Below are 72,089 nucleotides of genomic sequence, written 5' to 3'. Positions count from 1 at the left end.
CACACACACACACACACACACACACACACACACACACACACAAAGCGTGTAGGCGCACCTCTTAGAGAGAAGTGCTCTGCCCGCACGTCGAGAGGAGAAGTGAGGGAGGAGAAAAATGACATAAACGATGGGTGCAATCTCCCCCTGTGCAAGGGTGAGCATATCACAAAGTGAAAATTCAGCTTGTTGATATACCTAAAACTACTTTTCAAACAAGGTTTGGACATTATGAGTTTTTGGTTATGCCTCTTGGCTTAACCAATGTGCCACCTACTTTCATGAAACTTATGGACAGTGTTTTGAAACCATATCTGGGTAAGTTTGTCATCGTTTTTCTTGGTGAAATTTTAGTGTATAGTGCATCTGAAGCAAAGCTTTACAACAGTTGAGGCATGTATTTGATCTGCCATGGCAACATAAATTACGCAAAGAAAACCAAGGGTGATTTTCTTAAAGAGGAAATTCACTATTTGGGGCATGTAATCTTTGTTGCCAGATTGCATATGGATAATTCCAAAGTGGATGCCACCCAAAATTGGCCTTCTCCAAAGAAATTGGAAGAGCTTGAGAGTTTTTTGGATTTTGTAGGTTTTTATTAAAGGTTCGTTAAAAACTATGCCCAAATTGCTATTCCTATGACATGTTCCTATGATGGACCAATTGAAAGTCGAGGGCAATGGAAGGCATAGGGTCCTATTCCATGCTTATCTCCACCCAACCATACTCCTTATATAGGCCCTTGACCCTCCAACAAGAGACCCCTTGATATGCATGAGTAGTTTTGGGCCTTTCCCTCCCTAGTCCTACCATAGGCCTAACATTACTCCCCCCCTTGGAGAAGCGTTTTTGTCCTCAAAAACAAAAGTGAAAAAGTTTTATTAAAGACATTAATGTTCTTTATAGTGGCACCTCCCTCAAGTCCAGCTGTCCACTTGATTGATATCGTGATAGTCAAGAATATGTGTAGGTTCATACGGTTTAGTAGGAGGTTCAATGTAACCAACAAGAATATCTTGATCCTCTACATTGTTGTCCCTTTGTATGAATTTTCAGAAATGGCTTATATCCAAAACCAGATGAATGAGTTACCAAAATTAAGAGGTACTAAATGAATGACCAGTTTTTAGACTTTTCGAAGGTGCTGGAGCACATAAGAATACCTTTTCTTATCTCTTTGTGAAAGTGACTTGCCGACATGTCTCATTAGCATATTTCTTGTATCTATTTGATCAACAAGCATTCAGCATATCCATATGATCATGGACATATTCCTTGATTTGCTAACATATCTCATAATTAGCTAACCCTACCATAACTCGTGATAGAGGTTGGAAACCATTCATAAGCATGAAGTAACTAAATTTAGTTGTGACATGCTTTCCACCATCATAAGCAAGCTCCAAACTAGAGAGATAATCTTTCCAATCGGGTTGTTTTTCGTTAATCTACACTCTTAGTATATACTCTAGCACTTGATTAACAGTTGCAAGCTACCCATCCATCTTTGGATGATCAAAAATACTGATATTGAGTTGTGTTCTCAACCGTTTATACACTATCCTCTAGAAATGATAGGTAAACATGGGTTTACCGTTAGTCACAAAATTGCCGGTGACATACCGCTTTTGGCATGTACAAAGTAGTGTGTTTGTGCATGGACATATCTACAAAAAGATGTAAATACATGCATTTGGGAGCTTTGAAAAGTGGTTCCAAGTTTAAAAAATGATGCAACATATACACACTGTAAATAGTCATGCTTGGGTGCCAGCAGTCGGGCACATGTACGTGCCTGGACAGGGTATCGAAGCCTTGGATGTGGTCTTGAGTGGCTTCTTTTGGCTCTAGGAAATATGTTTGGTCTTTTTAAAATGTAAATAATTTAAGGAAAATGTGTGGGCACTCTCATCCCGCCCGGGAAGTTTGGCACATGCGATAACTGTTTATTTGCGACACCTAATATGTGAAGCAACAGCCCTAGAAGTGGTCAAAAGTGGAATGTTTGGGTATCAGGGACCAAGAATACAAAATCTGGTGAATTTTGGAGTCATTTGGTATTTTTCTTGCGAAAAATAGCCGTCGGGGGCCAAAATTAGGCTTAGAAAGGTCAAAAATGGTGTGAAAATGCTTCAAATTGCCACATCACTTACGGTGCCCTAGGTGTTTAGGCTGAGGGAGTACTTTTGAAGCCCAACATCAGCTCTTTCACCTCTCTGTGTGTGGGAGGAAGCAGGGTTTCCATAGGTGGTCCTATGCAGTTCCGTCTTGTTTGCATCCGATTTTCAAGTGTGTGGAGGAGTGACTGAGAGTTTCTTCACTTCAATTTTGCACTTGGAAGAGTCTATGGAAGTTCTAAGGTTTCCATGGATTTGTGTGTGCAAGTAATTGAGGGAAGAAGGTGTGGCTTTTTGCAAGACTGTGTGACCCTGTATCGGTGCCATTAGGATTGGGGCTACTCCAAAGAGTCCAACAGAGTGGAGTTTGGTGAAGCTTTTGCAATGGTTTGAGAGGGGACTTTTTTGGCTGACATTTTTTACTTTTTGGTGGTTTTCTTGTATATTTTGGTCAGATTTATCTGATGCTGGTCATTTTGGCAATTGCCCATCCTACTAAACTGGTTGTTCTCCAAAGTTCAGCTCAGTGAATTGCTCTAGATATTGTTGCCTCTGTCTTTCAGCTTGCTCTCTATCCATTAGCACATCACGTTGATCAATCTCTATCAAAGGAAATATATTTATAGAAGCAATCATCCTTTTAATTTTGTTTGTTCCATACTTCTTGCATAACTCCTCATGCCTCAGATTCTTTTTCCAGCTTTCGATATTATCCATCTTGATTTGAATTTGTCTGCTGCATCCTTGAATGATCAAAGTCTGGTTTGCATAATCATGGATGGATCTAGCAGTTCTGATCCATGTTCTTCCTAAGAGCATTCCATATGATCCTTGCACGTCTAAAACCAAAGCCAATTGAGCATGCTACATTGTTCAGGATAGCAATAGCACCCAAATGGGCGAGGCACCTAGTGCAGTACTTAGAACAAGGAGTTCTACCAGAAAGCATGAGCAGAGCAAGGGTACGATTGATTCAACACGAAGCTGAAAATTATGCTTTAATTGGAAACCAACTTTATCGTAGGGGGATAGATGACAACTTAAGAATTTGTGCTATAGAAAGCGAGTAGCTGCCCATACTTGAGCAAGCCCATGATGGTCCAGTAGGAGGACACTTTTCAGCTAAAAAAACTATGAAAGTGATACTCCTAGCAGGTATTTGGTGGCCTACTCTATTTATTGATGTGGAACATTATGTGAAACATTGTGACACATACCGACGTACTGAAGTATTGGCATGGCGAGATTACATGCCACTGAGACCAATGATGGGAGCACGCACGTTTGTCAAGTGGAGATTAGCCTTTGTGGAGCCTGATTCCTCCACCAACATATAGAACACATGCTTGATACATCATAGTGGCAATAGATTATCTGACCAAGTGGGTCAAGGCTAAGGCAGCCCAAAGATATGATGCTCTCACCACAGCACAATACCTGTACAAAAACATTTTCACATGCTATGGTCTTCCAATCAAAATTGTGAGTGATCGAGGTACACATTTCCTCAATGACATGATTGAATTCCTTTTACATGAATTTATGATCATTTATAAATCAACCCCATATCACCCTGAAGCTAATGGACAGTGTGAGAGTACCAACAAAGTTTTGTGCACAGTGCTCACAAAGATTGTGAGCGACTCTAGGACGAATTGGGAATTAAAACTACATTCAACAATTTGGCCATATTGGAATAGCATATAAAATGCCACAAAACAAACTCCCTTCAAACCAACTAATCCAAATAGAGAAAACCAGACTTTGAGCCGTTGTAGCTATGTATGCGCACAAATGACAGTTGAAAGGGTTCCATGACCAACATGTAAAAACCAAGTAATTTCAAAAGGGCGACTATGTGTTGGTCTATACCTTTAAGCAGCATTTCAAGAAACTTAAAAAGCGGGGTAACGACCCCTTTGTGATCAATGATATGTCGCCAAGGGGAGCCGTCCAACTCGCTACATTAGAGGGAGAGGTGATGTCTAACTGGATAAATGGTTGCATACTGAACAAGTATCACCAACCTCTCACAGTGGACATGCAAGAAAGGATACATTTAGCTAAGGAGAGAGAGAGAAGAAAGTTCAAGATATTAAAGATCGGGAATAGGAGGAAGCAAAATTACGAAGCTTGAAGAGAAAGAATAAACATCACCCACCACCTCCTATCACAGTAGTTCAAGTCAAACAAACTTGGCTTGGTGGAATGGATGTTCAAATAAATGTTAGGTTAGCTAACGGCACGACAAAAAGATCGTTGTGGATATCGACGCACGTGTCAATGCTATGCAATATTCAACATACCTCAAACTATCTGAATCCATGATTGAAAAAACCAAGGTTGAACTCAAGGCTACCAACAGGGAAACCATGATTAGTTTGGGATAGGCCAGTGTCTCAATTAACATTGATGGGAAAGATTGTCCACATAGGTTCCATATTATGATTGATACAGATCTCAACGAACGCATCATCTTGGGAGTTTTGTGGATGCAAACTTACAAAGCTATTACACATTGGACGGATGACAAACTTTATTATGATCTTGAAGATCAATCTTATGTTATGCCATTTGTGCAGACAGAACACGTCTGGGATGACGAAACAAAGCAAGAGCATCTTGCTTCTACACCATAGATTGTCAATAAATGCCACAAATGGGTACATAAAGTTTGGATGAAGAAATCAGTTTTGGAATCAAAACCAAAACAAATATGGATTCCAAAAACAATGTTGACCAAACAATCTTTCAAAACAAAGCACAACGAATTTCCCAGTGATAGATCCAGAAAAGCTTCAAGTTATTGTTGAAAGCACTTCATGGGTGAAAAGAAAGATTACAAATGGCTTGCAAAAGACAACATCCATAAGCAAAACAAAACAAAGACTGTCACCTGGGAATGGAGACCGAAACCACAAAATACACAAGCCATGCCGCAGTCTCCAAAACAACTTAAGTGGCTCCTTAAAGTCCAACCTATTAAAAGAGTGGAGAGCATGTCCATACAAAAACATCCAAATAGGCCAACCATTTTGGAACGGGCAGCTCATCTTCAACTACTATTATTTGAGCGATGTCAAAAGAAGGAAACCTCATCAAAAAAAGCCATTGAATAATTGGTTCAGAGCCATTATCTTGAATGACACGGTGTTTCCCGTTGCATGTCTTCTCTAAGCATGATAGGGCCACATTCCACGGCCATGCATAGGCATGTTGCTATCACCCTTGCACATCCGTCAGGGACGACTCAAAATGGGAAGGAAGGAGTAAAAACAATGGCTACGATAGCCGATGTAGCTCATTACAGATAACATGTTGCAGATGATGAGAGACTATGTGTACAGTGTATAAAGTGTGTTTGATGCTTTAAGTTTTTGTTTTTTGACAGTTTTTAGAAAAAATTTACTCGTATTTGGCAAAGTATTGAGCCATATCGACAAATTTTGGTAGGCCAAATATCTAGAGTGAAAGTATGTACATACGAGAGTGAGGAATAATTTTGGCCGATTTTTTGGTCAAATAATAATAATTTTTCATAATTTTCTTTCCTTTTCAACCTAATAATGATCTAAAATTAATAATCTAAGCCAAGAAATTTGGAATCAAGTTCTACAAGCAAACATCAAACTTACAAAGCAAGACTTTTGAGCATGATGAATACAGAGTGATTTGACGCAAATTAAATTTCGGGCTAACTTCAAACCGGCCATAACTGCAAAATCAAGGGCAAATGACGGCCAAAGTCCAAACAACGAGCCGTCTGAGTCGCAAGTGGTATGTCATGAAAAATGTGGCCAACCAAGGTAAGTATGAAAATTGCATTCGGGATAAGTCGAACACATAGGCAAAGTGGTCAAAAATTGACCTTATTACAGCTTGCACTTTGAGACAGAGTCAGGGAGACAGCTTTTGTGACCTAGAGCCTTGCTCCATTTTTTCTTGCTACAGACACCTCGGGACTGCGAGCCATACCAAATTTCATAGGTATGCTCTGATCAGTCCATGAACAAACTTCTATAGTCAAAATTGTACAAAAGCTACCAGAATCGTTGTGTCAATCAAATCAAAAGCGAGAATTGGCAGAGGTCTTTTGGGGGGGGGGCTAACCAAAGCCAAATTCAAAAAGAAGTGCATCAAAATTATGGTCTCACTAGTCCCCAAAGAGTTGGTCTAACGGTAAGGCTTTGGCCTCTCAACCTACGAGTTGCGGGTTCAAAGCCCCTGTTGGGTCACACTCTAGAGGGACACCTTGTGCTCACCTGGTGTTCACGTTGCTAGGGCTCTTGCCCTTGGACACTCGAGTGCATCCTCCTCCTGGGGTGGGTCACCCGAGGAGGAGGCTCCTAGTTGGTTGCTACGAGTTCTCTCTGTCGTTTCCAGCATGTGGTGCATCAATTAGGTGGCCATGGTGATGCCTACGCGTGGCTCTTCCCCGATGGTACGCGGCCCTTGCCCGACCATGTAACATGGCTAATATTTGGAAGGGATAAGCACCTCCCCCTGTGGGCCCTATGGTGTGTCGAAAAAAAAATTATGCTCTCACTAGGCAGATTTACGCCATGCAATCACAGTCTAAAAATTGTGTGGAACATGGATCGTGATCCATGACCCCCACTATCAGTTGCAAGTTGGGCAAAATCATGCTAGAGAAGTTGCTGACCCACTACTGCAATCACAGAGCAAAAAAAGTTGTAGAATGTGGGTCGTGATCCATGACCCTCAACATGGCCAAACTGGGAATTGTCAACACAGAAAGTTTTAAGCTCCCTTGGAAAATGTGCCATTCAAATTTGGCATGAAATTGACAATCCAATCATCAAAAACCAAAAGAAATGGGATTTTCAATCCACTAACAATAGAAATGTCAAAAAATGCTTAAGAATGGACTCCAACTTTCTAGAGAGCCCACAATTTCAAATAAGCTCCAAATCAGATATAACTCATCAATTGGCTGGGGTTGGGGTACATCTTCAACTCCAAGTCATCAACAAAGTCAAATGTCACACAGACTAATCACAATCAGAGATCAAAGATGCCAACCAAAAACACTTATGGCAAGATCAAACCAAATCAGACCATAACTTGGGAAACCGGGGAAACAAGAGATAAACTTGTCCAAATCTGAAAAGAACTTCACCAGTAGACTATAGGAACAAGTGCTAAAAGTTTCATCCCAAATTGCTGCCCAACATGGATTGCAATCCATGACCTCCTGAAGGTTGACTTAGCACAAACCACATCACCTAATCCCAAACATCAAGGATAACCTGTTACAAGTCATTTGACTTTCAAATCCTTGAAAAAATACCAAAAATCTCTTAAGTCTAAGAAAATTTCAAAATTTGGCATAAAACCCCAACCAGTGATCCAAATCCAAAAAGAGGTGAACCATAACATCCTCAACTCATGCTCAATCAAATGGTATCATTAGATCTTCAAAATTTAGATAAACATGGATCGCAATACATGACCCCCTAATACAAATTTTTCATGCCCTAATGCCTGTAGCTAGCCTAAATGCATTGGTAAAGTTTGGACCAAATTGGGCTTGTTTTGATCAAGTTATACTCATTTTTTAGTTATGGTCAAAGTTTGCATTTTTTTTACTTTTCTCGACAACTTATTGGCCAAATTCTGGAACTAATTTAAGGAATGCTTGATTACAGAATGCCTTGTAGATGACGCAGGAAGCAGTGGGAAGCCCCACCCTACTAGGTCATAGAGATTGCATCGAATGAAAAGGCACATGTATCAACAGAAGAGATGACACAAATCCTAGCAAATATCTTCATTGGAAGGTTTGAAGATGCCGATGGTACTAAGGTAAAGATACCCATATTCCGTAAAGAAATTTGGATTTACATAGACAGCAAGAAGTGATAGAGGGATCAAGATGCCTTCAGATGGACATCTTTCTTCGACTTCAGCCACCACAGGGAACAGATCTCTGGAGGGCCCATGAGCTGATATCCTCAATTCAGTACAACGAGGAGGCTATATTGACGGACAAAGATGGAGCTAAATTCAAAGGCCGCATCACGACATATATGATAAATCAGACATTGCACTTGCCACTAGGAAACCATAACTCGCTCCCAAAGACAAAGGCAGTTGATAATGACAAAGCTTTTGTGAAGCAGTAGGGGCACAAGCTCACTTATAAAGACCTAGTTTATTCATAGACAAGTTTCCATTGCGATTAATTTCTCAACATCTCAAAGTATAAAACCACCAAGATACACATAGCCTAACCTGCACATTTTGTGGTAATGAAAATAGGATTATTCAAGCAAAGGACCATAAAGTGTGATCTAGGCACCTATATTTTAGAAAATGTGGTGGAGATAAACTAAAAGAATAGTGACAAAAACAAGACATACATGAATGGTGGTCCAGTTTTGACAAGGATTGCCTACCAAGCCTTAGGCATGATCGATGAGCTACCACCTGCAAAGACACAATTGGCATTGATACATAAGTCCAAAAGGGTGGTTAAACCAGTGGCAGGTCCTCTGCAGTACCACCTCCAAAGAAGAAAGAAATCAGAAAAAGCTCAAGGAGAAAAAAGTCTGACAGCAAAGCAACTGAGTTAGATGTAAAGTTGAGCGAGGATTCACCATCAGAATATAAATCTTCAGACGACAAGGAAATGGAGGAGGGAGAAAAAGAAGATTATACAATCCAGAAGGTTTGACTAAAAAGAAGATCGAGTGAGCATAGAGATCCCATCTCAATCTCTCAAGCGTGAAGGTCCATGGAAGAAGCTTAGGAAGTCAGAGTGGAGCTCCTGAAAAAGAGAACGCAAGAAAAGAGGGAGCGGGAGCTGATGGGAATGATGAAGGAGAAAGTGATCAAGATAAGCCGTTGGAGCAAAGAAAAGCAGAGAGACAATAGAAAATAAAGTAATACAAAAGACTAGCAGAATTTAGAAGCTGTCGGAGAAATGCAGAAAAGGATTAGAGAGGAGCTCAAACGTAAAGCTGAGCAAAGGGAACAGCAAGAGTCCGAGTGAAAATACATTGATGATCTCGAATCATCTAACGAATCTACCAAATCAAAGGAGGCGACATGACTCATATTGAAAAGAAAGAGACAGAAGAGGAGGGTGGTGTGGATTTTTTGGAAATTCACACCGAAAATATACCATAATATCAAATCAACCAACCACCCCTCCTCCTACTCAAGAATCAATTGACCAGAAAGTTGTAGAGAGAAGGTTGAGCGGACAACAGAATTGCCAAAGAAAACAGTCGACCCAGAGTTTCCAACACCACCTACAACGCAAAAGATGGATGAAACTAAAGGCCAGGAGACAAGACAAGCTCCACCCACGTCTCAAGGACAAAATGATAAAGGTAAAGAAGCGGTCACCAAAAACAAGACAGAAGCCGGCACCTCTAGCCAACCTCAAATGACTCAACCAAAGCCAAGGTCGCCGCACTCACATACCATAATAGATGAGGAAGGCAATTGATAGACTCTTTTGACATTGAGAATCATCTGGAACAAATCAAGTTACAGTTCCAATGTCAAAGAGCACACCACAACCTACGAGGAATAGAGGTAAAAGATACCAAGGAAGAGGTAGCTAAAGCACTTAAAGTCGATCAAGAGCTACAACAGAAGATAGAAGATTTACAAGGTAACCAGCTAGAGCTTCAAGATGAGCTACAAAAGTAGCAGGCAAATGCTGCTCATTTCTACCAAGAAGCTCGAGCCTTTAATGAGGCTAACATAGATTTAGAAGTCGAGAAACAACGTCTAGAAGAGGAGTTGGATAGGGAAAGGTAAAAGAACACAAAACTAGGGGAATCCTATGGGGTGGTCAGTAAAACACTTACACAACTCCTAGCAATGCAAGACATCCCACCCCCTGCTTCGACTCCAACAACGCCGTCCACAACAATACAAGAGTTGAAAGATTTCAAGGTGGCCTTAGCTTAGGAGCAGTATGATAGGCAAGTCATGACAGCAAGCATTCAAAAGCAAAAAGATGAGGAGATATCACTTCTATAGGAAGAGCTAGCAAAAGCTAGAAAAGATCTAGCCGCACAAAGTGCCAAACATGCTATGGCTTTACAAAAGAAAGATCTCTCCATAAGTGCCATGAAAGCCCAACCGACCACAATGGGAGTTCTTTAGATAGCCAGGCAGGACCGTGCACCTTCCTCTTGTAGAACTGCCTAGCACTTCTACAGAAGCAAGATTCCATGAATTTGTAGATACAAATGATAGCGAATATCAAACAGATGCTCGAGAGGAAATTCAACAGTGGATCTCAGAAGTGTGTGATCCATCTCACAAACTCAAAGCGCTGTCGAGAAAATAGCGGTCTTGCCGGGAAAGCACCGGGCTTATGGCTATGAGATTTTGTGAGAGAACTCAACAAAAACTATATGAAGGAATTAAACCATAGATGCCATGAAGACTAGGGTTTGGAAAGAAGAGCAATCAAAGAAGACCCACTCTTTCTCTCTTGCACTCACACACACAAAGAAAGAACACAAAAGAGAATGTCAAAACAACACAAAGATGAAAACATCAAGGCTATGGTCATATCGTATCATGGGTAGTATGAAAGGGTTAATAGATAAGTAATGGCATTCAATCTTGGCTGACCAAATAGGCTACGAATTGTTCTTTGGAATTGTAGCTTTGTGCTTACCGTAGTATATATATTTTGTCTAGTGATTGGGGTTAATTGTGTGTACAAATCCTCTTGGTTCATAGCAAGATAACTACGCTTACATCAAAAGAAAAACTATAGTCTATGAGAGGTAGTATGATGGGATCCGGTGATAGAAGTATTTCATTGAGCCTTTCTGGGCCAAAGAGAAACACTATACGTTGTTGAAAGTGTATTTTACGGCTAATCCATACGTTAATTCTAATAGATTGTACAGAGTGAAAGCGATAGAAATTATCATCATGTGGGTTATTCATATAGGATAGTATGTGAGAAATGTAGATATGAGAGAAGAGAAGAGATGAGAAGTTTCCCTCCCAAGCCCTATTCTTGCCCATAGGCAATAAGGATACTGCGGGGAGAGATGTACCTGTAGCAAAGAGAACCTAAAATTTGTAGAGAGGATGAATTACTAAGAGTGAGAGAGATAGATTTGGTTAAGGAGATAATATTATATATATATATATGTTGGATTAGAGATGAAAAAGAAAACAACAAGAAATCAAGAAAACATCAATGTAGAACACATCTTACTTGACAAACCCTTTGGCACCATTATTGATGGAGAGAGAAGAAGAGGGGAGAACTCCACTTTGATTGATACGCCAAGTGCAAGACCTTCTTTGATTAGAGTTGATTTTCCAAGCATAGCGTACAAGAATGGCTAGTCTTCCTCTAGGAGAAAGTGTAGGCTTGGGCTTATGTTAATGGCTAAGTACAATTAGGCATTACTACTCACTCCCTCAAGAATTCCTCTCATCAATGGCTTGAATGCTTGAGTTTTTTTTTTAAAGAAGAAGAGGTCCCCTTTTATAGGTGAATGGAACCCCCAAGGGTTTACACAAGAAGAGAGGAGCCAGTGTGAATAGGAATTGGAAAAGTTGGAAATGAGTTGTCCCTGCATGATGTGGGCAGACTGGGGTCCAATATTTTGATCATATCTCCTCAACCGTGGCTCCAAATAAAAAAGTAAAAATATGGACAGAAACTTCGGCTCATTAGCTACGATTTTCATTTTAAAATCATTTTCCAATTCGGATTGGAACCTTGTGTAAAAAAATCATCAAAATAGGGTCCATTTTTGGCAGCAAAAGTCTTCCCGTGGTCCCCTTAGCCTAGACTTTCATTTAATTCCAAAGGACACCTCATGTCATATGAAAGCATGACATTGCTCCTTGACAAAGTTTTGTAATCATGCTTGCAATAATGCATTAAAATAAGTGTATCTTTGAAATCATGCCACCTACTGTTCCACTAGGATTTGATTCCCTCCTAGTAGCTATTTAAAAAGAAATATAAGAAAAGTATAAAAAATACATAGAATATATATATATTGGAGTTTACCCTAGATATAGGATCTAGCTAGGGTGTGAGATGATAATGAGATAGTAGAAATAAAGAATCAATGCTTTTTGCCCCAAGTTAAAGAGGCGGAGCTATTGATGCTTTTCCCATAGTATTTTCTGATAGTAAAGTAAGAATAGGTTACCCTTGAGAAAAATAATAGGATGAGATAGAAGGATTATTATTATACTTAAATATGCATATGTACATTATAGGAAAGATAATTATGTATCTAAAAAATTACAAGATAACTCTTGTAGCATGCGTTCCCACCATGTACGTGTCACAGCATGACATCCACCCCCTCTAAACCTACACATCCTCCGGCATGTGCCAACCTCATGGTAACTTGTGAAAGCAATTGTATCCCCTGTCATCCCATGACCTCCTCCAGGATCATATGGGTAACTCAAAAACTTGTATTGTACTAAGCCTTGAGATTCTCCGCATCTTTTAATTGCTCTCGGATCAGAAGGAATTGTTATATACATCTGTCTCCAAAACATCTGTAAAAAATCTCCATTATGCGCAAAATCTTCATGACGTAGAGACATAAGTTCCTCATCCTCCTCTTCAAAAAACACTTCCAGGCTTCCTGTAATATACTTGAAAGATTTTTGAAACTGCACTTCAACCTTCTGACCAACCTGTAAATCCATATGTACCTCTTTCGCATAGAAGTCTGAATCTGCATCTTCATTCTCGAAAGAATCCTCTAGATAGCCTTTCTCAACATCGAGAGAAACCTCAGAAATATGCATGGTAAACCTCTCATCAATTCTCTCACCTTTTACCAAATATCTCTCCAGCTTTACATCATAAAACTTTGCAAACCTCTCAAATATGGTGTCTAATTCCCTTTCCAAATCATCCTGGTAGGTATGCTCCCGGTCACTTGTAACCGACTGCTCAAAAACCTCCTTGGAGTTAGTCTCTTACACAATATCTTCACCCCTTCTTCCTTTTTGACCCATCCCTAAATTATCTTCAACTGAATCATGTCTCCACTCATCTAGGGAGAACCCTTCTTCATTACATGACTCTAGTGTCAGCATAGAGCTAGCATCCTCTTCTTGCTTCAAGGCATCACCATGTATACCCTTCCTATCCATAGCAGATAGATGCTCACAAACCTGCTTGCAATTTATACCCTGTGACACAAGACCTAAATCCCTTTTATGCCTCAGATATTGTTTGCATACTTGCAGGTAACCGAATTTCTTAGAACCCTGTATAGTAGGAACTTTATGGCAAGCATCTTTATTTGCATCTTCACACAGATAAGAAATATCACCCCAATCACAGACCATATTTGAAGAGGTTTCTTGCTCTTCTACTCTATCCTCTGATGTCACTTCAACCTGTATAGCATAACCAAACACTTTTCTATCTTTGATTTGTGAATCTTGAAGATTCATAGCTTCATCTGCAGAACCCCAATCCTCATGCAAAGAATCTGCATATGTCATTCCTTCCTCTACCATGGAATTGTGAAAGCTTGCTACATCTAGCTCTAAATAAGGCACAATTTCATGAGTCATCTGCATCACATCTGCTACCCCATATATACAAGACATGCATATTACTCTGTCACTGCACTCCTCTTCTTCCACCTCATCTAGCTAAGGTACTTCACAATCCGCAATGCTACTAGCAGAGCTATACTCACAAAGGAAGATATTTTCAGTCACCCCCTCTAAATTAGCACTTTCGCAGCTAGGCCTATCCATTTGGATAGTACCACATGCATCAAACTCGCATAGGAAAGCATTGATAATGACTTCTTCATCCTGGTATATGTCTTTAGCATAGGCATCTGGCTCTTCTAAACTTGGTAAAATTTCCTGGATCTGCTCAAAAGTAGATTGTCGCACATCACTAATATAGCCATCTTCCACCTGTTTTCCCTTCACATCCTCTGTCAAAACCATAGCATCCTCATCCTTGTATATACACCCATGTGCATCTTCAAACGAATCAAAAGGAGCATCCAAATCATCTATCATAGCCGACGAGTTTGCATCATCCTCTAAGTCGCTTTGAGCCGTTTCAAGCGCTTGGATAGCATCATGAGAGTCATTATCTTGAGATACGAAGGTTACAAGACCCAAACGTGCATAAATAGCTTTCACTATGTCTGCTTCATCTGCATACAATAAATTTGCATCTTGCAAAAGATATGCATCTATTACTGCTTCTAAATTAGCCTGTATGGATGTGTTGACACTTGCATGGCTTACAGGAGACACCAACTCTAGCTGGTCACATCCACTTCCACTCTGCTCCATCTCTTGGTCTTGATGTTCCAAGCATACCTGTGTAATAGCTGTAGAAAACTCACCCCAGTTGCTTGCATATACACTTGCATAGTCTTGAACTTGGTGCTTGAAATCATCACTCACAAGTTCAACAAATGCTGCAATCATCCGAGCTTCTGGAATTGCTTGAAGCCTCATCTCTGTCACATAGCACTCAAGATATCCTTCTGGATCATAGCCTTCGAATATATTAAGTTCATTATATACGGATTGCATAGCGCTTTCAATCGCTTTTTGAATGTGGTCTTCTTCTTCAAGCCATTTGCATCTGTCTGCAAGCTCTTTCATTTCAGCATATAGCTGCTCCACTTTGCTAGCCATCTTTATGTACTCTCACCCCGGCTTGTTCACGTCGGGTTCACCAAAAATATGTCGAGAAAATAGCGGTCTTGCCGGGAAAGCACCGGGCTTATGGCTGTGAGAGTTTGTGAGAGAACTCAACAAAAACTATATGAAGGAATTAAACCATAGATGCCATGAAGACTAGGGTTTGGAAAGAAGTGCAATCAAAGAAGACCCACTCTTTCTCTCTTGCACTCACACACACAAAGAAAGAACACAAAAGAGAATGTCAAAACAACACAAAGATGAAAACATCAAGGTTATGGTCATATCGTATCATGGGTAGTATGAAAGGGTTAATAGATAAGTTAATGGCATTCAATCTTGGCTGACCAAATAGGCTACGAATTGTTCTTTGGAATTGTAGCTTTGTGCTTACCGTAGTATATATATTTTGTCTAGTGATTGGGATTAATTGTGTGTACAAATCCTCTTGGTTCATAGCAAGATAACTACGCTTACATCAAAAGAAAAACTATAGTCTATGAGAGGTAGTATGATGGGATCCGGTGATAGAAGTATTTCATTGAGCCTTTCTGGGCCAAAGAGAAACACTATACGTTGTTGAAAGTGTATTTTACGGCTAATCCATACGTTAATTCTAATAGATTGTACAGAGTGAAAGCGATAGAAATTATCATCATGTGGGTTATTCATATAGGATAGTATGTGAGAAATGTAGATATGAGAGAAGTGAAGAGATGAGAAGTTTCCCTCCCAAGCCCTATTCTTGCCCGTAGGCAATAAGGATACTGCGGGGAGAGATGTACCTGTAGCAAAGAGAACCTAAAGTTTGTAGAGAGGATGAATTACTAAGAGTGAGAGAGATATATTTGGTTAAGGAGATAATATTATATATATATGTTGGATTAGAGATGAAAAAGAAAACAACAAGAAATCAAGAAAACATCAATGTAAAACACATCTTACTTGACAAACCCTTTGGCACCATTATTGATGGAGAGAGAAGAAGAGGGGAGAACTCCACTTTGATTGATACGCCAAGTGCAAGACCTTCTTTGATTAGAGTTGATCTTCCAAGGATAGCATACAAGAATGGCTAGTCTTCCTCTAGGAGAAAGTGTAGGCTTGGGCTTATGTTAATGGCTAAGTACAATTAGGCATTACTACTCACTCCCTCAAGAATTCCTCTCATCAATGGCTTGAATGCTTGAGTTTTTTTTTTAAAGAAGAAGAGGTCCCCTTTTATAGGTGAATGGAACCCCCAAGGGTTTACACAAGAAGAGAGGAGCCAGTGTGAATAGGAATTGGAAAAGTTGGAAATGAGTTGTCCCTGCATGATGTGGGCAGACTGGGGTCCAGTATTTTGATCATATCTCCTCAACCGTGGCTCCAAATAAAAAAGTAAAAATATGGACAGAAACTTCGGCTCATTAGCTACGATTTTCATTTTAAAATCATTTTCCAATTCGGATTGGAACCTTGTGTAAAAAAATCATCAAAATAGGATCCATTTTTGGCAGCAAAAGTCTTCCCGTGGTCCCCTTAGCCTAGACTTTCATTTAATTCCAAAGGACACCTCATGTCATATGAAAGCATGACATTGCTCCTTGACAAAGTTTTGTAATCATGCTTGCAATAATGCATTAAAATAAGTGTATCTTTGAAATCATGCCACCTATTGTCCCACTAGGATTTGATTCCCTCCTAGTAGCTATTTAAAAAGAAATATAAGAAAAGTATAAAAAATACATAGAAAATATATATATTGGAGTTTACCCTAGATATAGGATCTAGCTAGGGTGTGAGATGATAATGAGATAGTAGAAATAAAGAATCAATGCTTTTTGCCCCAAGTTAAAGAGGCGGAGCTATTGATGCTTTTCCCATAGTATTTTCTGATGGTAAAGTAAGAATAGGTTACCCTTGAGAAAAATAATAGGATGAGATAGAAGGATTATTATTATACTTAAATATGCATATGTACATTATAGGAAAGATAATTATGTATCTAAAAAATTACAAGATAACTCTTGTAGCATGCGTTCCCACCATGTACGTGTCACAGCACGACAGCGCTTTGACCAACAACCCTTTCAGAGAGCTGGCAGGAAAAATTAGAGATCGAAGCAAGGGTGGAGAAGTTCAGATAGATCACCAAACTCTAGAAAAGCGCCAACTAGACTACTAAAGAAGATACATCTCACAATCTAGCAGATGTCCAAGTGAAACAAATCAATCCAAAGCAAACCAAACCAATTTGCATGAGGGCGTGCAAAGACTAGGAAGGGGGGAATGTTAGCAGTCAAGCCAAACGACACCCTTCAAGTCGACCTCTTCTTCCTTGAGCGTAAAATTTCGATGTACTCCCATTCTTCTTCCAAAGCCTTGGAATTATTTTGAGCATCTCTGATTAAAGATGGACGAGCTGTGAGAAGCTGAGTTATAGAGTCTGTAATGAGTTTGAGCCTTGTATGGTCAGCCACTCGTCAAGAGCCCCTAGGTATAAAGCATAAGTTGTAAAGTGGGAAAGGGGATTATTATCATCATCATGTTTTTGAATTTTTGGAGCTTACGGCTAGGAGTGACTGTTACCATATACATGTGGTAGTGATGTGTATGAACACACTAGGACCGTCGGGGCATTTTTTCCCTCTTTAAGGGGTTTTTTCCCCCGTGCATTGTATATACACCCATCACTCTAGGGCTATCTATCTTTCCATAGCACACTAAGTAATACACTCTCTATTGTGTGCCTTGAGCTTCCTTCGTCTTCTCCAAGCTATGTGTGTTTCTCTGCAACCCTAATTCCAACAATTGGTATTAGAGCAGGTTATAATCTTCCGACCGGACTTCTCAACAATTGGTATAAAGCCTCTTTGGCCTTCAACTTAAGACACGACTTGATCAAGTGATCATTACTTTAAATGAAGTAACGAGACCTATTTCTCCTAGTTTTGGGCAGTTTTCACATCAGGTGCAACATTTACCATGGCTGACAACAACAACACAGATGTGTTCAAGATGTTTGCTGCTGAGGACAGGTTGGATGGGGACAATTACCCTATGTGGGCTTATATGATGCAACATGTTCTTGTGTCAAAGGGCGTCTAGAACATTGTGCAGGGCACTGATGTACGTCCTGGTTCTGAGGATGTAGGGGATGTTGAGGATGTTACAGGTCTTGCTGCAAGGATTGCTGCTGTTAGAGTTGTTTTGCCTACGGCAGAACAAGCTCATTGGGATGTTAAGGATGCATAGGCTCATGCATTAATTGCATTGTCTGTGAAGCGCACCATTGTTCCTCACATCCGTTCAGCAAAATCTGCAAAACAGGCTTGGGATATTTTGGCTGGTCTTTATGCAAGTCGCAATGAGGCTAAAATTACTTTGCTGCGTAAAGAGCTGGAGTCGAAGATTATGCATGAGGAAGATGATATGGACACTTTCCTTGCTAGTGTCAAGGATATCAATGGGTAATTCATTTCTTCAGGTGAAGTCATTTCAGACAGCTCCCTAGTGCAGACTGTTCTTGATGCCTTACCAGATTCTTACGAGACTTTTGCTAGTACTTGGAGACTTATGACCCAAGGAAATCCAGAAGTTGTCAAGTTTGATGCATTATGCACATTGCTATTGCAAGAGTCACTTTCTAGAAAAAACAGGACTAGACAGCGTGCAGTTGAACAGGCTTTTATTGCTTTTCAAAGAAAGGGTGGTAACAGTAATGCAGCCGCTTCTTATGGTTTTGTTGCAAGTGGCAAAAATTCTGTTCCTAATGCTTTTGCTAGTAGTACTTCGTCTGGCAATTTTGGTGATAAGGGAAAAAAGAAGATGCATTGCCATTATTGTAAAGCTAATGATCACTTGATCAAGTCGTGTCCTAAGTTGAAGGCCAAAGAGGCTAAGAAGAAAGAGGGTGGCTCCACTGCAAATGCTGGTTCCACTACAAATGCAGCCATTGTTGAGTCTTCTGTGAAAGGAGACTGTGATGCTGATGTTGATGCAGAATGGGCTTTTAGCGCAGAGTGCACTTACAATCCTGTTGTCCATGATGCATGCTTGTCAGTTGCTGCAGATTCACATGTGTGGTATTTCGACAGTGGTGCTACAAAGCACATTACCTCACATCGTGAATTGTTTACCTCTCTCGAGTCTGTCCCACATGGGAATTCTGTCACTTGTGCCAACAATGCCTCTTATCCAGTTCAGGAAGTTGGAAAGATTGTGCTTACTGCTACTAATGGCAGTTCTTTCACACTTGTTGATGCACTTTATGTACCTGGGATCAAGAAGAATCTCTTGTCTGTATCCGCACTTGCTAGACTTGGACTTGTAGTCAAATTTGTGGATGACAGATGTACAGTTCATGATCTCAGTTTTGGTGATGAAATTGTTGCATCTGGCCTTTTGTGCCGTGGGCTGTATAAGCTCACTTTGTATGACAAGTGTGGGCAAAATTTTGCAAATGCTGTTGCAGATTCAAGGGCTATTTTAGATGCAAAACTTTGGCATGCACGTTTTGGTCATCTGAATTTTGCCAGTTTGCTGCGTTTGCAGAAATCTGAGATGGTTGCTTCTTTTGCGCCTCTTGAAGCACCTGTCAAACATGTTTGTGAAGGCTGTATTTTGGGTAAGATGCAGCGTTCTAAGTTTCCAAAGGATGGTTCAGTTCGGGCGACATGCAGGTGCAGCTTGTGTATAGTGATGTTTGTGGGCCCATGCAAACTCCGTCCTTGGGCAATTACCTGTACTTCGTGACTTTCATTGATGATTACTCCAGGCATGCATGGGTATTTCCGCTTAAAGCAAAGTCCGAAGTTTTTATGTGCTTCAAACAATTTCTGGCTATGGCTGAAAATGTCTCGAAATGTACTATGGCCACCCTCCGTTCCGATCGAGGGGGGGAGTATATATCTCATGAATTTAATGCATTTCTGGCTAGTCGTGGGATAAAACACCAATGTATACTGCCTTATACACCTCAGCAAAATGGTGTTGCTGAGAGGAAAAACAGGGCTTTATACCAATTGTTGAGAAGTCCGGTCGGAAGATTATAAATAGGGCTCGTTACTTCATTTTTTGGATAGAGCTCTGTACTTTGTATCCTAGGGCCTTTATGCTCTTGTAATCCTAATCAAGCCCAAAGTATACTTGAATCAATGTTGTGCTTGTATCTACTAATCTAAATATACATTCTAGTTCCAGTGTCTATTCTCGTTTCTAGTTCCAGTGTTCAGTGTCATTTTTATTTCCAATATTGTATTTCAGTTCCAGTCTTGTCTGATCTGAAGTGCTAACTATTCTGAACTCTCTAACTACCAACCTGGAATAGCCGTCGTAAACGTTCAACTCATCCCAATGCATATGTGGTGAAAACAAAGCATGGACACTAGATAATACCAATTTATCATGGGATGCATCAAAGTTTCTTGAAAGCAGACGAGATAATTTCGTCTTGTTATGCATAGGTTTGTTCAAATTCTGGGAGATCGGAAGCTAGAACCATTCAATCTTTCCTCACACACATAACCATCAACCTTTTACCATCTTTACCAAAACTCAAGTACATTCCTACTAGACAAGGACACCATATACACACACATAGAATATACTGGATAGTGAAAGCATGTAAGAGAGGAGATTAGCCCACAAACTCCAAGGCACCTCTTGTGGAGTTGAGTATTTAATTTTATTATGAAACTTGCCAAGCATTTGAGGCCCCTTTTTACACTTTAGTCCATGAGTGGTGGCTACTAACAATTCTTGCATGACCCTTTCTAGGGTGAGTTCTCACTAGATATTTACAATGAAACCTTATTGGTAAAAATAACTAAAACATTGGGCAAATAAAAATGGTTGAGAGATATTCTTTGGTGCCTTCTCCTTAGTTCCCAAAATTCCAACCTACACAACATCTATCTCACTGCTAGTAAAAATAAAAAGACAGCACTGTAATTAACAATTGTAATGCTAACCACATACAACAGGAGGGTGCTCAAACTCGTAATAAGGTTGGTTTAAGATTTTAATGATGGATATGTGGCACTAGCATGTGATTGCTACATATATTTTTTTTCTTTGAAGACAAAGCCCTTTCTTGAAAGAGGGGAGAACAATCTAAGATATATCCTTAACTCATCAACTCATCTAAACACCCCTAGTGGTGTAAGAACCTACATCTATGGTGGTGAAAGATCTTTATTAGATGTCTCTATATGCTGCATGGCCTACATGTAGATGTGGCAAATGAGATAGACATAAGGTATTTATGGAGAGTAACCATCAAAATGCTTACCTTCATGAAATCCTTGCAAAGACCATCGTAGCCTATTGGTCAATGGTGATTTATGATGCATTGATACTATATGGTACTTATTTATATCTTGTCTATTGGAAGTATATTATATCCCTCTTAGTCATAGAGCTAAAGGAGAAGGTAAGAGGATATATACAAGTTTGTCCAAGAATATATTCCCTTTCCTCTATATAAAGTGTGAGGATAGACATTGCATATCATAATGAAGATGCAACCACAACAAACAAAGCAACAAAGAATATTCGAAGAAACAAGAAATAAAGACTATAAAAGAGGAGAAGATGCATGGGATGAGGACAAGGAGGAGGGAGTAGGAAGAATCTTTGATTATCTAGGAGGAGATGGAGTCCACGGGTTCCGAACACCCCCTTCACCAAGATCTTCACAAAAAAAAAGTCTACTTCCACCCACCTAAAAAGAAAACAAGCTAGGCGGCTTGAGAGAAGCTTTGTAACATTTGACACTTGAATAAAAGGCAAAAGAAGAAGTGGTAAGAGGTGGTAAGAGACCCAAAACCAGGCAAAACTTCAGATGAGATTGACATAGAATAGGCTAGGCTCCATGAGGCTATGCATAGGTAAAAAATGGATCAAGCATGAAGAATATCTACACAACCCTCTCCTTAGAAGAGATCGAGGGAGCATCTTATGCATGCAAGCTAAATACAATTCCAAGGCCAAAGGTGCAATTGCTGAAGCATTGGCATTATGTGCAAAGACGAGAGAGTCCAAGAGGAATTGGGAGCTATGCATGCAAAAGGCCAAGGGTCGAGGTCAAGAGTAAAGATAACCAAGACACTCTCCTTGGGCTATGACCACATGAAGTTCAAGAACTAGTTTGCCTCTACATCAATAGTGAAGATTAATGATCGAATTATCTTTAGAGGATACATACATTGCAAAGATGATAATGTTAATGAGTTGACTAACAATTGAAGGTATGCATTTGCCCAATGCCTCATTTATCCCTCTCTATAATGCGAGTTCTTTCTCTCCCCCCATTTTTAGGGTTCGCATGCCTTTGTCTACGACGATTGGTGTGCAATATTCCCCTTGGTACTTGTGTCTTCAGAGGGCTGCCTTTAGGTGCCTCCCCTCGTAGCTACCTAAAGGAAGTGCTATACTTAGGTGTCTTAGCCAACAATAGTAAAGTGATGCCCGTGGCCCCCTTGCCTCTTGTATGGCTCATAAGAAGACGAGTGGCGCTAGTCATGTGGAGAGAAGGAGAAAAGATGCTGGAGACCACTTTAGGACCACTGCCGATGATGAATATAGCACCCATTGATAGGTACGGATTTATTGGGAAAAAACTTTGCGCATCTGACGATGAAGGGCGAATATGTATCGTAGTCCACCCAAAAGTAATGCTATTCCTAGCTAGCACAATCTATCTTCTCTTATGTTGCCATAAGCTACACTCTCTCTCTACAGTATTGCAAAGAGAGCAAGAGCAATGGCACATCTCTTTCTCTCAATTCTACATCTCTCTCTCTCTCTCTCAGTACAATTTTGCAGAGGGAAAACTACTCTAAAGGCCTCGTCTATTTTCATTCTCTCTCTCTCTCTCTCTCTCTCTCTCTCTCTCTCTTTCTCTTTCGGCAAAACATTTCATCGACTATTCTACCTTAGGATGTGTTTGAAATATACCACCCACCACATGGTGGCTTCCTGTATTCTCTCTCTTTCTAATATGTATCACCCAAATGTGGTAGATTGGTTATGCCATTTCCCTCTTCAATATACCACCCACCACACGGTGGCTTCCTGTATTCTCTCTCTTTCTAATATCTATCACCCAAATGTGGTAGATTGGTTATGCCATTTCCCTCTTCAATAACAGGTTTCGAGTTCCACTCCTCGTCGGTTAGATCTTGACGTTAAAACTTTCTCCTTCTCTCTCTCTCAATCTCTGCAAAAAACACTTCAATAAAAACATAGAGAAGTTTTGTTCAGTATGGAAGGGCAGGCTCAGTAGACGTGCATTTTACTGCGATGTCGAAGAAGAGAGCAGCTTCTTCTTCACCTGCAGTTTCCCCGCGCATGAAGTCCTCGTCACGACGATTCTCATCCTCACCTTCATCTCTTTCACGATGGGAAGCAGTAGAGCTTGGGCATGGAGGCCTGTCGTTAGTACCCCGTCTGCGCGTGCTTCTCTCCTTTGTCCGTGCAGACCTCTCTGTGAGGCCCTTGGATGAATGGCAGCTCCGCCAGTCTCTCCTGGGCTTCCTTCGTGATTCCCTCTCTATCACTGTCTCTGACAAAGACCTCTCCCTCCATAAACACAAGAACCCCCACAAGCGCCGCAGTGATGAGGCTCTTGCTTCCGGAGTTCTGTACATTTGGGACATCCAGGTACCGTCTTTCCTCCATGAAGTGTCAAATTGAAAGCGGGTGATCGTGGCTGTACAATCCATGCACACAACAAAATCTCTATGCTAGCCACAGAAAGTGTGTGAAGGCTTTTTTTAATGAGATAATTAAACGTTGTCATAGCCTGGGCTACATTGTAAACTTTCATTACATCAGAGCAACAGGGGAACTTTAAGTGCTGTTTTGTGAATTTCTACACACATGAGTGCAGGCATTGCTTGGAGAAAGCAGAAGTCACAAGGAGGATGCTGCTATTACATTGCAGAAAAAAGAGCGAATGCTTATCGAAAAGCTAACTGGTGTAGAGCTGAATCTAGGTGGTTTAAAATTACGATGTCATGCGCGACCTGAGGACCGTGATGATTTTTTTTCACTGAAACGCTCCTGGCATGAGTCTGATGAAGGCCAAGAAAAAGGTTTACCTCCTTGTCTTTTATATACACCATATGCTATATTTTTGGTTTTTGGTACTTGCAGTGTCTGTGTGCCAAGGTTGATTTGTGAAGGAAACTGCTGTTACACTCATTTATTTATCGGCTGGTGTTGGCTCTTTGCACTTTAAATCCTTACAATTATAAAACTCCTGAGGTGATGCATCTTGTTTATGGAGAGCCTATTACTTCTTTGATCATAGGTTACAATCCTGTTCTGTGATTCAATTCATTGGTTGAAATTCCCGTGGTTTTTAATGTAATTATGTTGGGTCAAGTTTTATTCCAATCTTTTTACTGCTCAATTGTGTTAGCTTATAGGGATATGGGCACTTTTGAAACAATGTCTTTCATGATCCATGATATTGAAACTTAAATGTTGTGGGCCTACTCTTTTTTGAGTAGTCGAGGAGTGAAGTTTTAACTAAAGTCGTACTCTTTTGTTGGCAATATACAAGTTTTAGGTAATGAGAGTTCTTGAGGACTTTTATTGAAGGTAGACTATCATTGTAACCGCTTCGAACAAAATTATTCGGTAGCGCTATGAGTCTAAGCCGTGGCACGAAAGGTCCATTGAAATATTGTAGTAGTGATAGCATCCTCATCTTAAGATAGAACCCTCAGCCTTGCTTCTTTTAAGCACCACCTTAGGAAGGAGTTCGTGGGTCCTCACCTGGTCTTTCAATGGGTTTGGCATGCTTTGTACGTGTAGTTTCAAAATGCATGCTCATAGCATTCAACATCAGGATGTCTACTTGTCTTTACACAAAAGTTTCGCAATTGAATGAAGGTAAATACCCATCAAGACTAAAATTTTATGGTTTTATGTTTGTATAGGTTTGCCAAATACAATGGTTTTAAGAGGTATTCCATCACGGTGGCTTGCAGAACTTCGAGTCTCGTCAAAGGCCTCAGTCTTAGTTACTCACACAGTATTTTCTCAGTTTGGATCAATAAGGTGGGCAAAACTTGTACTTTTGGAATATAATGTCGAGCTCTTCTTGTCATTTGGTTCATTGTTAAGGTTCAAGCTTCACCTCATGCAATGTGGCAAGAAAGTAAGATGCTGGCTTGCAAAGTAATTGTTGGCATAAGGTACTGTCATGGAATAGTTGGGGCTGGATAGGAGTTTTTTTTTGCATGAGCCAGCCTTTCAATAGAGCCACAAAGATCTTGTTGCTAGCCACTTTGTACCTGGCAGATAAGCTTTAGAAACCAAGGGTATTGCAAAATTGAGATAGAAAATGGGTTTAGATGGTGATTGGAATGATACCTAGTTTATACAACTGAAGCTTGTAATGACAGAGTGCTGGCAGCTGGATGTTTGTGCGGTGTACTTTTTGACAAAAGTGGTGTGTTATTGTTACATGCTAGTGGTAACTATGCATTGCACAACATGTGAGCTTTAGGGAATGTGAACTTTAAAGAGCTAGGGTCCATGGTTGAGGATGCTTGGCACATGAGTTGTCTCATGCAGGCTGCTTGCTTTGCCTCTATGTGCCTAAACATATTTTTGAAGTCCGTTGAGAGGCGAGAGCAAAAAAAGTATACACAAAGCCTCTTTGTTTATAGTTCTTGAAATACGTTTGGGCTTATTGGGAAGATAAAGGGATTGATTATCTTGTTTCCTGTGCCCAATTGAAGGTAAACAAGCACTTTTTCTTTCTTTGCGCATTGTGCAACATTACATAGGTAGGTCCATTGCCGAGGGTTCTTGGCGCATGAGATGTTTCATGCAGACTGCTTGCTTTGCTTCTATGTTCCATGTGCTTATACATATTTTCCAAGTCATTTCTGAGGAGAGAGCAAAGCCGTTTTGTTTTAAATTTCTTCAAAGTATGTTTCAGCAGAGGGACCGTAGTTAATGAAGTAATTGGGAAGATAAACTCGTGTCATGTGCCTGTTTAACTTAAAGAGGAACATTTTTACTTCTTGCTCGACTCTTTCATAGCAAGCCCTAGGTCTGCGCCCATTTAAGTTGAAGACGAACAGTTTTACTTCTCGTGCAACTCATCATCGCAAGCCCTAGATATTACTCGACTCTTTCATAGCAAGCCCTAGGTCTGTGCCCATTTAACTTAAAGAGGAACATTTTTACCTCTTGTGCAACTCACTCATTGCAAGCCCTAGATATTGCAAGGTAATGTACATTTCATATGGCTTGCTTGAAGAGTTGTCCAGTGCAGCATGCAAGAACTTCGCTAAATGCCTGGAGGCTTGGATTGCTTTTGTTATATAGTTGTTTGGTTGTATTCATGCACTTTTCTTTGGCTTATTTTGAAGTCATTATGTGAAATACATCATCAGGAATCCCATTCCTGGACAACAAAAAGTGAACTTTGATTGTGGCTCCGAAGAAGTGTTTGAAGTTGCTTCAGTTGCCCAGTCGGTTGTTGTTTATTCCTGATTATTGGTTGAGGATTATGGGCTTGTTGAGGTTTAGGTTGCCACACGTGTTATGAGAGAGAGAAAGAGAGAGAGAGAGAAGCTCTGCTGAACCAACCAACTAGGCAAACAATTAGTGATCTACTTTTTTGTCTGTTTGTTTTTTTTTTTTTTTGTTTTCTTTTTTTTTTCTTTTGTTGTGTCCCTTGCTTTTATAATTCTATGTGTGCTTTATTCCCTTTTATAATTCGTGAGTTCAGACTATTCTTATACACGTGTTATAATCGGTTGAGCAGCTTTCTTTGCCAGTGTGGATAGCAGGGTTGAGTGTGTTAATTAGAATTTGGGCACCCATATGTGTTTTGGATTTTCAGCTGATTGTGCCTTAGGTACCCAAATTTGCTTGGTTCTTTGCATGCCTCTAGTTTATCTTTTTCCCTGTTTGTTTGTATACTTTTGTAGCAGAACAGGTGGTTGCCATATTTGACTGCTGTTTAAAGCTAGAAATGGTACTGACATACCTTCTCTCTGCCTTCTCTTTGTACTTGTATTTGAAGACAATTGGAGTCCCAATCTGGATTGCATTGTGTGCCAAGTACAATTGTTTGGCGCGTTTTATCATTGGGCATGATGTAAAATTCATGAGGGTATTGCATATTGTCAACCAAGAGGTCTAAATTGATCTGACCAATTGTGCTGCCAAGAGTTTGATTGGCTGTCAAGTTACAACACATAGGTTTTCATGCTCGCATTTAATCTCTTTCAGTCGATGGAACCACGAATGGTAATAGTTTCAACTTTCATTGGCCACCCGAAGTTGCAACACCTGGGGTTCCATGTTCGCATTTGAACTCTTTCAATATATGTGCAGAAAGATAGGTTCGACCTGCAGGTTGCTGCTCCTCACCTATTGGTTGGCAAAATAGCCCTTTGAAGAGCCGCTCTCAATGGTGAATTCGGCTGTTGAGTCTTGTCGTGGCGGCATCCGCCCTGGCCGATTCTTCTTCAGTCATCACAATTGCCTTCTCTTTCGGCTCGTCTCGGCAGAGTGGCAGACAGTGAATAGGAGGCATTCCTTTAGGCCAAGGGCGTCTCCATCCAGAACCTCAACCCCTCAGGTGGAGTCTTCTGGGTCTTGGAAAAGGTTTATTCACTGAAATTACGTGGATTGATCTAGGGCTGAAAATTTCTGGGCTACCTTTGGCTTCTCTCCAACCTGCGTATAGCTGAGAACCGCTTGCCCTGGGACCGATCCAGATCTGTGAACTTGAGGGCTGATATTGACGGCTAACTGCTCCCTTCTTCAAGGCTGATCTGCTAGTTGCAAAAACGCTAGACTTGAAGCTGGTTTGGAGAGGTTCTTCACGACAAATTCTCATCCAATAGGCGTGTGCCAAGGCTGGCTACCCCTGCTGGCTGAAAACGCAAAGAATGGGGCTGCCTAGGGAGGCCAAAGATGAGATTGCTGATTGCCGCCTTGCTGGCTGAAAAATGCCAGTTCTTCTTGATGGGTGCCCCTTGTTGGCACTTGGTCTTCTACTACTGATCACTTGAATTCTTGTCCCTTCAGGCTTCAATAACCACCCCCCCCCCCCCCCCCCCCCCCCCCCCCCCCCCCCCCCCCCCAAGGTCGTTATGGAGGGTTTTTGTTGGAGGTAGGACAGTCACCCGCCATAAATAAATGAAAAGTCATAAGTAAATGACTTATAAGTGATTTTTTGGACTTATCTTGTGCTGAATAGTTGGAGGTAGGACAATCACCCACCATAAATAAATGAAAAGTCATAAATGATTAAAATGACTTATAACTTATAAGTGACTTTTGGACTCATTTTGTGTTGAATAGCTTGTAGCCTTGTACGGTGGATTCAACTGGCAAAGTAAGTGCACACATACATTGGTTGAGATGCACATGCTTGCACACATCACGCGCCACGATTTTGACCGACTGAGATAGGGGGAGGTGTCATGATGGTATACCGGCCACATGATCTTCTGTGAGGGTGATATATCACACATACATTGGGTGAGATGCACATGCTTGCACACATCACGTGCCACGATTGTGACCGAGATGAGACAGGGTGGGGGCTATGACGATAAGATACCGGCCACATGATCTTCTGCGAGGGTGATATATCATATGGAGTTGCTAGGTGTAGTCGGCTCTTCGAATCTTTAAAGAGATTGCAAGGAAGGACTCTTTGTTGCATCGCCAAATCATTCTCTGCTTTGGCACTCTCCGTCGTAATAGATCGCTAGAGGTGAAATAATAAAGAAATACCAAATGGGGTGCCGATATGGTGTTGTGCTCTCCCCCCCCCCCCCCCCCCCCCCCACACACACACACACACACACATAACATTTGTCAAAACACGTGTACAAACCATTTATGCAAGAGGGTTTCAAAACTAGAAAACCTAATCTAATGGACTTGTCTGGACCTGTAGGTCTTGCAAGTAGGCTCACAAAATTTCCGGTACTAATCCTCTTAGGATACTAGACACTCCTATCTAGAGACATGTAAAGAATTGGCGCTGGAAGTCGATGAAGCATGTCCACGTGGCACAGAGCCCTGTGCACGTGACACCCACACACACACCTTCAAGCACACACCCATACACATACACACTTAACACACATACATGCGCACATACATACCCAAGGACATACACATCTTGCACACCCCCCCCCCCCCCCTCCCCCCCCCCCACCATCATGACACCCACAATGCACATGCTACATTGAGGTCTATCACCATATTGAAGATTCTCACATTGAGGGCGCTCACAGTGCACAGTGGGACCGAATCAACATGGCGAATGGTATCACTAAAGAAGTGGTGGCCAAGATTGGAGACAAACTACATGCCTCGGTCAAGGACAATAAGGACTGTGCCCTCGACAATTTCATCAATCGCATCTCCAAGCTTGAGAAAGCAGTGGAAACTTTGAGCAAGGAGAAAGAAGAATGGACAAAGAAGAAAGAAGCTAAGGAAGAGGAGAGAGAGGAGGAGAGGTGTGGAAGAATGTCCAAGAATGGAGGAAGGAGAAGGAGGAGATGCAAGAGCAAATGGCCATTCTCAAGGCTTTGGTAGCATCCCTCACCCCCAAAGAAGGTGAATTCAATAACGAAACGAAAGAGACCATCAAAGAGGAGCTCACTAAGGCCCTCACCGAGAGCTTGGAAGACAATCTCGAGGCCATAAAAGAGTAGGTAGAAGTGGTCAAGAAGAATTTAAAAAAGAAGCAAAAGAGGACGCATACAAGAAAGAAGCCCTTCTTTTACAGAGCACACTCGAAGAAGAAAAGATATGGCATGCTTGACGCCTCTATGTTTGAGCCTCAGGTATTAAAAGGGAAACGGGCCCCTACTGTGACGGTTGGGTCATCATTGATGGCAAGACCATGGCATAGGGACTCACGGCCTGTGGGACACTATACGAGGAGATATGGAAGTTCGGAATTGCAACGGCTCTCTATGGACACACCCAGGGAGATTAGAGGAGGTGATGCTTGATCGAGTCCTCATCCTACTCAGAGAGAGACATGAGAGCCCGGAAAGAGGTCTACCTAGAGTAGTACAGGACTATCAATGTAAGTCTCTACAAAGGAAATGCACATGGCACAACATTTCCAGAGGCTCAGGTGGGTAGCAGTCCTTTACCGTAGCTCACTTCATGTAACGAGACGGGCACCACGTGCCCATTGAATGAACAAACTTAACATATGTTTAGCACCTCAAAACGACTGAAATGGAAGAGAGTGAATCCACATGAGACAAGGAGTGGCGAAGCACTTCCAGACTTCAATTGGCCCCAAACGATGGCGCCTCTTTCAGTATTCCTTTATATTGCTTGAACAAGGTACAACTTTGTGGCTCCGGAAGTTTTAGACCCGTTGATAGACTGCCACAGAGAGAGAGAGAGAGAGAGAGAGAGAGAGAGAGAGAGAGAGAGAGAGAGAGAGAGAGAGAGAGAGAGAGAGAGAGAGAGAGAGAGAGAGAGAGAGATAATTATCGTCCACGGAGGTCAGATATGACTCATGGGACCAAAACAAAACATTACATCCATTCTTGTGGGGTAGAGGCATTAGATACCTATCAATTAAGGACTGAGGGTCCATTAAAGGGGAGGGAAAAAGGGTAAGAACAAGATCAAAACCTAAGTGGTGTCAGATGGAGGGGGACATGGCTTGGGAGTTCGAAACTCCTAAATGATGGCTTTACCACCACGGTAGGCTGCCCATTTACCTCGTTTACGAGCTTCATGCATCTTCTTGAGCTCGCTTGCTTTATGCTCGAGTTGGTTTGTAGTCAATTCCTCGGCAATCCAAAGCTTTGTCCCCTTGAGGCGGTAGGATTGGCGTAGCGGCCTTGTTTGTTTTTCTTTGTTTTTGAAAGTGAGGATGCATTGGCCAAGTGGTACACGTCGAAGCACGTCGTCGATCGAAGAGACAGTGTCGGGCTCGATGTTGATTGGTTGAAGAGTGTCATTGAGCTTGGTGATGGCTTCTTCAAGGGTGTCCTCTCTGGTTCACCATGGTGAGGAGAGTCCTCCAATTTTTGTAAGGCTGCTTGGATTTCACTGTCGATCTTCTTATGTGCTGCTGCATTGTCTTCTTGCCGAGCCGCCTTCATAGTCTCATTGAGAGAAGCTTCGACTTTGTGTTTTTTTGCGAGTAGAGTTTCATTCTCCTTTGCCGCATCCTCGAGCTTACCCAAGCGTCTTTAAGTGCAGCATTCTCCAAAACAAGTGCTTGGATCTGAGCCTCTAGGGCCGTGATCCTTGCGTCCTGGCGAGCGGCGGGATCCTTCCTGGGTGCAATTGCCACAACAAGAAAACTCTTGCGTATGATGGGGGTCTGGGTGTTGAAGGAAGACATGACTCGAGTCAGGGTGGTTTCATACGGTCACGTATGTTTTGTCCACGTACGAAGACGTACGGTACTCATCGAACTAGAAAATTTTATGTCGTATGACATGGTTACGTATGTTCAAAAATAAAACACGCAATTCTTAACCCTAGATTTTACACTTAGGACAAATAGACAATTGATTATCACATTGGACAAGAATGCAACTTGCAAGTGCCAAGTGCCAACACTCAAGAGTTGAGAATCAAGACAATGAGACACAATGGGTATGAACTGCGATTCGCATTACATATGTCATAAATCAAAAAGCTAAGTTGAGATTTGATAATTGAGATGATACAAAAAAGTAAGCCTTTTAAGCCTCAATCGTGCAAAAAGTGGAAGTAGGGTCAAAAAAGATATGAGAGACACTAAAGTCTAAGAGCTTTCTCTGCTCTCATCATCATCATCATCTTCCTCTTGTGAGCTATGCTCATCGATGTCATCTTCATCCTCACATGAATCGGATTGTGGTGTGTCATAATCTCCCTCACTAAGGAGATTTCCCTCCTCGTCATACTCCGGCTCTCTAGGGTCCATAGAGAGAGAGAGAGAGAGAGAGAGAGAGAGAGAGAGAGAGAGAGAGAGAGAGAGAGAGAGAGAGAGAGAGAGAGAGAGAGAGAGAGAGAGGAGCCTAGGCCCTAATGGAATCCAAGGTAAAGGACCAAAGCAATGAGAGAGAGGGAGAGGGAGAGAGAGGAGCTAATGGAATCCAAAGCAATGCTCAAGGCATGTGGGAGGTGAGAGGGGGGATCCTATGCCAAAAAGTCACGTAAATTCCTTGCAGTCAAAAGCGCAGTCAACGTTTTTTAAGCCGTTCAAACGGACTTAAAAAAAAAAAAAAAAAGGCCGGACGTCCGGACGGGAAGACACCGGACGGGACGAGCCGTACGACGGATGAGAACAACCCTGACTCGAGTGGACCTTGACTGTAAAAAACCCTTGAAGCTCGACTGTGTGCAAACCTGGGGGACACTGTCCTTTCGGCTTAGCTCTCTGTGCAAACCTGTGGGACACTGTCACAGTGGCTTTCAACTTGAATTTGAAATCAAGCAGGGTATCAAACTTCAACCAGCTTAATGGCGAGAAGGGCTTAACATGCCCACCTGCTATGTGCACAAACGCAACATGGGCTCATAGTACCTCAGATGGGCTGGTTCACCACCAAAATGAAATGGCGAACGCGGGAGTTATCGATCAGCAGGTCACTGGAGTGAGGAAAACATTTTGTTAGGTCAGAACTGCAAGAGAGAGAGGTCACTGGCATGAGGGGCAAAAACAACAGGTTGTCGATCAGCGGGTCGTTGGCGTAAGGGGAGCACGTCATGTGAAGGGCTTGAGCGAGGAGTGGGGGCGCACGTGAAGACTAATGCCTCCCTCACAGGGCCGCCCTTGCATCTATGGGGAGACTAAAAGCAAAAGACTGCTGTTACGTCACACACACACACACACACACACACACACACACACACACACACACAGAGAGAGAGAGAGAGAGAGAGAGAGAGAGAGAGAGAGAGAGAGAGAGAGAGAGAGAGAGAGAGAGCCCACAACACATATTTAAAGGTGCTTGGCTTGTACAAAGCAGTTACATGAAAAGTAGCAAGTCTAAAAGCTTTTGTTCTTACGTTGCTGCCACATCACCAGTTATCAACGCAGAACGCGGAAGTTTCGTACAACTTGCCATGTCATCAGTTTTCACGCAAATTTGGGTGTGTGAGTGCGTCCTACTTTATTTTAGAGTTCTAGGTCCCTCAATTGGCTCCTGTAAGTTGTTGGGGGTTAGGATTAATAATCCTAATAATCCTTACCCATTAATAGTTTGGGCCACTGTTGCTAATTGAACTATTCTTTTTCTTTTAAAGATTAATTTCTTTTTTAGGATATTTTATTGTGTACACTAAGAACTGATAAAAGATTGTAGCTATAAGAAGTGCCATCAAGAACGGACGACTCTGATGTGTCATTTGATGGGTGACGGTAAACATCGCGAAGGAGTTTCCGTAAGTTCGGTGGAAAGGGCCGGGTTACGAGTGCCCCTGATGCGTCACATGATGGGTGACGGGTGCATCAGTAAGGGGGCATTCCGTAGGCTAAGGAGGAAATCCGAACTGAGTAAGAAAATACGCGTAAGAACGCAAGCACAAGAATAAAGATGGCTTCAATGAAGCTTTTTACGAAAAGCAGGAACATTCGCGGGAGGGCAGATGTTTTCTTGCGAGGAGTCTGTGTTTGCATTGCATTTGTGCCGTGTTCTACACCCGGGGACGCCTGGAATGTGTTCATGTAGCATTGTTTTCACTAATTGAGTGAGTTTTTAAAGTTGAAGTAGGTTCACACTTTATTTTATAAAGTGGCCGGTCACTTTTAACTGACCGGTCCTTTATAAAGCAGTGCTCTTCAAAAAAAAAAAAGTCCTACGTTAAAAACTCTACGCAAAAAGCTTACGCAAGGCTGTACGGACAGCAGCGTTCTCTCTCTCTCTCTCTCTCTCTCTCTCTCTCTCCTCTCTCTAGCGAAAGCTACTGCTTTTGCTTTGTGTAGCAAGAATAGCCAAAAGCAAGGGAGTGTAAAGAGAAGCCTAGCGTTCAGTTTTGGGCACATCGCAACAAGCCAGAAGTGCAAGCGTTGGAGAATCTGTTAGCAAGTGCCGGCGACGGATTTCGCGAGAGTTCGTGTGCCGACGAAGTACGGAGGTCGCTATTCCGAGCAAGGAGCGACAGGTATAAGGTGTTGATACGCATTGAGAATTATTGCTTTGTGTGGTTTGTTTTGCAGGAATCTCCCGTCTTACGGGAAAGCCCTTCACGGGAAGTACGGCTTCACGCCTAAGTCCCTTACGGGAAAGTACGGCTTCGCCTCTAAGTCCCTCACGGGAAGGAACGGTCTTGTGCCCAAGCTCTTTACGAGAAAGCACGACCTTCGGGTCTAAGATTACAGAACGGAGGGGTTTCCTCGGGTTCTCGTGCTTGTATAAGAATTCTCCCTGAATAAAGAATACTTTTGATGGGGGGGGGGGACCAGCCCATCTTCTGGTCCCCAATACTGTGTCGATCTTCTCCCTTCTCTCACCTTTGCAAAGTATTTTATTTTTCAGATTTCTAAGTGCTCGTGTACGCTCCCGTTTTGTGACAGTGGTATCAGCGCTCGGACTCCTCTCTTTCTCTGCAAAGAAGGACGATTCCGGGAAGAACGGGAAGAACCATGTCGGGCCAAGGGAGAAGCGTTGAAGAGGAGCTTCAACAAGTGCAAGCTCAGCTTGCGGATTTGCAACAAATCTTACTATTGCCAGATGTCCAAAAGCTCTTGGGCGGAATGAAGAAAACGAATGGAACTGATGCAGCCAGGCATCCAGACCACACTGTTGGCGTGAGACCACAGGAGGAAAGAGAAGAAGAACGTGCTGAGATGCACAAAGGATCTTCGGATCGGAACGAACGGCCTACTCCAAGGAAAGGCCAAGAAAAAGCGCTCTCTTTGCTAGATGAGAGTAAGGACATCTCTATCTCATCTCCATCCTATTCTCCTGATTATACTTCTACTTCTCGATCATCTCATCAGAAGAAGGAAGCCGCTACTACTACTAGTCTACTACCCTACATCAACCTAAAGATAAGCCTCGATTCAAGAAGCATGGTCGCAAGTCTCAACATCGCATGAGAGTCTTCATATCGGGCGACAAGGACATCAAGTTCGAAACCTACAACGGACGGAGAGACATCTCCAAAGCACTGTCCTTCATCAGACAGTTTGAAGTCGCCTTTACCAATGGGCACTTCACAGAAAGATCCAAATTATGCCATGTGGGGATGCACCTCAAGGAAACGGCCAGTAATTGGTGGTTAGCCAAGATTCTGGAAGGTTCTCAGGCCTGAACTTGGGAGAGCTTGAAATCTGAATTTTATGAACAATTTCTTCCACCTGACTTCGAGCAGGACATACGGAAGGAATGGGACTGGCTTGCCGAGAAGGAACATGAAAGAGTAACGACTTATGTGGACAAGTATTGGTCGGTTCTTCTGAAGGTCACTCCCTTCATGAAGATTGCCGACGAGGAAAAGAAACGAAAGTTCGAAGCGGGTCTTCAACCGCAGCTTCGAAAGAGTATGAAAGTGTATCCACATGACACCCTTCAGAGGATGATGGAGTCGGCAATCATTGCTGAGGATTTGCACTCAACTGGGACGCCCAGAAAAATGGAGCATAGCACTTACCGTGCAAGACAAAGAGGGGTCTACGATGACCAAGGGGGCCAAGGAAGAAAACGTCCTCCATCTAGGGACTATGATCATTCTAAGAAGCCAGAGGGCAATGGCAAGTGAACTAAGTATCTTTCTCCTACTCAACTTCAAACTTTCAGAGAGGAAGGAAGATTCTTCTAGTGTGGCGAGAAAGGACATATGAAACCGGATTGCCCGCTAAAGCAGCAACGGCAAGAACAAGCCTCTACGAGGCAAGAGAAAGCAAGGAAGGAACCCGCACCACCAGGCTCGAACTCAATTCCAGATGTTCAGGGAAACACAGAAATGGAGAAAGGGAAGCGTCAACTTCTGAAGGGCTAGGGGTCTTTGAACAACCAGCGAGTACTGATTCTTTATGATCCAGGATCCACGGATAACTTCATCTCCCTGGATACTGCGGAACGTTTGTGCCTCACACCGGCTCAGCTTGGCACACCGGTTACATCCGGATCGGCATTCGAGGGGTTGACAACCAATGCAACCTCCCGTGCAAGGACAGCTCAATCTTCGGATTGGCGAGTACAAGGACTGCGAATCATTTTTGATGGCACCCATCGAGGGATGTGATATCATCTTGGGTATGCCATGACACTTCCACATAACACCTATTCCCGATTATGTGGAAAAGACCCTCACTTTTGATAATGGGGGTAAGAAAATAAAGATTCATGTCGATGCAGGAGATTGGCAGTTCCCAATTGTAAGTCATATCTCCATTAAGAAAGAAATGAAGAAGTGTGTTTCTGCTTACTTGATTTTTGCACGTGAGAAGGATAAAACTAGTGGGGATTCACTCTCTAGTCTGGACATTAAACGTTTTCAATTTATTGAAAAGTACAAAGATTGTTTCACGGAAACACTCCCTGATGAACTACCTCCGGTACGTCCGGAAGATCACCGCATAGATCTCATACCGGGTAGCTCGCCTCCCAATCAACCCCCTTATCGGGTGAGTCTTGCTCAACAAGAGGAAATTTTGAAGCAAGTCAACGAGCTTCTAGAGAAAGGGTTAGTACGGCCAAGTGCTTCACCCTACTGCTCTCCAGTTCTGCTGGTGCAGAAGAAAGATGGCACGTTTCGAATGTGCATAGACTATAGGTCTTTAAACAAGATCACGGTCAAGAATCGCTTTCCGATCCCTCGGATTGATGATATACTTTATAAGTTGCAGGGTGCAAGTGTCTTTAGTCTCATAGACTTAAAGAGTGGGTATCATCAGATACGGATCGTCCCTGAGGATGTCCATAGGACTGCTTTCTGCACAACCTTTGGACTATATGAATTTTTGGTAATGCCTTTCGGCTTGACCAATGCTCCTGCGACGTTCAATTGCATGATGGACCGCATTTTCAGCCCGTATCGAGCTTTTACGGGAGTATTCTTTGACGACATACTCATCTTCTCTAAGTCAGAAGAGGAACATCGGAAGCACTTGGACTTAGTGTTTCAAGAATTGCAAAAGCATGAGTTGCATGTGAATGCAAAGAAGAGCGAGTTCTTTCTCTGAGAGATACACTATCTCGGCCATATAGTCTCTCACAATCAAGTGAGTATGGATCCTGCCAAGATCCGAGTGGTAGAAGATTGGCCTATTCCCACTACGGTACATGATGTACGTAGCTTCTTGGGATTATGTTCGTATTATCAAAGGTTTGTCCGAGGATTTGCTCATGTAGCAGGACCACTTCGTGACTTGACAAAGAAGAAGATTCCTTTCAGATGGGGATCGAGACAACAAGGAGCTTTTGATCGGCTCAAGTACTTGCTAAGCCATGGACCTATTTTGATAGTGCCTGACTTAAGAAAACCATTTGAGGTTCACTGCGATGCTTCAGGCGATTGCATCGGAGCAGTGTTAAACCAAGAAGGCCATGCAGTGGCCTACGAAAGCAGACGGCTTAAGGATGCAGAGTTGCATGCATCAATCTACGAAAAGGAACTCACGGCTGTGATTCACGCCTTATCCAATTGGAAGCACTATCTTCTAGGAGCGGATTTTGTGATCAAGATTGATCACCAGAGTTTGCGGTATTTTCTTACGCAAAGGAAACTATCTGAGAAGCAGATGAGATGGGCAAACTTTTTGTCTATGTTTCACTTCCAGATCCTTCACGCGGCTGGGAGTAAGAATGTGGTCGCGGGCGCAGTGTCTAGGCACCCAAGGGTGAACGCTATCACTTTGGTGTATCACCAACAATTAGAAGCACTACCGGATTTGTATCCGAATGATCCAGACTTCTCCACCGTTTGGGGAAAGCTACATCGTGGAGAGAATGAGTTTCCCTATTCCATTCGGGACGGTTATCTCTACCACCATCAGGCCATATGTGTGGTGGAACCATTAAGAAAGAAGATCATGGATGAAGCACACGCTTCGCCTTATGCGGGTCATCGGGGTATTCTCCCTACGACCTTAGCAATGGAAAGATATTTCTTTTGGTCTAGCCTTAAAGCAGACATTGATAAGTATGTCAGGGAATGCTTGGTTTGCCAAAAAGTGAAGTATGATCGGCATAAGACGCCTGGGTTGCTACAACCTTTGCTTGTGCCTAATGAACCTTGGGAAAGTATTGCCATGGACTTCATCATGGACCTCCCTAGAACTCAGACTGGAAATGACGCGATCTGGACCATTGTGGACAGGTTTAGCAAGCAAGCACACTTTATACCAGTCAAGAAAACGATCAAAGCAGATCATATGGCTAGGGTCTTCCTGCCACAGATCTTTAAGCATCATGGAATGCCTAAGTCTATGGTGAGTGATCGAGATCCTCGCATGACAGTAAATTTTTGGCGTGCCTTGATGGATAATCTTGGTACGAAGTTGAATTTTTCATTTGCCTACCATCCTCAAACGGACGGGCAAAGTGAGATAGCCAATTCCACAGTATTGGATATGTTAAAAGCTTATGTGTCAGACCGGCAATCTGACTGGGAGAAATATTTGCCTCTTGTCGAGTATGCGTATAACAATACCATACACTCATCGACGGGGAAAGTACCTTTTGAGATTCTCTATGGTAAGCCTTTGCTTCCATCGATCCTTTTAACCAAGGATAAGATCTTTGCAGCAGATGAATTTGTCCGGGATTTGGACACAGCCTACGGGCAAGTTAGGAGAGCTATTCTACGCTCTCAGGAAAAGCATAAGAAAGCTGGAGACAAGCACAGGAGGAATCTAGACTTAACAGTCGGATAGTTAGTCTTACTCAAGTTTGAGAAGGCAAGACTTAAGAAACAAGCGTCTCATAAGGGGAAGGTGGTAAAACTTTCTACCCGTTATTATGGGCCGTTTAAGATCACTGAGCAAGTGAATGATGTCACCTTCCGATTAGAGCTACCGCCTAATTGGAGGATCCATAATGCTTTCCCTGTCAGTTTACTCCGGCCATATGTGGGACCGCCTCCGAGTCAGCCTAGTGCTGAGGAACCTCCTGAGGTTGAGGAAACAGAAGAAATACTCCAACCGGAGCAAATAGTAAGTCATCAGGAGCGGCCCCTCAAGTCCGGAAAAATAACACGGAAGTATTTGGTGAAGTTTAAGAACTATTCGAATCTAGATGCTCAGTGGATGACGCAGGAGGAATTAGCAGCTTATCCCGAGATACTGGAGGTATATGTCCAAGCACTACAGTTGAGGTCAACTGTTTAGAAGCCAGAGGGATGTTGCTAATTGAACTATTCTTTTTCTTTTAATGATTAATTTCTTTTTTAGGATATTTTATTGTGTACACTAAGAACTGTTAAAAGATTGTAGCTATAAGAAGTGCCATCAAGAACGGACAACTCTGATGTGTCATTTGATGGGTGACGGTAAACATCGCGAAGGAGTTTCCGTAAGTTCGGTGGAAAGGGTCGGGTACGAGTGCCCTTGATGCGTCACATGATGGGTGACGGGTGCATCAGTAAGGGGGCATTCCGTAGGCTAAGGAGGAAATCCGAACTGAGTAAGAAAATACGCGTAAGAACGCAAGCACAAGAATAAAGATGGCTTCAATGAAGCTTTTTACGAAAAGCAGGAACATTCGCGGGAGGGCAGATGTTTTCCTGCGAGGAGTCTGTGTTTGCATTGCATCTGTGCCGTGTTCTACACCCGGGGACGCCTGGAATGTGTTCATGTAGCATTGTTTTCACTAATTGAGTGAGTTTTTAAAGTTGAAGTAGGTTCACACTTTATTTTATAAAGTGGCCGGTCACTTTTAAGTGACCGGCCCTTTTATAATAAAATAAAGCAGTGCTCTTCAAAAAAAAAAAAGTCCTACGTTAAAAACTCTACGCAAAAAGCTTACGCAAGGCTGTACGGACAGCAGCGTTCTCTCTCTCTCTCTCTCCTCTCTCTAGCGAAAGCTATTGCTTTTGCTTTGTGCAGCAAGAATAGCCAAAAGCAAGGGAGTATAAAGAGAAGCCTAGCGTTCAGTTTTGGACACATCGCAACAAGCCAGAAGTGCAAGCGCTGGAGAATCTGGTAGCAAGTGCCGGCGACGGATTTCGCAAGAGTTCGTGTGTCGACGGAGTACGGAGGTCGCTTTTCCGAGCAAGGAGCAACAGGTATAAGGTGTTGATATGCATTGAGAATTATTGCTTTGTGTGGTTTGTTTTGCAAGAATCTCCCGTCTTACGGGAAAGCCCTTCACGGGAAGTACGGCTTCACGCCTAAGTCCCTTACAGGAAAGTACGGCTTCGCGCCTAAGTCCCTCACGGGAAGGAACGGCCTTGTGCCCAAGCCCTTTACCGGAAAGCACGACCTTCGGGTCTAAGATTACAGAAAGGAGGGGTTTCCTCGGGTTCTCGTGCTTGTATAAGAATTCTCCCTGAATAAAGAATACTTTTGAGGGGGGGGGGGGGGACCAACCCATCTTCTGGTCCCCAATACTGTGTCGATCTTCTCCCTTCTCTCACCTTTGCAAAGTATTTTATTTTTCAGATTTCTAAGTGCTCGTGTACGCTCCCGTTTTGTGACAGCCACTCGATGGAGATCTATAAGTTGGTAAACCTTTTGTGCTTCTCCTTCTTTTGTTGGGGTTTAGGCCCCTCGGCCAGGTTTTGCAAGTTGTTAGGATCACGGTCTTTGCACGTCAGTAGTTTGCTACCCCTCCCCCCCCCCCCCTTGATAGAAGAGTAAACGTCCACAATTATATTTGCAAAACACCTCAAGTTAGATAAAAAATATGCGAGGGTCATTCAAGGTTCTCACTCAATATCGGAGCTCTTGATATTATGGTGTAGCAAAATTAGCCATCACACCCAAACCCCATTGATCTTTAAAGAGGTGTCTCGATGCACTAAAGTAACATACCCATGCAATCTTATCCAATTAGGAATGTTTAGTGGTTGACACATCACGATGGAACTCAAATGCTTACAGATGCATGTTACAGGACATAAAAACAAACGTTGTAGTTGAACACTCCTGTTAGACAAACGGTCTTAGGTTTGAAGGTATTCAACGACTACCTCCTCACTCCCCTCGCAAATAACCTAAAAAGGTCTGAGCCATGCTCTTAAGAGGACTGATATGACCAAACACTCCCCAGACCACAGCTTGCGTCGCTTGGAGGTTCTAAATACAACTAAACGCTCCCCAAATCACTGGTTTGCGTCGTTCAGAGGTTCTATGTTAGGTGTAGCGGAAGTGAATGTTGATCTTGGCTCAAGATGAGTGCTCCGAATTGTGCTCAATCAAGGGTTCCTTTTACTTACGGAAGGGAGAGCCTTCCGTTCCTTTAGTGAGAGAGTGCAAGTGATCCCAAACAAAGTGGATAAACACTGTGAATGAAGTGCATGAGACTGAGAGATAGAGAAAGAAGAATACAACACCAGGAAGCTGTCAAACCCTCCTCCAAGGGCCCCACTCTCTATGGCGAGAGTGGTCTACTATTGATTGCACAATCTGATACAAGATGCTGATGCAAGTTGCGAGTCTATGACGAGACGACGGCGACGACGAACACTGCGAAGATGACGGCTGGCTGAATCTGCTATCTACGGGCTGTTCCTATCTGCTGGAAATCGCTGTGTCTACTGCTGATTTGCTGCTGAGAAAATGCAGATTTGGCTGGCTGGAAAAACGCTGTTTTCCTGCTGTCCAAAAACGCTGACTTCTTGCCTTGAAAGCGCTGAGTTGCTGGCTATGAAAAAGGCTGGTTAATGGGGCTGCAGAGTGCTGTCCAAAGGCTGAATTCTGCTGCAAGTCTTGGCTGAAAACGCTGGATTGATGGTCATGAAAAACTCTGGTTGCTTGTGTCCAAAGACGCTAGCATGAAGATGAAAACGCTGATCTGTGGGCTGAAATCGCCAGGTCTTCAAGGGGATGAAAACGCTGGCTATGATGCTTGAAAACTCTGAAGTGGGGGCCTTCAAAACGCTGGGCTTTGATGGTTCTTGCGAGAAGTTCCCTGTTGAGCAATGCTCCTACTGCCTCTTCTGTTGTGGAATGCTAGCCTTGGTTTCCTTATATATTATCTTACTCATTTTGCCCTACCCAGTTTCCCAACAGAAGTCACTTAATAAATAAGTGAAAAATGTCAACAATAGGGAAAATAGGTTTAATGCACTGGAAAATGATCCTGATGGAATCTGATGGTAATGCTGATGATCATGCTGTGTGCAACCAGAGAATATGCATCTAATCTAAGTGTCTGGACATGCACGGTCTGCAAACAAACTCACAAAAGTGCCAGATCACTTCCTATTCTAGACTGACTTGATTGAACTGAACCCTTGTCATGCTGTAGCCTGTAGCTTGTCCACGGACACATAGGGTTGGATGTGTCACATGACATCCCCTCCTTTTCAAAGTGAGGTACTGGTACCGAACTATATGGCGTCGAGGGAGATCGCCAACAGCGTCTGGAATCTTGGAAAGGACTCTTCTCCGGCCCACTATGAGGCGTGGGTCATGCGATACTGGAAACTCATAAAGGTCTGCAACGCTTGCTTCTTTCGGCCGCGTCGAAAGTGACACAAAGTCTTCCTCAGCGCCTTCAATGCTTCAACTTTGTCTATAGACGTAGGTCCACCTTCTTCAAGAATCTCCAAGGCTGAAAATTCCTGAAACCACTTCCAACACAAAAACATGAACATACCCATTCCATGTAAAGCGAGTGTAGAAAATCTCGTCTGCCTCAAAGACTGTGCATGCAATGTAGATGAACAAATAGACGGAGTGCCAAACCGTTCACAACACACACGCAAACAATGAGACCGAATCTTGTCTTTCTGATCTAAATCAATCAACTGTGGCAATTCACAACGGAAATGCCCATGCTTGGTGCTCATACTTTCTTGTGCTCTTTTTACGAATGCGTCATGTCAAGGAAGAGACATTAAATGTGACTTCCTTGAATGCAAACATTTCATCTCTTCATGAGAAATCGGCATACATCCGTGCTCATCCATGAGTGAATCGTGCTCAACGTACAATATGTCATGCATAGGAAAGGGGATCGCATAAAGACGCTGACTAAAATACAGGAAACGATCACGAATGAAACACTCGTACAATGCGTGCTGACAAATCATTCGTACACATAATACTTCCTGTGAGGGTTTGCTGGACCTAGGCTCGAGAGCCAAGATCGGTTCTTCGTGATCGATCGAATCTGCCTGTGGGGTTGCTGTGGACCTCGACTCGAAAGCCAAGATCGATTCTTCGTGATTGATCGAATCTGCAACAAGGTTAGCTTCGCTAGAAAAAGCATCAACTAAACCATCATCCTTGTAAACAATCACGTCTTGATCATACAAATCATCATGCTCGTGAGAAATCACATCGTGATTATCATGAAAATCATTGTCATTGAAATCATCATGCTTATCATTATCATTCAAATCATCATGCTTATTATCATGCAAATCATGCGTGTCATGCTCTGGAGAAGACAAGACTGATAGAGTCTCCTTCTCCTGGTTCTTTGCAATCTTCGCCTGCACAGTAGAAATGAGAGATGAAGAATGAACAACTTTCTTTCCACGAATGACAATGGGAGAATCACTTTTGGCATTGAATGTGAACGTATTTTCCGCCCAATCAATGAGAGGGTTATGCTCACGAAACGATCGAATGCTCAGAATCATATCACATCCTGAGAGAGGAGACTAAAATTCTTCTAGGGAAAGCAGCTTGTTGAATTGTAAAACAACACATCAAGGCACTCTGTCGTGATGAGAGAGTCCATACCAGGAGCGAAGCCAGAGACCTCGAGAGGAGATTTCTGACTAACCTTTAGGCGGGCTCTCTCAACAAGAGGGACTAATCATGTCATGCATACTGCCTAGGTCAAACAATATGACAAAATGTTGCCCTGTCATATACCATAACATTTAATGAGAGACTCATCAATGGGAGGGTCATGAGAAACTTGGGGCACACTCGTGTTGTCATTTATTGCATTGAGAGAGGAAGTGATTTTTGTGGATTCTTTAGATTCATTATAGTCAAGCTTAGGACATGTTCTTTTTATGTGACCCTTAATGTGACAGTGATAACAACGACCTTCCTTAGAATAAATGCTTTCCTCTTCCGACGTGATGTATCCTCCTAAAATTCCTTGTCCTGCTTTTTCATATGGAGTGAGCTTAGGTTTAGCAATTTTGTTAGCTTTACCCTTAGGTTCATTTGGAGAGTTCTTTTGTGAGAGACTATTGGAAGATTGGTTAGAAGAGTTATCGTTCTTACCATGCTTACCGTTCTTACCGTTTTGAGGGTTCTGCGAAGTTTGAGAGGTACTTGTGGAAGTCTTGTTTTCCTTGGGCTTTCCCTTGTTGTGCTTCATCTCCTGTGCGAGAGCAATTGCTACCGCCTTGTTGAGATTGATTGGGTCGAGGACTTCGACATGGAACCTGATATAGTCGTCCAACCGGAAAATGAAAGTCTCCTTGTGCTCATCATCCGATTTGCGTAATTGGGTGTCGAGCTGTAAAACACGATTAGAGAAAGACATAACTAGTATACCATTTTGCTTGAGAGCGCGTCAATCGTTCTTCAAATATGCTAGGTACTGTGGTCGCATGAACCGCGCCTTGAGCTTGTCTTGGAAGTCGGCCCGATTGAAGGAAAGGGACGCGCCTTCATCGGCTTCCTCTAGGTGCACGACCAACTGTGCCTCTTGCCATGCGTGGTGCCAATTTATGGCATCAGTAGCAAGGTACATGGTTGCCGTCAAAACCTTGCTATTCCCCGTCTTCTTAGTTGTCGCAAAATAAGCATTAAAATGATGCAACCAAGGATGAATAATCGTAGCATCCATCTTACCATCATACTTACTAAACGTGATCTTCTCTGTGACTGGGTTGTTGGAGTCCGAATCTCGGCTTGCACCACTTGATGAACTACCAACATCTTTGGCTGGCTCGGACTTCGACATGAGGACATGTAGGACCAAGTCGTTCATGCGTTGTTCTCTCTGGGTCTCACGCTCTGACTCCAAGGCCGCTTTTCTTTCTTCGCGTGCATCGCGCTTGCGCTCCAAGGCTTCCATTCTGTCTTTGTGTTCACGATCCAAGTCTTCCTTTTTCTTTTCGGCCGCCAAGTGCGCTTGCTCCAGGTTGGCCTTTTTTTTTGCTTTTCTTGCTGCTTTTCTTTCTTCTCGTTCCTCGGCCGCCAAGCGTGCTTCGCGATCCAAGGCACGGCGATCGCAACGCGATTTGCTTCTTGTTGTTGAGCCATCGCAAGGCGATTTTGCTTCTTGTTGTTGTGCCATCATGTCCATCATCGTCTTGACCAAAGCCTCCTTAGGATTTGGTGCAATCCCTGGCGTAGATGGCGAAGGGGGAGGGTCAAGAAAACCTCCATGGTGAGGAAATTCTTCTTCACTACTTTCATGCCCATCACCTCCATGCAAAGTATCCATTCCGCTTCGGGTGAGGACCATACACTGTGATCTTTGGTTCTTAAGTTCACGAGGAACTTGGGTTCTTGTGGGTGAGGGTCTTGAGGTTCTTGGATTCTTGAGGTTCTTCTTTCGCTTGCAATCTGTGTTAGAGAAGGATCTTCTCTTCACCCGAGTTCTGCTCTTTTCCGCGGGCGCACCCCTTGGCGGCCTTGCGCTCACACCAAGGTTGCTTTTTCCTACCTCACGTTGATTGGCCGGCCGCTAAGTGCACGGTCCGCTCTCAATGAGTGAAAAGAGGCACAAGGGGAGGCTGGACAAGCCCTTCTTTCTTGGGTTTCCTGTCACTCTTCAAAAACAGGATTAGGAATCGACACGCCCAAGTGGACTTGGGTTATGTGCGACCGCAACAAGCAAAAAAATCTTGTGGTTCTTTCCTTGAGTGATACAGAACACTGCCAAAGCTCTGATACCAATGTTAGGTGCAACGGAAGTGAATGTTGCTCAAGATGAGTGCTCCGGACTGTGCTCAAGGGTTCCTTTTACTTACGGAAGGGAGAGCCTTCCGTTCCTTTAGTGAGAGAGTGCAAGTGATTCCAAACAAAGTGGATAAACACTGTGAATGAAGTGCATGAGACTGAGAGATAGAGAAAGAAGAATACAACACCAAGAAGCTGTCAAACCCTCCTCCAAGGGCCCCACTCTCTATGGCGAGAGTGGTCTACTATTGATTGCACAATCTGGTACTAGATGCTGATGCAAGTTGCAAGTCTATGACGAGACGACGGCGACGACGAACATTGCGAAGACGACGGCTGGCTGAATCTGCTATCTACGGGCTGTTCCTATTTGCTGGAAATCGCTGTGTCTACTGTTGATTTGCTGCTGAAAAAACGCAGACTTGGCTGGCTGGAAAAATGCTGTATTCTTGTTGTCCAAAAACGCTGACTTCTTGCCTTGAAAACGCTGAGTTGTTGGCTACGAAAAACGCTGGCTAATGGGGCTGCAGAGCGCTGTCCAAAGGCTGAATTCTGCTGCAAGTCTTGGCTGAAAACGCTGGGTTGATGGTCATGAAAAACGCTGGTTGCTGGTGTCCAAAAACGCTAGCATGAAGATGAAAACGCTGATTTGTGGGCTGAAATCGCTAGGTCTTCAAGGGGATGAAAACGCTGGCTATGATGCTTGAAAAAGCTGAAGTGGGGCGTTCAAAACGCTGGGCTTTGATGGTTCTTGCTCGAGAAGTTGCTTGTTGAGCAATGCTCCTGTTGCCTCTTCTACTGTGGAATGCTAGCCGTGGTTCCCTTATATATTATCTTACTCATTTTGCCCTACCCAGTTTCCCAACAAAAGTCACTTAATAAATAAGTGAAAAATGTCAACAATAGGGAAAATAGGTTTAATGCAATGGAAAATGATATGATGGAATCTGATGGAAATGCTGATGATCATGCTGTGTGCAACGAGAGGATATGCATCTAATCTAAGTGTCTGGACATGCACGGTCTGCGAACAGACTCACAAAAGTGCCAGATCACTTTTTATTCTAGATTGACTTGACTGAACTGAACCCTTGCTTGTCCACGGACACATAGCGTTGGATGTGTCACGTGACATTCTACAACTAATATGCCTCTCAGGAAAGCGCGAGCCGAAGATATTCAGACATTATTGAAAGCAACATAAAAAACCAAGCTTTCTCATATCGGCACCAAAACAAGTTCAAAACAGATACTTCTATTTCAAACAATTTATTGTCAAACAAGGTTCACAGAGTCTCTCAAGCTCTATCTGGAGATTAATATTTATCTTTTACGCAAAGTGTTAATTGGCAATATTGAGCTCGTGGTGTATTAAGGACGAGTTTCAATTTGATCCAGCACGATACCTCGCCTTTTTGTTCTTGAGTATTACTTTAATAGAAAGACGGATGTTGCAGGATGTGTATAGACTACAGGGCTCTCAAGAAGATTAGTAGGATCGATCTTAAATGTGGCTATGATTAGATTATGACCGCTATTGGAGATGTATATAAGACCACGTTCAGGACATCTTTCACAGTGTACGTCTGCAAATTGATGAGGCTACGGCCTATGGCGGATATTGAGGGTGCTGATGATGATGATGTTGGTGGTTTGAATTCTGAAAACGTCGGTGTATCAGAGTGCTTGAATCTGCAACGGACCGATCTTCTATAAAACGCTATGTTCTGATGCAGATGGGGCTGAAAATGAAATGATGGCTCTGAGGCTGAAGGCTGAATACTAACCTTGGCCGATCTACAAGGCTGAAGGCTGAAGATGCTGATGGGCTGGTACCAGGCAAAACGCCAAGGGATGTGGGCCAGGTTGATGGAAAGGAAAATGCTAGGCTGATGGAACTCTTGGGCTAGCTGCCCATTGGGTATTGTGGGTACTGACTTGCTTGAGAATGAAGACCTTGGAGTCACCTTTATAGCTAAATGATGGTGGGTCGAGTAGGACTTGCAAGAGACCTCACGACTTGCTATTATTATGCCATATGTGTTACAGGCTTGGACACTCCAAGCGAGAAATCAATAGCAACACACGAACAGAAACTTCAAATCATTGAACTTCTATAAATATAAATAGATATAAATATAAATATAAATATAAATAAATAAATAAATATATATATATTTAGAGAGAGAGTCGACACGGCATGGCAGAGCTTCACGACCAGAAGCACATGCCCCAAAGATTGGCGCCCCTTTCCGTATTTCTTTATTATTGACCACATCAAGGTACAACTCCCGAGGGTCCTCTGCTCTTAGACTCTGAGTCCAGATGCTCTGTAGAGTGAGAGGCCTAAGGGCTCTTTTAAACTTACAAGGGATGCCCAAAAGTAGAGCCCCATAAGCAATCAGGTTCAAAAGCACTAATCCCAAAAGGCATCTTGCTCCCAGAAGGGAGCAGAAGCTAACGTTGGGCTCTCCAAAAGAAGCCAATGAAATTTGCGAAATTCGTACAACCTGCCATGTGGCACAAAACGTGAAAAATCCGTATAGCCCTGCTACGTCATCGTCTGTACGGATTGCCACGTCAGCATGTTAGCGCATTTTATGAAAATTCTCTTCAGAGTTCAAGGTTCTGTCGTTTAGGGTTCTTTCCAAGTAGTAGTTGTTTTAGTGTCACAAAATGATGACATGGCATGACTAGATGGATAAAAGATTATTTTATAAGTTGTTCTCAACTTATGGGGTCTCGTTCGATGGGGCCCAGGGGACAGATAAATAAATGAAAAAGAGAGAAGGCCCAAATCGCGTGGAATTGCTGACATGGCAGATTTTCGAAAATTGCATTGGTTGGCTGACGTGGCAGGCTGTACGGAAACCTGCGATTTGCGTTGCCAGCTTTTGGGCTGGATCCTTTTGAGAACTAAAGCTTTTCATGTATTGAAGGCCTAGAGCCTATGAAATTGTATCAAGGGCCTCTTTGTTTCTTAGATTTGCATGGGAGCGCACTAAGCAGAGAGGACCCGTGAAATTTGTACTTTGCTGAATTGTTAATATAAAAATAAATATTGAAAGGGGTGCTAGACTTTGGAGCCAATACCTCTGGGCACGGAACTACGCCTGACCGTGTCGAATCTATTGAAGTGTGAAGTAAATTTAAGTGATTAGTCGTGTGTCGTGCCAGATTCCCGACTTGGGGTATCTAAATCAGTTAAGTGGTATTAGAGCTTAGTCGATTTTCCTTCTCAAGAGAAATTGATCCTTTCTATCGCGACACACATGGATTCAGTCGATGAATCTTGCAAGGATCAAAACAACCCACGTGACAACTCCGAGTCGGGAGAAAGCAGGAAAGATTCAAATAGACGTTGGCCACCTTCTGGAGATTCAGAAGGAGAGTACGGGCCACCCCGACGCACAGAGTATAAACGGATGGAGATGGAGCGTCAATAGCAGCTTGATGCTTGTGCTCGGCAAATGCTCCAGAATTCTAAAGATCCCCCATACGCGAACCTTTTGACCCGACACCCGAATGACGAGATGCATTCTCGATGGTGTACGACCATCGATTCACCTTTGAAGTGAGCTTTGAAGAAAGCTCTTGTTCCGCAGATATACATTGAAGATGAACTCGACGACGTAGTCGATAGACAAGTCAACCGACTCTTGAAGTCCAAGAAGCATTTAAAGGAACACCGTCGATCAATAGACTATTTTGACTACTTGGGTCACAAGTCTACTTTTGCAAATGCATGAAAAACAAAGAAGCATCTATGCTTCGTGGGTGTGTCGAGTTCGTCCTCATCCTCTTTTGATAGTTCCGACACCCGAATGATGAGATGCATTCTCGATGGCGTACGACCATCAATTCACCTTTGAAATCAGCTTTGAAGAAAGCTCCTATTCCACGGATGTACACTGAAGATGAACTCGACGACGTAGTCGATAGACGAGTCAACAGACTCTTGAAGTCCAAGAAGCATTTAAAGGAACTCGTCGATTAACAGACTATTTTGACTACTTGGGTCACAAGTCTACTTTTGCAAATGCACGAAAAACGAAGAACCATCTATGCTTCAAGGGTGTGTCGAGTTCGTCTTCATCCTCTTTTCATAGTTCCGAAAACTCTTCCCCTTTTGATTCTAGTGATGAGGATAGAAAGGGCAAGAAACGACGAAAGATCCAAAGACATTGAAAGAACAAGAAGAAGACCAAGAAAAGCAAATCCCATCGAAGATCTCGGAAATATTTAGACAGCTTGGAGGAGACTTTATCCTCTTCTGAGAGTTTGAATTGCGATTAACCAATGTTTTATTCTAAGAGGAAGCATTTGTACATAGCCAACCAATATGACTTTCTCGAGGACAAGAGCAAGAACACCAAAGATTTCAAGGAGGGTGGACAAGCACTTAAGTTGGATACTTTTTCAGGCTTCCAAGATACGCACAAGGCCCTCGCTTTTATTCAACAGTTCGACATAGCTTATTCTGGAGGGCGCTATTCAGAGCAGTCCAAGGTTCAGAGGACAACATCTTATTCAAAAGGAAATGCATAGACATGGTGGTCCACTCTCTTGCTACGAAAGGAAGTATTGACAAAGTGGTTGAAGTTCAAGCGACTTTTCACTTCCTTCTGGCTCACTCAGGAGTATGAATGTGATGTGATTACCGCTTGGAATCACCTTCGGATGATTAAGGTAGATACTTTGGATATATACTGTCAAAGATTTTGGGATACCTTCTTACCGGCCTCTTCTTTTAAAAAGATCACCTTTAAGGAACAAATCAAGCGATTTTACTGTGGTCTACCCAAAGAGATACAAGATTACTGTTTATCGCAAAAATGTGAGTCCATACAACAACTGATGGGACATGCTAAGCAAGGGTTTGCTATGCATTCGGGTACTCTTACGTATCCAAGTGATCAACCTTTGACAATTAGGACTGGACATAATTCAAATAATGGTAGCAAAAGAAAAGGGAAGTTTCAGAAGAATACACGTCCCCGATTGACAGAGGAACAGAAATCCGAGTACTAAAAAACGGGAAGTGCTTTGAATGTGGGGAACAAGGACATATATCAGCACGGTGCCCCAAAAAAGGCACCTAAAGGACAATGAAAAGATAGGCCAGAGAGTTCCAGAGCAACGGAAGAAAGCAGAAGGAAAGGAAAGGTGAAAGCAGGACTGATACTAGATTGTGTGGGGACTGACCCGGATCAGATAGATGAAAGCACTGAACTTTACCGCGCATGGGGCAAAGTGCGAGACCAAGAAGCCCTAATCTTCTTTGACGGAAGAGCCAATGCCAATTTTATTTCATTGAATTGGCGGCTCGACTTGGAATTACGTATGAGGAAATGGATTATGGGGCCACAGGCTGAGGCCGTTCTAGCAGCACCCGTACGTGATGTTGCCATTACACTTGTGATTGGCAAACTGCTTTTGCATTGTTAGGGGTATTTAGGGCCCGATGACTTTTACACCATGCCTTCGGAAGGGTGTGACGTCCTCCTAGGAACCCCTTGGTTCCACAAGCACAGCGCCGCGGTTGATTATAGGGCTAGGAAAATGACTTTGAAGAATGAGAAGGACCAAGAGTTTATACTTGATGTAAAGTTGAAGGGCGAGAGTCTTTTTGTTTACTGAATTTTCTTGAAAGAACTGAATGATGAACAAAGGTCAAATATGCTTGATCTAGAAAAGGAACGACAAGAATTCCTACATGCGTAGGCTGGTTGTTTCTCTAAAGGCCTACTAGGCGAGTTATCGCCTCCACGTCCTGAAGACTATACAATTGATTTGATTGCGGGTAGTACACCATCGAACTAGCCACCTTACCTAGTTAGCCGAGCCCAAAATGAAGAAATAATGAACCAGGTAAAAGAACTTCTTGAAAAGGGTCTCATCCACCCTAGCACTTCACCTTTCTGTTCATAGGTGTTGCTAGTACTAAAGAAAGATGGATCTTGGAGAATGTGCATTGACTATAGAGCTCTCAATAAAATCACCATCAAGAACAGATTCCCTATTCCAAGGATCGATGAAATTCTAGGGGTCCTCTAGTTTCAGCAGAATTGATCTGAAGAGTGGATATCATCAGATCGGAATCGCTTTTGGAGACGTCTACAAGACAGCTTTTAAGACGACTTTTGGTTTGTACGAATATTTGGTGATGCGTTTGGCCTTAAGAATGCTCCAATGACATTCAACCGTATGATGGATAGGATTTTCAGAGAGTATTGATCGTTTGTAGGCACTTTCTTAGAAGACATCATTGTCCTCTCCAAGAAAGAAGCAGAACACAGACACCACCTGTCGCAGGTTTTCCAGGCATTGCGGAAACATAAATTGGTTATAAATGCGAAAAAGGTGAATTTATCTTACCTGAGATACATTTCTTGGGACACATCGTCTCAGTAGAAGGGGTAAAGATGGACCTTGCCAAAATTGAGACTACTCGTGATTTGGTCTGATTTAAAGAATGTTCATGAGGTTCGAAGCTTTTTGGGCTTGTGCTCATATTATCGGCGGTCATTTGGAAATTTGCAAGATAGCTTCTCCTTTGCATGTATTGACTCAGAAAGGGGTATCTTTTACTTGGGGCCTGACAGAGATTGCATCCTTTTAGACTGTCAAAGAAAAGTTGATTGCGGGACCAGTGTTTGCCTTGCCAAACTTGCAAAAGCCATTCAAAGTTTACTATGATACTTGTGGTCGCAGTTTGGGAGCAGTCTTGATGCAAGGAGGCCATGTCATTGCTTATGAGAGCATGATGTTTTCACGTTCTGAAATGGTTACACAGATTTACGAGAAAGCTCTTTGTGAGTGCGCGAATGCGGAGAGAGAGAGAGAGAGAGAGAGAGAGAGAGAGAGAGAGAGAGAGAGAGAGAGAGAGAGAGAGAGAGAGAGAGAGAGAGAGAGAGAGAGAGAGAGAGAGGATGTGGATGGAGCTCTCAAATCTCACTGTATGAGCTCAATGTGAGAATGAGTGAGAGCTCCTTATTCTTTGTATGTATAAAGAATAAGGAGATAAATGTGGGCGGCCGGACACTTGCCGGCGGACACGAGCAAAGCACGTTGAGGCACACCGCCTTTGCCTAACATTCTCCCACTAAAGGCTTTGTGTCGATAAGTGGTGAGAAGACTAGCCTACAACTAGTATATACAAGAGGTGAGAGAAGACGGCTCTCAACCTATGCCCACTGGCTCACTCCAAACATGTAAGTGCATCTGTAACGCTCTAGTGTAGATGCAACATGCATACCACTAGGGCTAGAGCTACGATGACACTCCCGATGCAAGTATCGAGTGACGACCTGCATGGCTCCACAATGCACAATGCGAGTGTCAGTCATTGCACAACTGACAACTCCCGTTGCAAATGCACCAGCTGCATAAGCAAGATCAGGTCTCGAGACCAAAAGGTCAGACATGAGAGACCTGAAAGCCGATGAAATATGCATTATGTGTGCCAACCTATTTTTGTCAGCAACCTCAGTGCCATATGCATCCTCATCAAGAACCACCTGACTATGCATCACCATGTTAGCAACATCTGGCAAAGGCATATCTGCTGAGAATGACTGCAAAACCGAAAAATCAGCACCACTGTAATCACACACAACTGTTTGAAGGACACTGTTGCCCTCAAACGTATCAGATGCATCATAGAACAATGCATCGGTCTCTGGCTCGACTGATGCCACCTCAACTGACTGACCAAGCTGTGCATCCCTAGAGATGCCACTGTCTGCGTGAACGTCACCACAAGACAAATGCATAACCTGCTCTCCATGCAGTACATCCGCAAAAGAGACACACCTCGTCTCTCGCTCCAAACATGGCTACAAATACACAGAGACTACACCACCTCGTGTGTCAGAAATATGCGAAGGGTATACCAGACCACTCCTAGCAACTCTGGCTATCACCAACGATCCCTTATGCATCTGAAATGACCACTCTCCAAGTAGTACACAATGTCTACTACTATGCAACTGACGCATTGAAATGAGACTCTGGTTGAGTCCTGGTACATAACGTGTATCTCGTAGTGTAAGCAATGCACTGCTAGGTAAAGAGATGCATACATCTCTAGCACCCTCTATGTCATATGTTGAACCACGCAAACTGTACACTACCAAGTCTCCTAATAGAGAAAGAGCAAAACAAATCACGACGTGGCGTCACGTGAAGAACTAAATGCTCGTCTAGTAGAAAACGCGTAGACAATGTGCTATCCCAAGACACAAAGTAGTCTGAAGGCAAGCTAGACTCAAAAGTGACATGCCCGTCACATGCATACTCTCTAGCATTTGTCCTCATAGTAGCACCATGCATCTGCCTCATACGCTTGAAGCAACGGCGCTTAATATGCCCATCGTGGCTGCAATGCCAACATGTCAGTTGCGATTGTGAGCGAGAACCACCTCTAACCTGAAGTGTCTCCAAAACTATGACAAACAATGCTGGAGATCACAAGACTTTCCCACCCGAGAGCAAACCATTGTCTCAAGCAAATAAGGTGAGCAAACGGTCAAGCTCACTAGCCTCTGCAATAGACATACATACATGGCAAAATTTTGGCAGAGTCTCTTTTGTAACTGGAGCCAAAAACTCAATAGTAAATCGCAATGGAGACAACAACAAATGCCCAAATGGCCAATCCGGGAAAGTACTCGTTCGGAATCACCTCACAAAGTGATACACAGAGCCAAACCGCTCTAGCCGGAGTATCACTCAACGGCGCCACAAATGACATACATATGTGAGTGAAAAACTGTTTGCCAAAATGTGTCAATGAATGAACAATGTGCCAAAAAACCGTAGCACAAAGTCATACACAGAGCCAAACCGCTCAAGCCGGAGTATCACTCAACGGCGCCACAAATGACATACATATGTGAGTGAAAAACTGCTGTCAAAATGTGTCAATGAATGAACAATGTGCCAGAAAACCGTAGCATACACAACCTGTGTAAAAGTGGGGGTCAAAACTCAACCACTATCCAAGAACTGTACTTGTAGAGTACCACAAGCTCGTGTATGGTTGAAAAATATGACTGCAAATCAGTCCCAAAACAACCCTAAATTCAACTCTCAAATAGCTGAAGAAACAAGTCACAACTGTGCCGCCATATATAGGCACCTGCAAAGAGGAAATGATGGCTGAAAAATTAAGCTCACAAATTATCTTCGAACCTGTTTCTAAACCTATCAAAGTGAGAGTAAACACTCGATCACTGTCAAAGTCGGAATATATCGACCAGTATACCATCGGAGAGCAAACTGCGAATACGCATAAACCATGGGGAAAAATCTGACATAGTTTCCCCTGAAAACTGAGCAAAAACTCAAGTACAATCTCTACCATAAACCATAACACTACTCAATGCCAGTGAGTAGAAATGCCAAAATGGCTCCACATTTTTACATACAATGGCAATCCGCACTCAACGTACATCAACGGAGTGACCGCGCATATGCAAGTGCCAAAAGAGTTGCAATTTGAAAACTTGATCAATGCGAAAACAATGCTCTCAAGAGAGCTCACTGGCACTCAAAAGTGCTCGCCAAGGTGCATGTATAATGAGCATCAACCATGTGCCATCACCATATGCAAATCCCTCCGCAAAGACCATGAATCCAAGCACAAAATCACTGCCAAAGTATCCTGTGAAAACGTGTGAAAGAAGCTCCACATGTGTGCTCCAAAAACCGTCTCTCTCAAGAGATCGCTTCGATGGTGTGTAAACGCCCCCGTTTTCATTGTCCAAATCTACCAAAAAATCCTCAAACCACAAGCTCTACACAAGCTTAAATTGCATCTTAAGCTCAGAATTTATGCACCCACTTGGAGCATCTGTCATGCTTCCAAAAGTGTATCAAACTTGCACACTATGTGAAAACAGAAAACCTGCAATTTCTGTATACAGTCAGTCTGAGCTGATTATTAGCAAAATGGTGAGGGATTTGCGAAGAGTTTCTTCTGCAAAGTTGTAGACTACGTCGAAACAGATGGGCTTTTTAGGCAAAATTCTTAGATCTGCATTCTATAAGGAGAAAAACGAATCTGAAAACAGTGCTGCTACGTACACAGTTTTTAGGGCAGCACCTTCGCTTACACACAATCTTCCACACTCCTTTTTGAGCTTCCACAAGAGCATACATCACTCTCAATTGAGTTCATAAGCTCCCATTGCATTCTCACAAAGCTTTCAAGTTTTCTTGATCTCCACTGCCGAGAGCGAGCGAGCGATCGCCTTGAAGCTCTTGAAGCCGTCGTGCTCTCCGCGATAACCATGCATGTGCGGAGAGTGAGAAGGAGAGAGACAGAGTACACGGGATGTGGGTCAAGCTCCCAAATCTCACTGTATGAGCACAGTGAGAATGGGTGAGAGCTCCTTCTTCTTTGTATGTATAAAGAATAAGGAGATAAATGTGGGCGGTCGGAGGACATGAGCAAAGCACGGTGAGGTACACCGCCTTTACGTAACACTCTTGGTAGTCATCCATGATTTTACCGTCTTTACAGATCTTCAGAGTTTACGCTACTACTTGTCGCAGAAGCATCTTTCGAAAAAGCAGACGAGGTGGGCTAACATCCTATCACAGTTTCATTTTCCAGATAGTCCATGCTCAGAGTCAGAAGAATTTAGTGGCAGATGCGTTGTCTAGAAAACCCTTGGTTCTAGCTATTTTCGCAATACATCATCGAAGCTTCGAAAATATGGTATATCAGTACACCACAGATCCTGATTTTGCAGATATCTTTCATCGGATACAGAGTGAAGAGACAATTGCAAGCTATTCCATATGGGACGGCTATTTGATGCGGAAAACGATGTTGTGCGTTGCACAGCCTGAGGGAAAGGTTTTGGCAGAGTGTCATTGTCCACCTTTTTCAGGCCACCGCATCATAGATACCACCTTGAAGGGTGTTGAGCGTTACTTTTATTGGCTGAGGCTCAAAAAGGATGTGGATAAGTTTATTTGCAGCTGTTTAGTCTACCAAAAGGTCAAGTTTGATAGGCATAAGGCACCAGGACTTCTACAGCCTTCACCCATATCCTCCCATCCCTGAGAAAGCATTGCCATTGATTTTATTTTTGATCTTCCGAAGACTCAGAGTGGGCATGATGACATTTGGAGAGTCATCGACAAATTCCATAAACAGGTCCACTATATTCCGGTAAAGAAGACGATTAAACCTAATCATGTGGCGAGATTTTTTGTTTTGCAGATTTTTCGATTACATGCCATGCCTGAGTCCATAGTCTCGGACATAGACTCACGATTTACTAGTTTGTTTTGGAGGGCAATTTGGGAGAACATTGGCAAGTGGTTGCAGTTCTCATCTTCGTTCCACCCACAGACAGATGGCAATCTGAGATAGCCAATTTAGTGGTCTTGGATTTATTGAAGTTTTACATTTCGGATTAGAAGACTCAATGGGAAAAGTACTTGCCCTTGGTGGAATTTGCCTACAACGACACGGTTCATTCATCGACGGAAAGGCGCTATTTGAAGTAATCGAGGGTGCTACGAAGGTTCCTCTATTTCTAAGCACCAAAGATAAGATTTTTGAAGCGGATTTGTATACGAGAGATTTGGACACTGCTTTTGCCAAGGTTCTCGAGGTTTTTGAGAAGTCTCAAGCACGACTTAAGAAGGGGGAGCTGATAAACATCGACGCGACTTGCAGTTGAAGGAAGATGATTGGGTGCTTGTCACAAGACGGTCACCATGTTGCAATAGAAAAGAATAGACTTTTAGCACTTCAATAACAACTGAACTGAGAGAGAGAGAGAGAGAGAGAGAGAGAGAGAGAGAGAGAGAGAGAGAGAGAGAGAGAGAGAGAGAGAGAGAGAGAGAGAGAGAGAGACGACACGCGACACGAAGTGGCGGAATTCCACCCCAGAGAGTATTGGCCCCAAACCTTGGCGCCCCTCTCGATATTTCTTTATATTGCATCAACACAGTACAAGCCGGTACTCTAGACTCTGCACCTTTGCCGGGAAGCATGCCAGAGAATGAGCTCTAACCTCATATTTAAAGGCCCTTGGCTTGAAAAGCAGTTACAGTGAAAAGCCTTCAAAACTCAAAAGCTTATGGTCCAAAAGCAAAGCCAAAAGGCTGCCAGCATAATTTACGGAAATCCGTACAGTTGCCACGTCATCAGCCAACGCAAAACGTGAAATCCGTATAGCTTGCCATGTCATCATGCCAGCACAATTTTCGAAAATTTGCCACGTCATCAGTTTGTTTTTGTTTTTGTTTTTTTTTTTTTGGTGTGTGTGTGTGTGTGTGTGGGTCCTGCTTTATTTTAATCCTTTATGTCACTTTGGGTCCCATCGGACGGGGTCCCTATAAGTTGGTAGGACTTCTTCTTCTGTTACTTGTTCTTCTTAGGGTTTAGGTCCCTCGGCGAGCATCTGCAAGTTGGCTCCATTCTTTAGGGCTTTGACACGTCAGCAATTTGTTACAGTGCTCTTACGATTTGAGAAGGCACGCCTGAGATAAGAAAGGGAAAGGATCGGCTTTTGCCAAAGCTAAGTATGCGATATTATGGCCCTTTCTAGATTCAAGAGAAGATAAATGATGTATCCTTCAGATTGAAACTGCCAGATACTTGGAAGATTCACAATGCTTTTCATGTGAGTCTCATGAAACCTTTCAAGGTTGAGGTACCAATCGATAGGGAGCGTGAGGAGCAACCTGAAGTAGAAGAGAGCAAGGAGATACTCGTTCTCGAAGAGATACTGGCAACTGGCTCACAAGGAATGGAAAGTGAGATAAAGTGATATGGCGGTTCTTAGTGAAATTCAAGAACTATCCGACATTGGATGCGAAGTGGATGGAGGAGGAGGAGGACCTAGCAGATACTCCTTAGATATTGGAACTTTACCTTGAGGCTTTCACTATAGCTTCGACTATTTTGAGAGATCCTGCAGATCAACAGGGTTGAGTTTGGTGCAGACGGGACTGCACAAGAGGGGAGTCACTCCGCTCCTTTGTCACAAGTTAGCCAGATGGAATAAAGTCACTGATTTTTCTTTTGGATTTCAGGGGTACTGAGGGGTTGACAGTATTTTGCTGTATGACGTTATGAAAGAAGTATTTTGTTGTATGACGTTATGAAAGAAGTACTTCTACATGGAAATTCCCGAAATGATTCTGATTTACGTATGCTCTCTCACGTGAGTCGTGTCTGAGTGCATGTTTGAAAGGCGAAATGATTGTAGCATTTCAATCTTGAGATTCCATATGAGATGGACATGATAGCAATAAGAATTAGTCAATCTGACATCGGTGAGAGATTTGGTGTGGATCTAGATGCGATTGCTAAACACGTTGCCGAGAGATTGTACTTGGAGATCTCGATGGACTTTATGGGATTTTTGATTTGAATGTGATTTGGATGGTCAGTGACTGTCGTCTTTGTGCAAGTGCTTGATTTGTGTCGTCTAGTGCGTTGGTACTTAGAGTCAGTGTCTACTGAACTAGTTTGTGGCTTGTGTTTGATTTTGCAGGTGTAATTGAGGGCAATTTCAAGAGGGGGGATGTCACAAAATGATGATGTGGCATGACCAGATGGATAAAAGACTATTTTATAAGTTGCTGCCAACTTATGGGGTCCCATTTGATGGGCCCAAGGGACACATAAGTAAATGAAAAAGAGAGAAGGAATCGCGTGTAGTTGCTGACCTGACAAATTTTCAAAAATTGCGCTGATTGGCTGACGTGGCAGGCTGTACGGAAATCCACGATTTGCGTTGCCAGCTTTTGGCACTGATGCTTTTGAGAACTAAAGCTTTTCATGTACTGCTTTTAGAAGGCCTAGAGCCTATAAAATTGTATCAAGGGCCTCTTTGTTTCTCATATGTACCCAGGAGCATTGAGTAGAGAGGACCTGTGGAATTTGTACTTTGCTCAATTGTTAATAACAAAATAAATACCGAAAGGGGCGCTAGAATTTGGGACCAATACCTATGGGCACGGAACTACGCCGGGCCGTGTCGAATCTATTGAAGTGTGAAGTAAATTTAAGTGATTTCTTGTGTGTTGTGCCAGATTCCCAACTTGGTGTGTCCAAGTCTGCCACATTACCCGAATGAAGGTAATTTATGTTTTGTTATCTTTGTAGAACCATGCTTTGGGTGAGTAATGTCTTTTGGGGAGACTTTTTGAAGCTTGTCGACATTAATGCTTGGTGGTTGACAAAGACACTCCGGTTGTTGAGAAGTAGCATCACATACAACACAAGAACGATTGTGTGTTGTAGGGGTCTTGATCAAGAGGATCGACAACATTGAGGCCATTGAAAATGTCTTGAGAGTCGAGGGTGCATATTCACTATAGGCTGTCATCCAGGTCCAAAAGGGCAAGTTATATTTGCAGCCAAGTTCCATGCGCTGGCTCTTGTTTTATTACCTGCCTCTGGCGTGAAGTGGCTGGTTGCGTAAAGCGTCACCAGCGCTGTGGTTCTCCCCAGGCACCTCTTGCATGAAGGGTCTGCTATGAAGGATTAGGCTGTGAGGGTGTGACCTTTAGCGAACAAACACATGGAAGAGTTGTCTGATGAGCATGGGGAGGCATGAATGGGCATGGCGAGGCAGCCACCTGACAAATCAGCCCTTGTTTACACATTCAGTCTCTTGAGTCTCTCGTCTCTAGTTCTACTTCTAGTTCAGATTTTACTGAAGTACAGTCATGAATATGTGTGACCATCAAGCCGATTGGATAAAGGCGAGGCTAATACTCTCTGTGCATGTCTGGATTTGGGTGGGTTGGTTGGGACAAGAAGCTGCTCACGTTAACCGCTTATGAACTCGTTGTTTCCACCATCTCTTTGTAGCTTCCATACAACTCTGGGAAGGGGAGAAGGTGAAGAGGGTAGCTACAAAGGTGAGAGGCTCACTACCGTCGGGTCCTGGGAAAAAAATTTCTTTGATACCACTGTGAAGAATACACTTACTATGGTCTCAAAGTGATGATGTGGCATGGCCTTAAGGACAAAAGGGGACCTAAACCATAGCAAAAGAGGTAGAAGAAGTTTTACCGACTTACAAGATTCCGAGTGGCCTTGAAAGGGTTAGGTTTAAAAACCTAACCCAAAAGTTGTCTATCTTATGGATCCCGGCCGAGGAGCCTAAAACCTTAAAAAGATAAAGCAAGAACCCAAAAATTGCAGAGCCAGCTGATGACGTAGCAAGTTGTACGGATGTCGGCAATTTGCGCCGCAAATCGTGGAGACAATGCTGTCGTGGCATGCCGTATAGACAGCCCATAACTCGCTAGCTTTTGGGGTACTAGAAGCTTTTAGACTTATGCTTTTCATGTAATTGCTTTTGAGCAAGGCCAGGGGCCTTTAAAAGAGTGCCAAGGCCTCTTCTCCGGGCAGATTAGCTTGGGAGCTTGCCAGAGAGAGGACCCTTGGACATTGTACTTGTTGAAGCTTAACAAAAAAAAGAAATATCGAGAAGAGGCGCCAGTCCTTGGGGTCAGTACTTCTGGGCACGGAACTCCACTATGCCGTGTCGTCTCTCTCTCTCTCTCTCTCTCTCTCTCTCTCTCACACACACACACACACACACACACACACACACACACACACACACACACACACACACACACACACATGCACGCACGCACGCACGCACGCAGTTCAGTTCAGTTCAGCTCAGTTGTTCTTAGTTTCTCTCACGTGTGTTGCTCTACATCTTCGGCTTGGGCTGTCCAAGTTTATTACACTATAATTGTGTGGGATAGGTTGTTGAGAAACTGAATATGTATTCTTCTCGAAGCAATATTTTGCAGGTGGATGTGTTAAGGCTCTAATACTGACGTGTGCTATGCAGGAACCTTGACATACAAATAAACGATTCGGAATCCTTTTCGTGTAATGTATGGGTGCAATTCGAGCATTATTCCGAGTTCTATAACGCAATGGTAGCTTTTTGTGGTCGGTCAATGGTAAAGGTTAGTTTATGTTGTTGAATTTTCCTTTTTGTCTGATGCTGACATTATACTTGCTGGTCTTATTTTGCATGCTTGTGTGCCAATTGGCTCTGCAGGAAGGCTCTAATTTCAAGGCAAATTACGAAGTGAACTGGGACAATGATGGCTACTTCACTGAAGGAAATATCCGTAAAAGGAAGTTTGAGAAACAGCGACTGGAGGATTTGCGACGTCGGCAGGCCTTCATGGAGACACGACAGGCAGACATTGCTCGCAGACAGACTGAGCTTGCTAGGTTTGAACAAGAGAGAAGGGAGGCTGAACGGATTCAGCGATTAAGGTGTAATTTTACACTCTTGTTTAGGAGATGACATCAATTTGCATTAAGGGGGATAGTATTATGAGTTTACCCTTTGTGCATGTCTGTGTTTGACAAGGCAGAGTCCTGTGCTGATAGGGAGGAAGAAAACTGGCGGCGAGAGAGAGAGGCAGCAGCAGCTGAGCAGGAGATGTTCAGACAGAAGGAATTGGAGCGTTTGAAGGAGGTACTGGTCAGTCGAACTCACATAAAAATTACCTTTGATATCTCAGAGAAATTAAGCTTGTGCACACGGCTTTCAGGAAGAAAGGGTAAGGAAAGAAAAACATTTGAGGGAACAAATCCAGAGAGAAGAAGAGCAAAAGGCACTTGAGGTTAAAAGGCGAGAAGAGGAGTTCCGGAAGCTAGAAGAGCAATTGAAAGAGAAGCATAGGGCTGATATGCGTGACAGAGAAACTTGGACCGTGCGGAGTCCTAGATATTGTTCACCTGAAGTTGTGAACAGGAGCTATCTTGTATGCGCAACGTTACAGTCAGCCAACTGCTCTAGCTTAAATGTTTTCTCATATTAACACGTCGATGTTGTTAAGGAAAAGCAGTATGCTGCATGTATTCAGGACTCAAGAAGACAGCTGGGAAAGACAGGACGAGAGGTCGAAAAATTGCCAGAAACGTATCCACATGGTAGCGGCAATGGACAGCATGACGACAGTAACGACAGGTAAAGTGGATTCTTGTGCAAATTCAGGAGTTCAAGAACAATGCTTTACGTTTTCTCATGGTTTTATATTGTGTCGCACAGAGAACGTGTCAGCAGGTTGGCGCAAGGTCGCAGGTACTTAAAGAGTCATTTGTGAGATGACTCCACCTCTGTAATTTTTTGTTCTAAATTAACTGTTTTAGCCTTTGTAGCGTGACAGAACCGTCGCATGCTACCGTTGAGGACCCAAAGGATGATGATTTGCAAAGATGGGTTTTGGATACTGGGCCTTCGTTGTTCTCCAAGTATACCAGCTTCAAAGTGGGGTCCTCGTTTGCATCTCACACAAAACGGCTGAAGAGTATAATTGTTGATTCTAAACAGAGTTTGTAGAAATATTAAGTAGTACAATTTTGTGCGGTCAGATATTTTACACCGAGGCCTCTGACCCCGCCACAGTGGTTCACTTTGTGTTGAATGATATAGCTGCTTATTACATATTTTTTGTACACATTCAATGCTGATCTTTAACCTCAGAGCGTAGGACAGTACAGTAAAGGTGTGTAGCTCCATCTTTGTAAGCCACATTGAGGAACTTGTACATTGCCTTTGTGGAGCTTCTAACTCGCTACCACTAGAAATTTCGATTCCTTTTCCTTGATGAAGATATGGGTAGTTGCTTGAGATTCTTTATCCGGTGCCGCACTCTACATACGGTTTTGGATGGCTTCTTTCACTTAAAGTAAGACAAAAGGTCCGAATTCCCGTACATTCCTGCAGGGGGATCGTGTTTAGACTTGAGTGTCTTATTACAGAAATAATATCTATGTTGTTTAGGGAATTCAACATTCAGTTGATATCTTCTGAGTGTTGCTTGTTGGAGTAATGTATCATGATTGATTATGTTTTAATTTATCATGATTGGTTAGAAAGAAAACTTCCCAATGGGCTCTCTGTGACAATTATACTGAGTCACATTGCAGAGGTACTTCTAACCTCTAGTGCACATTGTCAAAAAGGTTACATCTTACAAAGCTGGCAGCTCACAGAATCTTCCTTGCTTGTATATATTACATGGTGTTTTGGTGTATTTTTTTGAATTTCGCATGGGCATCGCTTTAAATCATGTGCCACTATTAGTGATTGTTGAGGTTAAGCTGTGAGCGTCGTGAGCATTCTTCTTCTCATCTGCACTCTCTTCTCAGTCTTCCTTTGTCATCCATTAGAGTGCAGATGCAATATTTGAGTATGATCATGATAAATTGGTTTCCAGACAGGTATTGGGTTTACATTTTATTATCAAAGCGTGCACAGCTCTAATAAGAGTGGAAAGATCGATGAAAATAGTCTGCACGAGCTTTTGCTAGATGCTTACACGATAAGGAGTTCTTTGAAGACATTAATCTGGAACACGATATTGTCCGTAGAAATTGCGGTCATATTTATGCAGTTCCCTAGTTGCTCGTACTGCCAAGAAGCCATTTCTGGATTAGAACTTGTATGTGACTTGATACTGTATCTAGCAAGAGTCTCAAACATCCTTGTTTGTCTTGTACAAGGAAACTTGTGGAGTTCAATTTCAGTTCACGAATGATACAATTAATGTATGAGCATGTGCATCTCTATCAACCCAACAAATATCTCCAACAGTATGTCATGCAAATCTAGCTCTATAAAGGTGCCAGCCTGTGAATTCATTGAGCATCCTTATTGGGTTGAAACTTTCATATTTGACTATGTGTTCTTCGCGCATTGGCTGGGAAAGGACAAATATAAATTTCTTGTACAATATTCTTCACAACCATAGGTAAACTTCTAAAATATATGCCAACAATGTGTAGTTGATTCAGGCCGCTTATCCTCCGTTGACTATATCTTGTTCAAAAGTTACCAATGTGAACCAAAACCACCCACCTTTTTGTAATAGAGCCAAAGGTGAATTGGGAAGACGGAGTGAGCTGCTAGTATTGGGAAGATTCAAATCCTTTTAACATTTTTCCACAAAATGACAAGTTAGTACATTTCACAAATAATGCAATCAAGGCATGAACATTTATATCTCTTCATATTGTGTCCCTTGCATGAGTGCTATGTACATGAATAATGTTGTGATAGTTAAGAGGCTATTTTTGGTTAGTTGCATGTTTTGGGCAGATTCCTCCATGATCATTAGCAGTGATGTCATGTCTCTTTAATAGCTATGTTTGATAGAGTGGAGGCCAATGGTGCGGCAACCCCCACATTTGCTACCATGTCAATATCAATCTCAACTTCCTCTAATATGCTACCCTATGCAATGTTGTCACACATATTCTCTGGCACCTCTTGCCCTTGCATCTTAGCTAGTTTGACAACTTCATTCGCTTGCAACATAGCTCTTGCATTGATAAATTTTCTCAAATGCACACTTCTCTAAGATACAAATTTCAACTCTTCATTCAAGCTCAATAAGCCCTGAACCCTAATGGTAGGTAGGGGATAACTATTCAAGGCATTGTAGAAGTGCTCCTCATGCATGTCAAGATTGACTTGATTGAAAACTTTGTGGAAGAGAATTTCATAATCTCACGTGGTTATACAAGTTTTTCCTATGGTGTGTTACATGACCTCGGTAACTATGATAATTTACAAAGATGTGGCATATAAACTTATCGAATGGAAAAATGTAACATGCATGTCCTTGTTGTTTGGACTTTACTAAGTTGTTGTTATAAAGAAGTCATGTATAGTTTGTTCATTGCCCACACTTTGGGCACTGTACAACACATGGTATTTTCATTGCACACTTTTTAGATTAGCCATATTACATATATGTGAGGGTTCTTTAATACAACGCGCTTCCTTTCCAATAGATGATCTAGCAAGAGCTACCCAAAAATTACAACTTTCCACATGGTGGTCTGATGTAGACCCCCTATTTCTGTAGTTAGTTATCCTTTGTGACTATCATTGATGACTGCTCTTGGCATGCATGAATATTTCCTTCTGAGAAAACTCCATAGTGTTTCTGCACTTCAAAAAACTTACTTGTTTATATGGGTGAAAAGTGGAATTATACCAACGGGAGTCTCTATTTTGATTGAGAGTCATTTGAAAGGTGTAATGCATTTTTGGTAGACAACCGAACACTCACATAATGGTAAAACTATGCCAAATTAGATGGTGCATATTTTTGCAATTTTAAGTTGACTGCATCATCTGTTTGGTCGTACTCTTGGCTCTCACCATTGTTATGCTTTGTGTGTTCCAAGTATTTGTGATGGCGAAGACCCTAATTTATTTGATGAGGCACATAATTTAGTTGGTCACCATGAATTTGTGTATGATCTTGGGTGAAAAATGTCATAGGCTAGTGGTGTTTCTATACATTGGCCAAAAGTTCTTTGCATGAACTACTTTTTAGGCTCAAACATAGACTGGATGATAGTATTAATGGAAATGAGGCTAGATTTATCACACAAGGTTATGCTCATTAAAAGAGCAACGTTTTAAAATTCTTACTCACAATGCATAATGATTAGATTTCAGATTTATCAGACATAAAGAGCACATTTTTTAGGGTTATTCCTATGAATGTTTGTATGGGTGATTTCCATGTGTAAATGTTTCCCTTAGGCGGTTGACAATTGCATGAAGAGAAAAATGAGGTAACAAATATGAAATATCTATTGAGAAGAGGATAGAAAATGAGCAAGCTAGAACTTTGCCAAAATTGCTAGTGCAAACTTTGTGTGATGGTAAGTTGAGTCCACGTTTTGTCTTGTCATACTCTTGGCTTTCACCATTGATATGCTTTGGGTGTTTCAACTATTTGTGATGACCAATAAAATTTCCCCCCCCCCCCATGAGGCACAACATTTAAAAAATTAGTTGGCTACTAGAAGTTTGAATATAACCATTTGAAAAATCACTCTTTGTGTTGTTTGTGTATTGGCATCAATGTCGGTAGTATGAAACATAAGCCAGATCATGGCATTAATTAAAAATAAGGCTAGAATTATAAGAAAATGTTATACTCACAAAAAGGGCAATTGTTTGAAACTTTTACTCTTATTTATTCCATGAAAATCATTCATCATGGAAATTGTACAATGATAAAAATGTGCATCAACAAGACAAAAAGAGTGTATTTTTTATGATGAGCCCCATGAGTGTTTGTTATGGATGATCTCCAAGTGTAACTGTTTTCCCCTTAGGTGGTTGAAAATTGCATGTAGACCAAAATGAGGCTTAAAATACGAAATATCTAATGGGATGAGGATAGAAAATGAGTAGGCTAGAACTATGCCAAAATGGATGTGCAAACGTTTGTGATGATGAATTGACTCCACCTTTTGTTTGGTCATACTCCTCGCTCTCAACCTAGATTCTTATGCATTTGAGTGTTATGCTCTCTGTGTGTGTGTGTGTGAAGCCTCTTTGGTGATGAACTTATGAAGACCTTGTTTTGTTTGATGAGGCACAAAATTCAAAAAACTAGTGAGCTACTATGAAACTAGTAGACTTTGAATTGCATGTAATAGAAGCAGCAATGATGTACCAACAAGTAACTTAGAATAGAGCAAGAGTGTAGATTTTTTGGTGGTTCAAGCAAAACAAAACTATGGGTGTAGGTCCTAATAAACAAAGAGCACAAAGATTTTGTCAATAGCACCCCAGACGTTGCCGCAATTAGATAAGAAAGTTTCCTTACTATCTGTTGAAAATGAAATACGCTGAACACAAGAAGTTTTGGACAAATTCTCACAATATTTCCCACATTGTGGCTTAAGTCAACATCATGAGCTTTTGATAAGGGAGGCGCCGCATATCTAGCTAGGTACGATTGGGGGTAGTAGACCGCCGGCCTGGTGGGGGGGAAGGTGGTCCCCTGCCCCTAATTGTACCTAGCTAGGTATGTGGTGCCTCTCGAGTAGAAGCGGTGCCTCTCGAGCAGAAGCTCATGATGTTATGCATTGTATGAAAAACATTGAGAAAGACTCCGTTTTTGTACATGAGAAAATTTCTAAATCTTCTTGTGTAAGCGAGGATGCATTGGAGTCAAAATTTTGAAAATTTTCTATATTGGAAGGTTCAAAGGTGTTGCAATTATTTAAGTCTTCCTTGATTACGTGGGAATGTCCTTAATAGGCATTAAGATCAAACGCTAGTTATCAATGCAACAAAAAATGTTAAGTGCTCTCAGGTTGGTGTAAATTTATACTCTTAACAATTGTTTTTAATACAAATAATGGCCTTGTTAAGTGGTTGGCTCTTGGCAAAGGGAACATTACAATAATAGATTTTGTAGGTAAAGCTCCAAAAGGTTGCACTTGTGCTTGACAAAATAACACTGCTTTTAACACTACTGATGTAAGCTGTATGTAATCTCTGATGATGTTACCATTGAAAAAAAGTTGCACAAAACAAGATGTGTCACAACTTAGTTTGCTAGTAGTGTTTATTGAAAAGTTGTCATCAACTAGAGACAATTTTCAAAGTGTTGCAAAAGTGGAAACTTTTCTCGGTTGTCATTTGTAGTTTATTTAACAGAGCAAGAGATCAAGAAAACCATTCTTTTCTATTCTTTTTGTTTATTGTTGGAGTAGATCAAGAAGACAATGCTACTAGCTGTAGGTTGTTCAACTTATGGTTGGCCAATTTTTAATAGAGCAAGAGCAACTTTGTTTTGGCTAAGTTATGGAGGAGCACACCAATATTATCATCTTTTAACTATTTCAACTAACTCGAGTTTTTGTGAGCATTTGAGTTAAATTATTTAATAGAACTGTTCTTGTATTGGCCATGTTAGAATTAATAACATTGATAGCCAATACTGCCATAGCCACAAGCTGCCTTGAGCTGCAGTATATGGAGCATAGAGATAGAGACAAGAAAATCACCACCCATCTAACACATATATATAGGCTCTTCCTATTTATAGCCCATTTTCAACCATCTTGTTCTTTGAGGTCATATTTCCTATAAAAATTTGTCCTAAGCAATATTATCATCTTGATTGGTTTCCTCACTATTTCAACTAACTCGAGTTTTTGTGAGCATTTAAGTTAAATTCTTTAGTAGAATTGGTTCTTGTATTGGCCATAATAACATTGGTAGCCAATACTGCCATAGCCACAAGCTCCCTTGAGTTGCAGTATATGGAGCATAGAGATAGAGACAAGAAATCACCACCCATCTAGCATATATATATAGGCTCTTCCTATATATAGCCCTATTTCAACCATTTTGTTCTTTGAGGTCATGCTTGCTATGAAAATTTGTCCTAACCAATATTATCATCTTGATTGGTTTCCTAACTATTTCAACTAACTCGAGTTTTGGTGAGCATTTGAGTTAAATTCTTTAATAGAATTGATTCTTGCATTTCCTAACTATTTCAACTAACTTGAATTTTTGTGAGCATTTGAGTTAAATTGTTTAATAGAATTGGTTCTTGTATTGGTCATGTTAGAATTAATAACATTGGTAGCCAATACTGCCATAGCCACAAGCTGCCTTGAGTTGCAATATCTGGAGCATAGGGATAGAGACAAGAAAATCACCACCCATCTAACACATATATATAGGCTCTTCCTATTTATAGCCATGTTTCAACCATCTTGTTCTTTGAGGTCATGCTCCCTATGAAATTTTTTCCTAAGCAATATTATCGTCTTGATTGGTTTCCTAACTATCTCAACTAACTCGAGTTTTTGTGAGCATTTGAGTTAAATTCTTTAATAGAATGGTTCTTGCATTTCCTAACTATTTCAACTAACTCGAGTTTTTGTGAGCATTTGAGTTAAATTCTTTAATAGAATTGGTTCTTGTATTGGCCATGTTAGAATTAATAACATTGGTAGCCAATACTGGCATAGCCACAAGCTGCCTTGAGTTGCAGTATATGGAGCATAGAGATAGAGACAAGAAAAATCACCACCCATCTAACATATATATAGGCTCTTCCTATATATAGCCCTATTTCAACCATCTTGTTCTTTGAGGTCATGCTTCCTATGAAAATTTGTCCCCCCCCCCCCCCCCCCCCCCCCCCCCCTTCCTTTTATGGAAGAGTTTTTATTTGGAAAAAATAGTGCAAACTCTTATCTTTATTGGAACACTAATCCTTTCTCCAAGTGGAACCTTTAGATCTTGCTAAATCTTGGGAGTTATGGGGATTCGCCAAGCTAGCATTCATGGTTAAGTGAGAAAGAATGAACAAGAGAGTACAAAAGTGTGGAAATGAAATAAAATAGTTTGCAATTAGAGCTTGAAAATGAGACTACATGAGTGCCTCTTAAATAGAGGTTGAGAGGCCAATCCTTTGTGACATCATTCATGATTAGTAGGATGCTAACTTATGAGTAGATACATGGGTGATGCATGACCATAGACTAGATAATGAGATGACTAAGCTAAAGGGATTGCACACTAATTGATACAGTGAAGCTTACCAACAGCTCCCCCCCTTAAGATTTGACTTATTGATTTGAAAACTTGACCTGGAACTTGATAGCTACATGAATTTTCCCTAACCTCGGGCTAATGGGTGCACCACAAGAAGATTGCCAAACTTATTGACTCCTTGACAACTTCCACTACTAGTGCTTCCCAAGGGTATGTGAGACTTGTCTAATATACTCAAGACACTTCTAGAATATACTCCTCCCCTTAAGATTTGATTTATTGATTTGAAAACATGACTTGGAACTTGACAGCTACATAAATTTTCCCTACCCTTGGATTGATGGGTGTAGCACAAGAAGATTGCCAAACTTATTGACTCCTTGACAACTTCCACTACTAGTGTTTCCCATAGTGCTTCCCATAGGGCATGTGAGACTTGATTGATATACTCAAGACACTTCTAGAATATGTCAGAAGCTAAGATACAAAAGTGGAAAGAGCCTTGTTCTTTAACAATATGAGCTTACCTTTTTCTTTGAGGTTCGAGAGCTTCTCTTCCTTGTCCTTGAACCAACACTTCGTTGGTTGATGGCTTCTTTTTGCAAAATGAGTACATGGGCTAAAGCAATCCTTGGATAAATGATTTGAATTGGTCTTTAACTAGCAGCTAATTTGGTTGTAATTGCATAAGCACCTCCATTTTCCTACTTTTTTGACGGTCCTTTGACATTCTTCTCTTCTTCTTCTTTTAAGAGAGAGTTAAAGACATCTTTTAGATCAGGGATTGGACCTTGTCCTTCAAAACCATGAAAATTTGATTGTACTTCTTGGATAGATCTTCGAGAAGAACGACTACTTGGTCATCTTCATCCATCGGAGCTTGGATATAGACCATTTGATTACATATTCTCTTAAGCTTATTGATGAGGCTAAAGAGCTCTTCACCTTCCTTCATCTTGAGACCATATCTTTGTATGCTTGGCCTTAGTACCAACAAGCTTCTCCAAGATTTTCCATGCTTCAATTCATCCAAATAGTCAATGAAGTTATCATCTAGGGAGGTGAGAATAATTCCCAAGGCTTTCTCATCCTTGACTTGGAGAATTTGGGTAGCTTGTCATGTAGTGCCCACAACCGTGTCCTGATCAAGTGGAGTGGGATTGATAATACTCAACAAATTCTTCATTAGTTAACCCTTAAAACCTTGGTTTTCCATATATGGAACCCTGCTCCCTTGAACTTGTAAAGGTTTCCCTTGGCGCTGATGTGAGCGATGGGGTAATATGTAGTGGGGAGAGGTCTTACCACAAAGGGCATTGTATTTCTAGCTCCTTTACAATAGGAATATCAACACATCATCACCATATATGACAATTAGAGTATACATATTGAAACGGGCTGATGAGAAATGATAGATAAATTCAAAGTACTTAGGATCGAATCTAATGAAGATCAGGCCAAAAACTTGAAAGCAATTACCCTTTGTAGAATACTCCTCCTTGAGCTTTGAATAAAAATGTGAAGTTGATTGCCTTTGTAGATGATCAAAATCCACCTTTAGCATAAAACATCCTTGAAAGATTAACAGTAATGCCTCAAGAGATCTCCAAGGACTTCCTTTGAAATGATAACTTCAATTGAACTCCAATGGTTGACAAAAAGGAGACTATTTTTCTACAGTCATTGGACAACACCTCAAAGTTTGGATGCTAGCTTTTAAAACACTTATGATAACATCGCCCAATATTGGGAGTTTAAAATAGTCATGAAGGCATGTACACGAGAGCCTTACACTCGATTGCTTATGAACCTTCAAATGATGTGCAAGTTGAAAGGTTGTTCTTGCGTTTTCATTGTAAACTTAGAGGGGATGAACCAATATTAACTATAAAAATTAAAAAAGTAAAGTGGAGACATACCCACAATGTGAATTGGAACCACAATATGATAGTGATGTTTGTAAAAATAGTTACAACTAATGGGGCACAATTT

At 42.2% G+C, this 72,089-nt stretch overlaps 1 protein-coding gene across 2 annotated transcripts; it reads left to right on the top strand.

The window, feature by feature from the left end:
• The first annotated feature begins 23,013 nt into the window (after positions 1-23,013).
• ZCW7 lies at positions 23,014-63,392 on the top strand. 2 transcript variants are annotated; one of them, XM_086525409.1, is made up of 10 exons: positions 23,014-23,438; positions 23,668-23,872; positions 24,725-24,845; positions 61,590-61,710; positions 61,806-62,029; positions 62,147-62,234; positions 62,311-62,523; positions 62,608-62,729; positions 62,811-62,843; positions 62,921-63,392. In XM_086525409.1, the coding sequence occupies exons 1-10, from the start codon at positions 23,079-23,081 to the stop codon at positions 63,099-63,101; spliced, it is 1,668 nt and encodes a 555-aa protein (XP_086381535.1). In that variant the 5' UTR covers positions 23,014-23,078; the 3' UTR covers positions 63,102-63,392. The 2 variants fall into 2 exon arrangements, with proteins under 2 accessions (XP_086381535.1, XP_086381536.1); XM_086525410.1 differs by having other exon boundaries at positions 23,016-23,438; positions 62,626-62,729.
• The last annotated feature ends 8,697 nt before the right edge of the window (positions 63,393-72,089 follow it).

The sequence above is a fragment of the Adiantum capillus-veneris genome, chromosome 12 (assembly GCF_014529385.1).
Source record: "Adiantum capillus-veneris isolate H3 chromosome 12, ASM1452938v2, whole genome shotgun sequence".
In the NCBI taxonomy this organism is placed as follows: domain Eukaryota; kingdom Viridiplantae; phylum Streptophyta; class Polypodiopsida; order Polypodiales; family Pteridaceae; genus Adiantum; species Adiantum capillus-veneris.
Note: the sequence above shows the minus strand (reverse complement) of the source record. Positions and strands in the feature narration are given on the sequence as shown.

Coding starts and splice junctions, on each gene's coding strand:
- ZCW7 (XM_086525409.1), top strand. CDS start 23,079: ATGTCGAAGAAGAGAGCAGCTTCTTCTTCACCTGCAGTTTCCCCGCGC. Junction 23,439..23,667: donor TGTACATTTGGGACATCCAG/GTACCGTCTTTC, acceptor ACATGAGTGCAG/GCATTGCTTGGAGAAAGCAG. Junction 62,235..62,310: donor AATTGGAGCGTTTGAAGGAG/GTACTGGTCAGT, acceptor CACGGCTTTCAG/GAAGAAAGGGTAAGGAAAGA.